Source organism: Petaurus breviceps, unplaced genomic scaffold (genome assembly GCF_028583685.1).
Source record: "Petaurus breviceps papuanus isolate PSGF00001 unplaced genomic scaffold, PetGlider_PUasm1.0 140, whole genome shotgun sequence".
Lineage (NCBI taxonomy): Eukaryota > Metazoa > Chordata > Mammalia > Diprotodontia > Petauridae > Petaurus > Petaurus breviceps.
In genome coordinates this window covers 52,346,723-52,418,811 of record NW_027185698.1, presented here as the reverse complement: position 1 = coordinate 52,418,811, position 72,089 = coordinate 52,346,723, and the positions used below count along the sequence as shown (strand labels likewise).

The following is a 72,089-nucleotide window of genomic DNA, read 5'->3' as shown; positions in this document are numbered from 1 at the left end:
CTGTAGATAAACATTATCAATATTAGTAACAAATATAGTATTTAGGTATTTGAAAAGTACTGCAAATACTTAAATAAAATGCTGATTGAATGATGAAAAAAATGTAAGTAGTAAATCAATAATTTCTGAGGATTTCAACTTGCCTCTTTCATATTTAGACAAGTCTACCAGAAAGATAAAGTTGAGAGAAATTAAGTAACTAAACAGAATGTGAGAAAAATTAAGTATTGTGGACATTTAGAAAATATAAAAAAGGTAATATAACTATTCTTTAAGCACTACATGTAAACTTTATAAAAGTGGATTAGATTGATAAATACAAATTGGAAGATATTTCCCATTCATCACAGAGCATAATATAATAAAATATTTAATTAATAATGGAAATATGAACAAAGTACTCATAAAATGGAGATTCAAATAAATCCATTTTTGTTGTAATAAATTTTATTTTAACTTTAATAAAAAAATAGGTGTCCAAATATATAGACAAGAGAAAACAAGAATAATAAACATCTAAGGAGGAACAAAGAAAAATCTGGGAGATTATACATGATTACACATGCACATGAAAACGCTCAGTGTTATTGATTGCTGACATCATTCTTGAAAGATATTTCAGTTGTCTTAAATGTAGTATAAACCACTTATCTTTATTTTATGCAATCTTTTAAAATTTTCATTATATGTATATATCATGTGATTGTTGCTATTATTTTTAACCTATTTCACTGATCTATTTTTAAATTTATTTTTTAAATTTTTTAATTAATTTGTTTCCTTTTAGTTTACAGGATTCAATTCCACAATTCCTTGAGTTTTACATATTGTCCCCCTCCCTTCCCTCCCCACTACGAAGAAGGCTATATACACCCTGATGCAAGGTTTTGTTTTGGGGTTCACTTTGAGAAGAGTTATGTGATTTGACCAGACGAGACCCTGGGCAGCCATTGAGCCTCCCGACTTTGAAAACCCAGATGTTGGTGCTTCCCTCTCTGGTAGCTAACTAGGTATGGATGTAATGGTCAGACAGTTGGAAACCTGTCTGATGATGTCTCTCTGTATTTGTTGTCTTCTTGTAACTTGTTTGTATTCTCTGAAGTTTGGGGTGCTCACCTTCTCCCTCTGAACTAGGGAAATGACATATGTTTGATTAAAGCAAGATTGTTAACCCATTTTGAGTTGCTTTCCTTTAGAAAAGCAGACCTAGGACAGGGGCCAGCACAGAGGCCCAGAAGATGACAGGGGCTGGCGCAAAGGCCCAGACTCCAGGATGCGTAGAGGCCCTGACGAGGCCTGATTAATGTGGCCGCAAGTTGACCCACCAACAGCAAGGGCCATTGCCAGGCCTATCACTGCAGGGCTGGGACTGGATGGAGCTGGCTACAGAACCCACAAAATGACAGAGAGAAGCTAACTTTCTGCTGAAGACAGCCTGGCAGGCCGGCAGGAAGGGGCCAGCATACAGCCCTGGGAGCCAAGTCCAGCACTCCAAGAGCCCAAGGCTATAGCCTTAGGGTGGCCTGACCAGCCTCCAGCTGGAGGGACTTCAGATCACCAGCAGCTGTGGTGGTTTGCAGAATTATCAACCCATAGATGCTAACGACAAAGTGAGAGGTCAGTGCAGTGTGCAGTGTGGACTTTGGGACATGGGAATTCAGGAGTGCAGTTGGCCTTTGCCTGCCGGGATGAGAAGAGGCTGAGGCACAGTGGGCTGTGCAGCTGCTGCCACAAGGCTACTTCAAAGCTCCTGGTCTGCAGATTGCAGGGGGACCAAGCAACCAGTCTGAGGGGTAATCACTTTTGCTTTAACCTGCTTGGGTCTGTATTGTGGTGTAGAGTGGAGGTCCTGGGGTGCATGACCAGTTTTCTGGAGCATGGGGAGGTTTCAGTGAAGGCACCAAACTAATAGCTCCAGCAGCTGGGAAAACCCCAGTGTTTGGGATAAAGCTCCCCTTTCTGGTAGCACAGTTCTACTGTGGCAAAAAGCTCAGAAGTCAAGTAATTGAGTGGCAACATGAGCAAACGAGGGAAGCAAGGCAAGCACAGTAATCCAACTTTGGACTCCTTTTTTGGGGACAAAGAGGATGGAAGCAAGGAACAGGAGGAAGACAGCAAAGTCAGAACTCCTGTACCAGAAGCTTCCAAGAAAATAATAAGTTGCTTACAAGTTATAGAGGAGCTTAAGAAGGATTTTGAAAACCAAATAAGAGAAGTAGAGGAAAAATTTGGAAGAGAAATGAGAATGATGAAAGAAAATTATAATATGAGAGTCAACAACCTGACTTAAGAAAATAACACCTTAAAAAATAGACTAACTCAAATGGCAAAAGAGGCTCAAAAAGCCATAAGGAGAAGAATGCCTTAAAAAGCCAAATTTTCCAGATGGAAAAAGGATCTCAAAAGCTCACTGAAGAGAATTATTCCTTCAGAATTAGATTGGTACAGATGGAAGCTAGTGACTTTATGAGAAATCAAGATACTATTAAACAGATCCAAACAAATGAAAAAATAGAAGACAATGTGAAATATCTCATCGAAAAAACCACTGACCTGGAAAATAGATCCAGGAGAGAAAATTTAAAAATTATTGGACTACCTGAAAGTCATGATCAAAAAAAGAACCTAGAAATCATCCTCCAAGAAATTCTCAAGGAAAATTACCCTGATGTTTTAGAACCAGAAGGCAAAATAGAGGTTGAAAGAATCCGCCAATCACCTCCTGAAAAAGATTCCAAAAAGAAAACTCCTAGGAATATTATAGCCAGGTTCTGGAGTTCCCAGATCAAGGAGAAAATATTACAAAGAGCCAGGAAGAAGCAATTTGAATATTGTGGAAACACAATCAGGATAACACCGGATCTGGCAGTTTTTTATACTGAGGGATGGAAGGACTTGGAATATGATATTCTAGAGGTCAAAGTAGCTGGGATTAAAACCAAGAATCACCTACCCAGCAAAACTGAGTATTAAGTTTCAGGGGAAAATATGGCAATTCAGTGGAATAGAGGGATTTCAAGCATTTTTGATGAAAAACCAGAATTGAATAGAAAATTTGACATTGAGATACAAGAAGCAAGAGAAAGTAAACAGGGAAAAGAAATCATAAGGAACTTATCAAAGTTGAATTACTTACATTTATACATGGAAAAACAATCATTTTAATTTATGAAACTTTTCACAATATGAGAATAGTTGAAGGGAATAGAAATGTATATATATATATGTATACATACATATATATGTCTATATAGGAGGGTATATGTGCATATGAATGCATATGTGAGAATGTGTACATATGTGTACAGGTTTACATAGACAGAGGGTAGAGGACCAGTTGAATAGGAAGGGATAATACTTAAAAGGTGAAATTAAGAGGTGAGAGAGGAATATAATGAGAGGAGATAGGGAGAGACAGAATGGGGTAAATTATCTCATATAGAATAGGTGAAGGAAAACTGCTACAATGGAGGGCAAGAGCAGGAAGACAAAAGGGAATGAGTCAACCCTATTCCCATTGAATTTGGCTTGGGGAGGGAATGACATACATACTAAATAGGGTATCTCACCCTACAGGAGAGTAGGGGGGAAGGGGATGAGAGGGAAGGTGATGAAGGGAGGGCAGGCAGGCTGAGGGGAGGGAAGTTGGAAGCACCCACTTTTGAAAAGGGATGGGATCAAAGTAGAGAATAGAACAAGTGGGGGGTGGGATAGGAGGGAGGGAAATATAGTCAGTCTTTCACAATATATCCACTATGGAAATGTTTTGCATGGCTACACGTGTACAGTCTATGTAGAATTGCTTGTCTTCCCAGTAAGGATGGGTGACAAAGGAGGTAGGGAAGGAATCTGGAATTCAAAGGTTTAAAATAAAATGTATAATATATATATATTTATTTATTAGTTTATTATTTTACATGTAACTGGGAAATAAGATATACAGGCACTGGGGCATAGAGATCCACAATGCCCTATTGGAAAGTCGGAAGGGGGATGGGGGAAGATGTAAAAGAGAGAAGATTGGAGGAGAAGATATTCAGTGGGATTGCTGCTTTGGGGTGGTGGGTAGGGGAAAATGGGGATCAAATTTGTAACTCAAAATCTTGTGGAAATGAATGATGTAAACTAAAAAGAAATAAAATAAAACAAAATAAAAAATAGCAGATCTAAGAGCCTGTATTGGCAGCCACCCTGGGTATGCTAAGGTGCTTGCTGCTACAACTGGTTAACAACAAAAATAATTGTTCTGTTACTTCCATAAAAATAGTTGGAACTTATAGTTTTTTTTTGTGTGTGTTGATTTCAAATATTGTTTTAGATCTTCTCTATTGTCATAGAAACCACAGTTTTATATTACTGAAAATAATTTCCACTAAACAAAATATTGCTTACTTAAGTCACTTAACGTATCTACTGATGACTTCTTTTGTATTTTACCTGTGGAATGTATTTGTTCAATATCCAATAGTAGTCAGCCACTATGTTTTGAATCCACTATTCCTGGTATGGTTTTCCCATTACGGCGATTTCTCTATAGAATAATTAACTGTGCTCATTAATGATAGTATGCAGGTTTCAGGGGAAGAGAGAAAAATTTGGATCTAAGAAGCAGATCTTGAGTGAGATGTTGCATCCTATAACTTCAAGGCTTTGAGAAAATTCTTGGTGATATTCTATTTTATAGTTTTCCAAGAAGTTTTAGCTACCTTCAAAAAATTATTTCTGTGTGTAACACCAAACAAAAGCAGCTTCCAGGTTCAGAACAACAAGTAGAGCAAACTCCATTTATTCAGTGACAGATTAAGGCAAAACATTCACAGAAAACCAAAATAGAGCATTCACCATGTGTAACTCAGTAGCTTAGTAAGTCCTCAATTCAATTACAAAGTACTAAGGTCCAAGTACTCCACCCCTGGAAAGTACATTCATTTAGTCAATCACAAAGTCTTCTCTCTATTCAACTGAAGATTAGTTTTCAATAATAAACAAAGTACATTCATTTGGTCAGTCACAAAGCACAAAAATCAAAGTACTCCACCTCTGGATCACAACTGAATTACAATTATCATCAGTTACCACCAAAGATATTCTCAAAGGAGCAGTGGAGAGCACAAAGGTCATCTACTCCTAAGCCACAACAAGGTTACCATATCACACCATTCAGTACCCAAGGAGAAGTCTTTTCTCATCTTGACTCAAGGCAAATTCCCAGCAGTCTCTGTTCCTGGAAAGACAAAGCTTAACAAAGCCACAATATACATTGCCAGCATCCTTATTGCTTTATTCTCTGCCTGCAGAACAGTCTCAGGACCCCTAAACAAATCAGCAAGACCCTCCTCCAGGATTTCTGTAAACATACAACAAGAAAATTCTCCTTCAGGGCTTCTGAACCAACAGCAAGGTTCCAGAACCTCTGCAACAACAGCACTGTCCTTTACCAGCAGACAAATCTGGCAAAGTAACATCAGAACAGAAAAAACATCGCACCACAGTCATGCCTCCTCAGTTCTAGGCAGCTCCAGGGAGTAGTACTCAAAAGTCTTGGGCAGCTCCAACTGGCCCTCAGCAATCCAGGTGGCTTTGGCTGGCAGTTCTCTGTCTCTGTCTCTGTCTCTGTCTCTGTCTCTCTCTGTCTCTCTCTGTCTCTCTCTCTGTCTCTCTCTGTCTCTGTCTCTCTCTGTCTCTGTCTCTCTCTGTCTCTGTCTGTCTCTCTCTTTCTCTGAGCAACTCTGGGCCCTGGCAATTCTCTCTCTCTCTCTCTGCCTCCACGATAATGCTCCCAAAATTTCTTCTGGCCTTTCTCTGCTTGGGCCTCTCTATCCATGGCACCAGCTCCTCCCAGTTCAGCCCCATCTCTTCACATCAACAGGTCCATCCCACAAGTGGGATTCACAAGCTATGGGTTTTAACACAACCCAAAAACCAAACTAATACAAGTGGATCTTTAAATTCCATTACCATTACACCATGCAACTCCTTAAACTTCCTTCAGTTCTTATTCAAACGTTTGTCATTCATCATCTCTCTTCTTAAGACATGCCCCTCTTTGGTTTTCACCTCATTGATTCATGGAAATTTTTTTCAGATTTCAAAAAAGTGTACAATTTTGATATATTACCTTGACAAAACTTTTCATATAACCAAGTTTGATGTGCAATATTAATAAGAAATCTTTTTCAAGATAAACCAGTGGTTGACTTATGTTTTTCTATCCTACAGTCAGTTTCTTTGAGGCTGGTGTTTTTAGCATAGCATATTTTTTTTCCTGTTTCTGCTATTCTATTCACAAATAAAGCAGCAGTTCTTCATATCCTCAATCTGTGATGCTACAAAAGAGCAGTCGTTTCCAGAGCCACACAGATGCCAAGAATACTTTTCCTTTTTTTAATCTTCTTTAAGAGAAGTTTCATATTTTACTTCAGTTCTCTCTGTCTTTGTGTCTCTGTCTCTCATTTTATTTTCAAAGGTCAACCTTCTTTCCTTTTTGCTAACTTCATCCTGATTCCTAATGAGAAAGCAAGCAAATCAAAAAAAGTTAGAGACATGTATATAGAGACATGTATTCATAACAAAATTTCCCATTGTCTACGTCCTAACAATATTTGTCTCATTCTGTATTCTGAGTCCTTCACTTCTCTGTCAGGAGAGTGGTAGTGTATTTTGTCATTGGTTCTATGGAATCCTGGTTTGTCATTACACTGACAAGTGCACAGAACACAGTAGAATTCCATCACATTCATATCCCATCATTTGTTCATACATTCCCCAATTTGTGGATACCTCTTCAGATTCCCATCCTTTGCCATCCCAAATAGTGCTGTAGATATTTTTGTACACCTTTAGAATGCTTCACTTAGGAGCAATCCTTCCCTTACTCTACTTTCCCTCTAATTCCCCCTCCCTCTTTTTCCTTTTCCCTCCTATTTCCCTGTTGAGTATAATCTATTTCTGCTCCCAACTGTATTTAAACATTCTTTCTTTTGACCAGTTCAGATAAGAGTGAAATCCAGGTTTCAGCTGCCCTATCTGTTCTTCCTTGCTTGTCTAGATGTCTGCTTGTGCACCCTTATTATGTGAGATAATTTTTCCTAGCCTTACTCCCCAGGGAAACAAGAGTATAGGGGCACTGACAATGATAATCATCATCCTTAGCCTCTATATATTACCTTAAGGTTTGTAAAGCTCTGTGTATATGTTATCTCAATCCTCACATGAGGGAGGTGCTATTTTTATTCCCATTTTGTAGTTGAGGAAATTGATAGGTGTTAATTGACTTATAAAAGGTCACACAGCTGGTGTTTATCTGGACTAGACATCTAGTATGAGTATGTGAAATTATGCCTAGAGTGTTAGGTGGAATAAAAATGGATATTAAGGAAAGAATGGTCAGGGTAAAATCTGTTATCTTCCAAAGTAAGAAGAATTTTTTTTAGTGTTATGACATTTCAGCCAAAATCAACTCTAACTTGGACAACCCCTTCCTTTGTCTTTTTCGAAAATGTGTTGGAGACCCTAATTTGGAGTTTGTCGCCCTACTTACTCTTACACATCCAGAGATTGTTATAGACATAGCACTTAGCAAAATATGAGTAGGACTTGCAAATTATTCAGACAACTGAGGTCCTTGATGAAGATTATGACCCTAAGATAATAAAGCTAGATCCCAACATCAGAGGTCTAGTTTTATATAGATAACTCTTTTGTGATGTTTGTAGTGTGGTTTGTTTACCATTTTACCATTTTGTCATACAAATGAGCAAAACATGTTTGTAATCTTTGGGATGCTGGAGGAAATGAATGGACTTTGTAGTGAATGGTGGTTTAAAAATACCATTCATATTTTGGACCTCTGTTTGGTCCACACCCTTCTATAAAACTGATGTAATACCATCATAATATTGAGTACAGAATCTTGTTTGTGACTGTCATTCACTTTCCCTTCTTATTTAGATTATAAGATTTTATATAAAAAAAGAGAGATGAAATAATACTGAGGAAGGAATAATTACAAGGAAAACAAAATTTTTGAGCCTGAAAGAAGGATTAAAAGGGAGTGAGGGTTGAGAAAGCAAAGTTAAGACTAGAATCTATGATGATAGCTTTGCTTATCTCTTAGACAACTGGAGAATGGTTGAATAATTGTGGCATATCAGAATGATACATCTTAGTTTCTTTGATCTCTATCTCTTATTTGGTCATAAGGAAGCTTTATCTATAGATTTGACAGGTAAAATTTTCCATGCTCCCCTAATTTGCTCATATCTCTCTTTATGTCTAAATCATGTACCCATTTTTACCTTATCTCATCATATGGTATGACATGTGGATCTATGCCTAGTTTTTGCCAAACTGTTTTCCAGTTTCCCCAGCAATTTTTGTCAGATAGTGAGTTCTTACTCCCCCAAATTTGGATCTTTATGCTTATTGTATACTAAATTAGTATGGTCATTTACTTCTATTTATGGTGTAGCTTATCTATTCCCTTTATCACCACTCTGTTTCTTAGTATCAGACTGTTTTGAGGATTACCACTATGTAATATAGTTTGAAATCTGGTGGTGCTAGGCCACCTTCTTTCTTATTTTTTTTCATTGATTCCTTTGATATTCTTGATGAATTTTGTTCTTCCAGATTTATTTTGTTTTTTTAAACATTTTCTAAAATAATTATTTGGTTACCTTTTTCACTCTATAAAATAATTCTTTGGTCATCTAATTAGTATGGTATCAAATGAGTAATTTAACTTGAGTAGAATCATCATTTTTATTATATTGGTTCAGTCTACCCATGAGCAATGAATATATTTCCAGTAGTTTAGATCTGTATTTATTTGTGTGAAGGCTTTTAAAATTATGTTCATATGGTTCCTGGGTTTTTCTTGGCATGTAGACTCCCAAGTATTTTATATTGCTTGCTGTTATTTTAAATGAAATTTCTGTTTCTATCTTTTCTGCTAGGTTTTGTTGGTAATATATACAAATGCTGATCATTTATGTGGGCTTATTTTATATTCTACAATTTTGCTAAACATGTAATTGAAAAGCAGAAAGCTGGGAATTCTTTTTTTTTTTTACAGCAAATGTCTCTGATAAAGACTTCATTTCTCAAATATATAGAGAACTGAGTCAACTTAGTAAAAACATGCAAGTTATTCCCCAATTGATAAATGGTCAAAAGATACAAACAGTCAGTTTTCAGAGAAAGAAATCAAAATTCCCTATAGTCATACAGAAAAATTCCCCAAATCACTAGTGATTAGAGAAATGCAACTCTGAAGTACCATCTAATACCTATCAAATTGTCTTATATGACAGAAAATAAAAATACCAAATATTGGAGGGGTTGTGGGAAAATTGGAACACTAATGCATTGTTGGTAGAGTTGTGCATTGATCTAACCATTCTGAAGAACAATTTGGAGCTATGCCCAAAGGGCTCTAGAAGTGTATATACCCTTTGATCTCACAATACCACTCCTAGGTCTATATTCCAAAAAAGTTTTTTAAAAAAGTGAATAAATATATATATGAAAATATATAAAAGTGAATATACATATATAACATATTTATAGTAGCTCTTTTTTGTGGCGACAAAGAATTGGAAATTGAGGGGATGTCCTTTAATTTGAGAGTGGCCAAGCAAGTTGTGGTAAATGATTGTAATGGAATACTATTGTACAATGATAAGAAATGATAAGCAGGATGGTTTCAGGAAAACCTAGGAAGACTTAAATGAACCTATGTAAAGTGAAGTGAGCAGGACCAGATTATTTATACTGTAGCAGTAATATTTTACTATGAAGAACTGTGAATGACTTAGCTATTCTTAGCAATATAATGATCTAAGACAGTGCCAAAAGACTCATGATGAAAAATGCTCTCCATCTCCAGAAAAAGAATTGATGGAGTCTGGATGCAGATCAAAGCATAGTATCTTTCATTTCCTTATTTTTTCTTTCCTTTTTTTGTCTATGTCTTCTTTTACAACATGACTGATGTATTTTGCATGATTACACATGTATAACCTATGTCCAATTGCTTACCATCTCAGAGAGAGGGGAGGGGAGGGAAGGAGGGAGACAATTTGGAACTCAAAATTTAAAAAATGTTAAAATTATCTTTACATGTTATTCGGAAAAACAAAAAAAATATATTAAAAAAACTTGTTAATTGTTTCAACTAGTTTTTTTTAGTTTATTTTCCAGGGTTCTCTAAGTATTCCACCATGTAATCTGCAAAGAATGATGACTTTCTTTCCTCACTGCCTATTCTTATTGCTAGAACTAGCTTTTCTAGTACAATATTGACTAATTTTTGGACATCTTTTCTTCATCCCTGATCTTATTGGGAAAACATCTAGTTCTTCAGATACAGATTACAGATAATGTTTATTTTTTATTTTAGATAGATATTATTTATCAGTTTAAGGAAGACTCTATTCCTATGCTTTCTAATGTTTCTTAATAGGAATGGATGTATTTTTCAAAAGCTTTTTTATACATCTATTGATATAACCACACGATCTTGTTATTTTTGTTATTGATTTGGTCAATTATACTAATAGTTTTCCTAATATTGAATTAGTCTTGTGTTCCTGGTATAAATCTAGCTTGGTCATAGTGTATGATCTTTGTGATATATTGCTCTGATCTCCTTACTAGCATTTTATTTAAAATGTTTGCATCAATATCTTTCAGAGAAATTGGTCTATACTTTTCTTTATTTTTGGTCTCCATCATTAAGGTTCCAGAACCATATTTGTATCATAGAAAGAATTTGTTAGGACTCGTTTACCTATTATTTAAAATAGTTTACTTAGTTTTAGAATTAATTATTCTTTAAATGTTTGACAGAATTCACTTGTAAATCCACCTAGTACCAGGGATTTTTTCATGGGTAAGTTGTTTTAGGCTTGTTTAATTTTTTATTCTAAGATAGAATTATTTAAATATTCTATTTCTTCTTTTGTTAATCTGATCAATTTATATATTTGCAAATATTCATCCATTTCACTTAGATTGGCAGTTTTATTGGCATATGATTGGGCAAAATGGCTCTTAATAATTACTTTGATTTCATCTTCTTTGGTGCATTGTTTGGGATAGTCTAATCTGATTTTTGTTTATTAACAGCTTGGATAAATGAATGTGAATTTATTACTATTCATTGGTTGTGATGGTCTTTTTTGTAACTAGCTTTTTGTGGAAAGGAAGTTGACCTTTAAATATAGTTTGGAGAATCTATTTCCTATTAAGAAAGTTTCCAGGAAAGTGGTTTAAGTCTAAAAATCTTTTCCCTCAGACTCAAAATATTTAGATGGGCAAATAGATATAATTATAGTGTGGTATCTCAAGGAGAAAAGATGGAAGCACAGATAAGCAGGACAGTTTTGAAAGTTACATGTAGAATTTCTTATACTCTTTAAAAGTAAGTGGAATGAAATGGAGATTCATGGTTTCATTTATTTTATTTTGTTGTTCTGCTTTGTGTGTGTAACAGCTCTTTTCTGTGGGAGGAGATTTAAGTTGAGAAAGACCCCCCCTACCAATAGCAGACTGGATGGTCACTTGTTGGGGATTTTGTAGAGAAGATTTTTACTTCATGCATGCTGGACTAAATGAATTCTGAATTCTCTTTTGGATCTGAAATTCAAATACCATTGTTAACTTCTCAGGCCCAGGAGATGTGTTAGGCATTATAAAGAATGGAGAGTCTGAAATTCTCAGTTTGATTTAGGCTGTCAGGTTTAGTCTGGCTCTGAATGAACATAGTGTGTTTTAGCAAACCTGGTATAGGCATACTTCAGAGATATTGTGGTTTTGGTTCCAGCCCGTGGCAATAAAGCAAATATTGCAATAAAGTGAGTCACAAGAATTTTTTAGTTTCCCAGTACATATAAAGTTATGTTTACACTATACCATAGTTTGTTAAGTGTGCAATAAGCAATATTATATCTAAAAAAGATATACACACCTTAATTAAAATATTTTATTGCTAAAAACATTGCTAACCATCATCTGAGCCTTCAGCAAGTCATTATCTTTTTGCTGGTGGAGTGTCTTGCCTTGCTGTTGATGTCTGACTAATCAGGGTGGTGGGTGCTGAAGGTCAGGCGATGGTGGCAATTCCTTAAAATAAGACAACAATGAAGTTTGCCACATGGATTGACTCTTTCACTTGAACACTTAGAGGCCATTTTAGGGTTATTAATTGTCCTAATTTCTATATTTTGTGTCTCAGTGAATAGGGAGACCTAAGAAGAGGGAAAGAGACAAGGACTGCCAGTTGTAACAGTCAGAACACATATAATGTTTACTAAGCTCACCATCTTACATGGGTAGGATTGGTGAAATCTCAAAACAATTACAATAGTAACATCACTGATCACAGATCACTCTACCAGATACTATGATAATGAAAAAGTTTGAAATATTGTGAGAATTATCAAAATGTGACACAGAAACATGATGTGAACACATGCTGTTGGAAAAATGGCGCCAACAGACTTGCTTGATGCAAGATTGCCACAAACCTTCAATTTGTAAAAAACTCCCACAATATCCATGAAATTCAATAAAATGAGGTCTTCCTGCGTTTGAAAACTAAGCCTTTGGTTAATGGAGTATGATCTGAATGAGGTATTGTAGTTGCAGCCTCAGATCACTCAGTCAGATGTGTTTGAATAACACTTTAGATGCCAGCTAGGGGCCATTATGCAAGTCAATCAACCTTTCTGAGCCTCAGATTCCTCAAATGAAAGATGGGGGAATAACAACATGAGTGACAACACAGTGGAGTGAACAGAGTATGGGACTTTTGAGTCGGGAAGACCTTCACTAAAATCCTGTTCTGAATACCTCCTAGCTGTATATTCCTGGACAAGCCATTTAACCCTCTGGGCTTAATTGTAAAATGAAGTTCTTGGGTTCAGTTACCTCTAAGGTGTCTTCTAGCTCTAAATCTATGCCCTAGTACTGGTTTGTTGTAACACTCAAATATAAGAGTATCCCTATCTATATTATTTAAATCTGTAAACCTTAATATGTTATCTAAAGGCAAGCTATTATCAGTATTTAATTTTTCATTTTATTTTTTTTGAACTCATATAGGAAGTAGAGGTTCAGGGAGGGCAAACTGTTGCAATTAAGTGTCTTTTCTTGCAAATCCAATTAAATTTTGTGTGATCCTTGTGATCTAGGGCAAGTTGAAGTAAAGATCTGGGATTTCTGGGCTAGGTGGATGGATAATTTGAACTTCCACTGACTCTCAAAACTTTACACATAACATCTGTCAGCAATAATCTCTCACTTTCTAGGAAGTTGCTACCTGGAAATTTCAGAGCTGCTTTCAAATTTGGATACTTTTCCACACTGCAAATAACTTCTTTACCCTTAGTTGGAAGTTTGAGTCTAAGATTCTTTGGCATGTAAAGGACCACAAGGATTTCGAGCCCAGTTTTCATATGTAGCTTGTTGCAACCATGTAGAATGCATTGATCCAGATCAAAATTTAGGATTTGCCATGGCAGGATGATATTTACTCTTTATGTCACTATCAATTTTTAATTTTTATCCTGGATATACATGTACCAAGAAAAAATAAGTGGAGCCCCTGAGAATTGAGAATTGTTTTTTTACAACTGTTTTTGTGTAATTTTTAAATCCTTGATGCAATTTAATGACCTAATCCGTGTTTGGTCATAGATTCTCAAGGGGTTAAATCCCAAATGCCATTGAACCCAAGATAAATGTGGTATTGCTACACCTAGACAATTCCTTGGCATTTAAACACATCTTTTCCCTCTACCAAAAGGTACCTCTGTTTTCTTTGATATTGCTGTGAAAGTATATAGCTCTTTTTTTTTTTTTGATGCTATAGTTATCCAAGGTTCATTTCAGGCAAGCATTTCTATTCGTCTTGTCATGTGAGCATTCAGTACTCTTTTGAATTTCCTTAGGTCTTTAATTCATCTGATGTTTAAAAGAGAAAGATTTTCTCTTCGTATATTTACTTTCTTGTGGCATCAGGGATTTGAATATGTATATGCTGAGTGCTATTATCATGTCACATCTTAGTAAGTAAATTCAGTTCATAGGATCATAGAGTTAGGATTAATAGGGTCCTTAGAAATTATCTCATCCCCTTATTTTACAGATGTGGAAATTGAGGTTCAGAAATGTTAAGTGACTGACCCAAAGTTTCACAGATATTGAAGCTGGGGTTCACACCAGGGTCCCCTTGCTGCAAATCCAATGCATTTTCTTCTAGTTCAATTAAACATCCTAAAAAGTTGCAACAAAAAGTGTCCAGTTGGAAATGATCAGCTTATAATATGGATGTCTGTGTGTGTGTGTGTGTGTGTGTGTGTGTGGTGTGTGTTTGGAAGAGTACCCTTTTCACTCTTGTCACAGACTGAAGCTTTGGAGTGAATAAAGGAGTTATACTGATGCAATGGTTGGTATTTAAATAAGAAGAATTCGGAATAGGGTTTTATTAATAGGAAGCAGTATAATATGGTGAAAAGAGCCCTGACTTGAGTCGGATAATCTGAGTTCAAGTCTTCACCCTGCCATTACCTATGTCACCTTGGGCAAATAAGTCACATAAGTTCTCCAAGCCTCTGTGTTCTCATTTGCTACATGAAGGGTAGAAAACAGAGGGTCTCTGACACCCTGCTCTTGATACTGGTCCTGGGGACCTCAAAGGCCATTTAGTCCAATGCTAATTTTTTTTGCTTTTTTTTTTGGAGGGCAACTGGGATTAAGTGACTTGCCTAAGGTCACATAGCTAGTTAAGTGTTGAGTGTCTGAGGCTGCATTTGAACTCAGGTCCTCCTGACTCCAGGGCCAGTGCTCTATTCACTGCACCACCTAGCCATCCCATTCCAACTCTAATTTTACTGATTAGAAAACTGAGGCTGAAGGAGATGAAGTGACTTACTTTCCCAATATATAGTAAATAACAAAGGGAAGATTTTAACCCAGATCCTCAAACTCCCAAACCTGAGCTCTTTTCACCAAACCACACTGCATCCTATTAATTCAAGCTTTTTCATTTTTAGAATTCTTACTAAGATATTAACCATCATTTTGATTTTTCATCCCAATGTTTCATTTTGATATAGGAGGAAAAAAGTACTCTACAAAATACCCAGAAACACATAATCTATATACATACAAAGAGACAAACATCCATGTTATGAACTAACCATCTACCAGACACTTACTGATTCAATGTAGTAAAAAGGTAATGGGTCTTGAATAGGGACACCTGATACCTCTTAGCTGTGTGACAATTGGCAAGTCACTTAACCTCAGGAAGCCTCAGTTTCCTCAACTTTAAAAGGGGGAAAATAATATCTGTAATTACCTACCTTACTGAGTTTTCATAAAGAAATCATTCCAAAATTTAAAGATCTGAGTAAGTGGGAGTTCTTAGTGTTATTATCATGTGATTATAGTAATTTTAAATAACCATCTGAGGAAAGATAGTGTTACTCCTTATAGATAAAATATATCACTGAACTATTCTCCATATTAGTTAGTTCTGTCAAGAAAAGGATGGATGCCAAGTTCTCTTCTATTGCTCACCTACCAAATATTTTCCCTCCCTCCCTCTCCTATTTCTCTCTCATTTTTCTCCTTTTTCACTTTTTCTCCTACAAGGTTATTCTCTTTACTTTATCATTCTTTTCTTCTTCTTCTGGCAGTGACTTGGATCATCCAAAGTATCCATGGACATTGCCACTGATGGCTTCTATAGTTAAAGAGGTTTCTTGTTCAGAGCTAGCAAGTAACCTACAGTATAGATGTATGTATTTAGATCAAATTTCACTACTTAATTCTATCATTCCATGTTTAAATACAGATAAAGTTATAAAATCACAGAATTTCTCTGATGCTTAGGAGCATTTTCACGGATACTCCCTTCATAAGTGAAAATCTCAACCCACATTTCCACCCCTACCCCATGCTTTCCATCTTGTGGGATTTATATCCACATCCTCTAAAAAATTCTTCATAAAAGGTTTACAGAGTACTCTGGGGTCCTTCCTATGGGTCTTTTCAGTACTGTAGCAAGTGCAGCATTTCAGCTATAATATTACTAATATTAAGAGTTAATATTTATATAGTGTTTTAAGGTATAAAAAAGCTGTACATACTTTATCTCATTTGACCTTGACAAATAACTGGTGAGGTGGGTGTTATTGTTTTCATTTTATGGATAAGGAAAGTGAGGCTGGAAGAGGGTTAGTGGATGGTCCAGGGTCTTCTAGCTGTAGGTCTCAGAGGCTGAATTCAAGGTTATTTACCCTCACATAGCCACAGGGCTAGCCCACCTATTTTTCCCCTTCTGGTTATGTATTTCTTTGATGATACTTTTACACTGCTCTTGAAACAGGTCATCCTTGATAATATGTTGCACCCTTTTTACTCTCATCACACATCTTTCTATCATCCCTTGTCCTTCAGCTTGGATTCTTCTGAGGTGATCACCCTCAAAAGAACTTAAGTTGGTAATATAATGAACCAATGTGGAGGTCATTTATTCTAGGCTCAGTGCAGGGGTCCCCTCTTTGGAATATCTGAGAAGTGATCATCCACCCTTTATTTGAGCATTTCCAATGAAAGGGCAGAGGACAGTGGGGTTCCATCTTCCTTTGGACATTATACTTTTATGAATATATCTGAATTCCTTTCTGTACCTTTGTACAATGCGCCATAAAGCACTCCCCCTTCCTCCCTTCCATGTAGAGTTCTTATAGTAGCATTAGCTACTACATGAGTTTTTTCTTGATTTGACCAATTTAGCACTCTCTCTCTTGAAATTACTTGTTAATTTGTATGTATTTGCTTGTGTAAGAATTGTGGACTATAAGCCACATGATTGCAGAGATTGTTTCTTTTTTTTTGTCTTCAGATCTCTAGCACATAACAGAGTATCTGAGATTTTGAAACCTAGGAGCTGAAAAGGCTAAGGGCATTCTGTGCATGGGAGACTGTTTATGCCAGTGCCTGGAGGAAGGAGACAATATCAGGTGCAGTCAGGAGTGTGCTGGGGCAGGCTCTAAGCAGCTTGCAAGAGCAGGTTGTTAAATTTTCATTGTGAGCTTTACACCTCAAAAATCAAAACAAGCTGTTCAAATCAGGTCTTGATTTATTTGTTTTGTTCATTGTCTAGACTTAAGAAAGTGATGCAGGCAATGTTAATAATTCAGATTAGCACTGACTGTACTTTTCCCCCTCCTGAAAGCCAGTTTTTAGATGTTTTCCAGCACATCCCTGAGTGCAGAGAATAGCTAGGAGCTCAGTTTGCCTTGAATGTAGACCATATGAAGGAAAACAATGTGAAATAAGGCTGGAAATGTAGACAGGAACTTGATCAAGGAAGATCCTAAATGTAGCCTAAAGATTTTGTATTTTATCTTGCAGACAATAGGGAGTCACTAAAAGCTTATCAGCAGGGGATTGATGTGGTCAGACTTATGATGTAGACAGATAATTTTAGAATTTTAACAACTAGGTTGAGGCTGAATCGTAGAAGAAAAGAGACCAGGAGCAGTGAGACCAATTAAGAGGATATGTTAATAGTTACTGTGTAAGATTCCCTGGGCAGCAGCTCTTGAAGAAGAGACTCTTGTATAGAAGAAAACTGGGGCCAGAGGGCCCTGGGTTTAAATCCTAAACCTTGCTAATTCCTAACTGTATGACCTTAAACAAGTCCCTTACCCACTTTGTGCCTAAGTTATTTTATCTGAAAAAGAAAAAGATTGGACTTGGTTATTTTTTCTATTCTTTCCATGATCTGATGATGAATCCAGGGCTGAATAAATGTTTTTGTTAAAAAAATTGAATTAAAAAATTTTTTTGAGTAAATGCTTAAATGATCTCTCTTCCATAACTTCCTCTCAGGTGTGAGTGTTATCATGTATGTCAGAGCAACACATTTTGAAAGCTCTCAGTATTGTGAATTGTGAAAAACACTGTGCTTCGAGTTTTGTATTCCATGATCTGAATGAGTAAGAACTTGGTTTTCTAGGATATAGAGGTTGAAGGGATCTTAGTGGCAGTGTGGTTCAGTGGAAAGAACAATGAGTGTTGAGTCGTGCCTGACTCATGATCCCATTTGGGTTTTTCTTGGCAAGTTGAGTGGTTTGCCATTTCCTTCTCCAGCTTCTTTTGCAGATGAGGAAACTGTGTCAAACAGGGTTAAGTGACTTGCCTAGGGTCACACAGCTAGCAAATGTCTGAGGCTGGGTTTGAAGTCAGGAAGATGAATTTTTCTGACTCTAGGCCTGACAATCTATCCCCTGACAATCTATCTAAGCCACTTCACTTAGTTGCTTGACTCCCTAGTTAAAGGACCTAAATTCATAATCCTGACTCTGACACTATGTGTTTGGCTGAGGGCAAGTCTCATAACCTCTGTGCTCTCTCATCTGTGAAAGGAGGTTGGGCTAGATGACTTCAGAGTTCCTTTCTAACTAGAAATCTAAGATTCTAGAGATAATCATTTCACAATGAACAGTGTAGGCCCAGGGGGACTGGTTGCCTTCTTTCACTAAAGGGCCCCAGCTCTGAGCCAACTTGTGCTTAGTTCAGCCCTGGGGGAGTCTCACCTCTAAAGAAAGAGGGTAAGGCTACTCACATTCTCAGGCTCTTTATACACCCATCAGAATATTTCTGACATTTGGATCTGATATCCAAAATATGTTGAGAAATGAAAGAAAGATATAAGACCATAGACATTTCTAGTGGATAAGTGGTGAAAAGATATGAGCAAGGAGTTTTAAAATTATAAAACATTAGCAACTGTATGGTTCACCTCTCTAATAATACATGAAATGCAAATCAAAATAACCCTGAGGGTTCATTTAACACCCAGTAAAAGACAAAGATGACAAAAAGAACATAATGTTTGTGAATCTGAGAACTGGTCAAGCCATGTGGGAAAGAAATTTGGAATTATGCCTTTAAAAAGTGAGCAAAATGCCCCTGTCCTTTGACCCATAGGTACAGATAAGATATACAGGTTGCTTGAGATAGTTGTGAGAAAACTCTTTGGATCTGCCTGGGTTTCTGGTCACCATAACCTAAGTCTTTATTCAAGAGTCTCTAAGTAGCAATTAGAGGTTGTATAGTTTCCCAGCCACGCGTGGCTAGGTTCAAATAATGCAATAAGGCTTTGTCACAATTTCCATATTTGCTTTTTGGAGGGCAATTGGGGTTAAGTGACTTGCCCAAAGTCACTCGGTTAGTAATTGTGTCAAGTGTCTGAGGTCGGATTTGAACTCAGGTCCTCCTGACTCCAGGGCTGGTTCTCTATTCACTGCACCACCTAGCCACCCCGACAATTTCCATATTTGAATAGAGTTTTCTCATAAGACAGAAATTGAATAGGAAGAAAAGTAAACTAACTCCAACATTGAGTCACAAGGTGGAATCTGATGTCATACCAAGAAAAAGAGATCCTACCAAGGCAGAGGGACAGAGGATTGCCTCTACAGGCAATCAAAGAGCTTCAGTTCTTCCTGAGAACTTCAGTTCTTTTGGTTCCTTCAGTTGCCTTAATTCCCACTATCACTTGCTCCATTCCTCCCAATTCTCTCCATTTTCTCCATTTTGTTTCATGAAAGAGTGGAAAACTTACTTCCACCCCCCCCCCCCCATGGATTGGTATAAGCCAAATCTGTAAGATTTTTTTCAGATATTCATAATCAGAATTACATAAGTCAGGCTACAGATCAAACTACTTAGAGGGCTCCTAAAGGACTAATTTTGAGAAGAGAGATTTTATGTCATCAATTATCAAGGTAACTAAGAAAACTTAAACATAAGCATAAACACCATGAAACAAAAGGCCGAAGCAATATAATGAGCTTCAATATTAATTAACATCAAGTCACTTTGTATCCTAGTAACCCACTCCCAATGTCTATTTAATCAGCACATTTTGAGGTGAGTCCCAAATGTCCCATATAGTAGTCCCTTGGACATTCTTGGAATTCTTATTCTCAGGGCAACTCTGAAGGGGGTTCTGCTCTCTGCATCCAAAAACTTGTAGAGGTCTGCTAGTAATAATACTTTATACAATTAAGTACAATCTCTTAAATATGACTCTCCAAACCTGGAACTTTAGAGAATTTTTGTTTTTATATATCATTTGCTGTTTTTATCTTCACATAAACCCTGTACCTGATATGAGAATCTTAAAAACATTCATGAATATTTTATTTTTAATGATATTTTAAAAATGAAAAAAGTTCACTTTCTTTACAATTACCAGTGCAATTTTGTTTGTAAAATCCTTAATCTAATTTTGAGAACTTGTTAGTAAAACTTACTAAAAGCCTGAATTTCCATGATAGATGCATTGGAAGTTAATCACATACATATGTATAATTCTTGGAGAAAGCAGTTTAATCCTGTTGCTTTCTCAAAATTTACTATTCCACCTAATTAGAAAAAAACTACTTTACATCTTTGCCTTATTACTTTGTCTAATTCCTCTGTTTGTAGGATATCATATCTATATTATAAATTGACTACAAGTACAGATTAATAAGATTTTTTATACTTGATTCCTATTACAGTAACTTAGAGATGTTCAGCATCAATCTATTAATAGATTTAACATTGTACTTACAGAATTTCTATTGTTCACCTGCTTTGATTATAGAAATTTGCTATGAAAGGAAAAGGAGGGAAATATTTATAACAATGTCAAAACTCATCCTTTCAAGGGCAGAGACTGATCTGACATATACCACAACAGGGGGAAAACTCCCTTAGTTCTGTCTGAATCCAGGCATGAGTCATATCTAATAGCCAATAGTCCCAGGCTATCTAAAGCTAGGCTCAGGATTAACCAGGTGGGGAAATTTCCTGTTCAGAAAGGACATCACACAAGGGGAAACTTTGTCAAGAGAATGTTTTCTTAGGCCATGAGAAGGTCATCCTCTCTACTATTCCCAGAGACAGACATATACTTGTTATCACCTGCAACCTATGCCATTTTCTACTATTGGCTTCATGACAATTCAGACAAACATCCCTGTAATCAAAACTCAAAACAATATCAAATTAGAGTCCCAAGAGTTATTTTATCTCAAATAGTAAAATTTCACTATTCACAGATTAGGACTTGAATATTATTAACCTTATTATTTTTCCCTAGCAGCTACATTTCATTTATCTTTTACTTGGAAATGAAGGCTAAACACATTCTGGGGCTTCAGACATATAGCAAATACCTGATAGTTGACTCAAATTAATGTATTGAAGTTGTATCTTTAAAACATCCTATACATTTTCATAATTTTTGTAGTGATAACCCAAAGTTTTCAAATGAAAATGTGCTCTGTTATAGTAAACGTTATTATCATTATCTATTTTAAAACAGAACATATTCCTTTAAATATTTAACAGTTTTCAAATATCTGTTTTTTTTATCACATTCTTATAAAAGCTCAATTCATAATATAACATTTCCAGACAAAAAAAGAAGTTATCTTTCAAACACAATATACATACATGTATGTGTGTATGTATATACATATACATATACACATACATACATACATATATACATGTATGTGTATTAAGCCTAAGACAAAAAGAAAGGTACCATAGCCATCAAAATAATCCTAGCAGTGCATTTTCATATATCAAAGAAATGGAAACAAAAATAGTTGGCATTTATATAATGCTTTGAGGTTTGCAAAATGCTTTACATATATTATCTCATTTGATCTTCATGGCAAGGTAGGTGCCATTAGCATTTCCATTCTACAAATGGGGAAACTAAGTGAGAGGTTAAGGGACCAGCAGGGATGGACAGCAAGATCATCTGTGAGCTTTTCCCTTCTTCTGGAATCTTCCCATCTCTGTGGTACCTTGGAAATAGATTCCTTCAGTGCCTTTACAACAGCATTGCCTCCCACACTGATTTCTTATGTCTACATTTAGTCATATGCAGCTGTTTTTTCCAACTTCATTTTCTTAAGTGCCATTTCTAATTCCTCATATGGCACAGGTGGTGGTCTAAATCATTGTTTCTACTCTCATCAACATGAGAGTAGATCACTACAGAATTACACACAAAACTGGTTCCATGATTTGCAATTAGCAAACAATAAACACAACAGGATCTTTCATTCTCTCTCCCTCTCCATCAGTTTTAAGACTGTGGAGATGTGACGTGCCATAGAAAATTGTCTTCAAGTGTCTGCTTGTTAACTTCCCAACATAAATGTTTGTGTGCTTTACAGGTGCATTGTCAACAGAAATCTCTCTGATGTCTACCTACCAAATGCATTGTTTAACCGGGTCTGCAAAGAACACAACAGATACAATAGTTTGCATTTATCAAGAGTCAATGTCTTGGAATAGATACCTTAAAATGTATCTTTATTTAAACTATGACTCTCTGTATGGGGCTCTCTTTGTTGCCTAAATTCAATGGATACTATTTCATCTCCCTACTTGCTTTGGGCTATGTGTGTGAATATGAGCAAACTGAAGTATGTCAGTTTAGATTTCTGTGATCCATCTCTATGACTGTGTGTGTTTGGGCGGTCTCAGCTGTTCAGCCAGTTGGATTCCTTCTGGCCTATCTCTGTGGATGAACTTTTGCAATGTGGCCACATCAGATCTGCTGTAAATATGATGTTAACACAACTTCCAACACATTAAACTGACCAAATGTTTCAAATATGAGCTAAGTATGTCCAGTAATTTTCTGAGCCAACTTAGTGTCAGGTTATTTATTGCATCCCAACCCCATCTTTTCCTGTTGAAATCTACTGATTCTGGGACCTACTTCAGAAACTTGCAGCTCCATGAGGGAGTCCCTGACTTCCTTCTTCTGTATTTTCAGAGCATGGTACTTGGATGAACCACTTTCTTATACATTTTTGTATGATTGTTATTTATTTATGTATCTGATATCCCTTCCTGTGTCTTTGTCATTTTTATGTTGCATTTGCATTGTTGTCTAGCATAGGGTCTTACAAATATTAGGTTGGCAATAAATATTTATTCAATAGATAAGAAGAAATACTCAAATTTTATTATTTTTTTCTTTCTAATCGCCATTTTTTGTCTTAACAGGCACCATTTGAGGACAGATGACTGGCAAAAACTACACTACTGTGACAGAGTTCTTTATTTTAGGGTTAACAGATGACCCAACTCTGCGTGTCTTCTTCTTTGTGGTATTTCTAGGGATCTATATGGTCATTTTACTTGGCAATCTCAGCATCATAGTATTGATCCAAAAGAGCTCCCAGCTTCACACTCCAATGTACCTTTTCCTCAGCCACTTGGCTTTTGTGGATATTGGGTTTTCCTCATCTGTCATGCCTGTGATGCTCATGAACTTCCTTGGGGTCATAACCTCAATTCCTTTGCAAGGCTGTTTTGCCCAGCTTTGTTCTGTAGTCACCTTTGGGACAGCTGAGTGTTTCCTGCTGTCTGTGATGGCCTATGATCGGTATGTGGCCATCTGTAGCCCCCTACTCTACTCCACCCACATGTCTTCCAGGGTCTGTAATCTGTTACTCTTCACATCCTACCTGGGTGGTTGTGTGAATGCCTGGACCTTTACTGGTTGTTTATTGAATTTGTCTTTTTGTGAACCTAATAAAATCAATCACTTCTTCTGTGATTACTCACCCTTGCTGAAAGTTTCTTGTTCCCATGTTCCTCTTTTTGAAATTCTTCCTTCTTTCTCCTCAGGATCAATAATTGTAATAACAGTTTTAATCATATGTATATCTTATGTATATATCCTCTTCTCAGTCCTGAAGATACGCTCTGTTGAGGGGAGATCCAAAGCTTTCTCCACCTGTACCTCCCACCTTACTGCTGTCACACTGTACTTTGGGACCATTACATTCATTTATGTGATGCCCAAGTCAATATATTCAACTGATCAGAACAAAGTTGTGTCTGTTTTCTACACTGTAATGATCCCCATGTTGAACCCCCTGATCTACAGTCTAAGGAACAAAGAAGTGAAGGGGGCCATGAAAAAATTGATAAGCACAAGACATTTATTTTCATAAATTCAATTCCATTCAACAACAAGCATCTCCTATATCCAGGGCATTGGATGATATAAAGACCAAAAGAAAATAGACCCTGGCCATGCGTTGAGTAGCTTACATTCTTCTCTAATAGTTAGAGTAATACTAATAAATAAATTACTCTGAGAAATTTCATATAGTCACTGTTATTGAATTAAATTGGTGAATTTAAATGTACTGAAAATAAAAGCCAATGAATCTGATGTTGTTGATCTAATTGGTAGTCTAAGGTAAATCCAGGTATTTTTCAATAATTTGAATGATAATGTGGTTATCATTTTCCTACATGATAAACCCTCCATATGTCAAGTGCCACCTTCATTAGTAATGGCTTTGTCTCCCATAGGACATATAGTTCTTTTTTGTCATGATGCATATTCACAAGAAGGATACAAAAAATCAGTACGTGGGGTAGGGCAGGGAACATTATAGATCCCTGGAACACTGTGCCTCTCTTGCTATAACCTAAATCTGCTTTACTTTGTTTTTAATGGTTGCCCAGCCTACTCTTACTGTCAGTACAATTTACTAAAATCTTAGCTTTTTCTTATATGTCCTATTATTTACCATATTTCTCTCATCTTATATGTGGTAATTTAATTTTTTAAAAATTGAGAATGGGCCCCAGTGAGATATTGGATGGGTTAGCATTCCTGATGAATTTACTTATGAGATTTTGGGTAGATTAAGATGTGGGCCAAAGGAAAATGAACCATGAACTCTTTGCAAGTTCTTTCTGCCACTAGTTCCCAGTAGAATGAATCATGATATTTAACCCAGTCCATGGGATGAACTATTAAAACAAAGAACTTGGGGATGAAGTACTGGTAGGATCACAGAACCTCAGAGTGTGAAAAAACTTCAAAAGCCATTCAGTTCAACCTATATCTGTTAAAAGATTTCCTCTACAACATTTCCACCAATGAGTCATAACTCATTTGAGTCTTTCCTCAAATACCTCTAGGAAAGATCTCCTTGAGGTAGCAATTCCACTTTTGGGTAATTCTAATTGGTAGAAATTTTTTCCTTACCCATATCTAAAATCTTTTTTCCCCCGTCTTAACTTGACGAATTGTCCCAGTTCTTTAAATGAGACTAAGCAGAATAAATTTAGTAGCTCTCTCGTGTTATCAACCCTTCAAATACTTAAAGAGAGCTTTAAGTCTCCCCACCTTCCCAAGTCTTTATTTCCCCTCTAGGCTAAAAACCCCCAATTCCTTCAATCAGTCCTCAGATAACATGATCTCAAGGCCCTATACAAGCATTGGTACCATCTTCTGGAGGCTCTTCATCTTGTAAATATTTTCCAAAAATGTGTGTCTGAGTACTATGCACAGTACTATGGAAGATCTGATTTGACTAAGGCAGGGTAGAGTAGAACCATTATCTTCCTAGTTCTGAATATTATGTCTCATTTATGCAGCTTAAATGTGCATTAGCATTTTTTTTTGCCTAACATTTTACTCTTGACCCATATTGTCTGTGCAGTCCACTAAAATCCCTAGATCATTCTTAGATGGATTGTTTGGTTTCTTTGTTTTGTTTTTCTCATACCTCTCCTGTCTTGTAATTGGAAAGATAATTTTTAAAACCCAGATGTGAGACTTCACTTTTATTTCTATTGAATTTTACGTGATTAGATTCAGAGCAATGTTTTAAGCTGTTTATATCTTTTTTTGGATCAGGATTCTGAGTCATTATATTGGGTCATCCAAAATGTTAACTTTCCCTCCCAGGTTAGTGTCATCAAGTTTGATAAACATTCCAGTATCTAAGGTATTGAGCAATACCTTGGTCAGAACAGGGTCAAGGAAAAGTCACTTGGATACACCCCTGGAGAACTCATTTCAACCCTACTAACATTAATAACTTCAATAACAGCCAAGTGATCCTACTATTAGAAATACAGTTTATCCTAAAAATGTTGTCAAAAAGGAAAAAATTACCTCTCTGTACATAAATTTCTTAGAAACATTCATTACTCATAATAGAAAGAAAATAACTCATGTGTCCAATGATTGGGGAATGGCTAAAAAATTTAACTGAACATTAATGATTTCTCCTTGTCTAATCACTCAAGTAGTCAGAACTCAACTATTCTCTTCTAATGCTAAGCCACATCTTCCCAATTGTTCACAAGAGTAGCATGAGAAACTCAGTTTATGTATGTTTTCCCAAAGTGTTGGATAATCTAGAACAGGTTATTTCCAAGGGTCTGTGAAGTTGGATGGAAAAAAAAATTCATCTTTCTTTTTACTAGGCTCTAATTGAAATCTAACATTTCCTTTAATTATTTAAAAACATTGTCCTTAGAAGGAGTTCATAGACTTCACTGGACTTCCCAGGGGCCTCATGACATGAATTCATTAGAACCCCTGATTTAAAGGATTCCTCTGATTCATCAGAGCTTGTGACTGTCCTAAAAGACAAAGATGTTAGCCATACATCACCTGTCCTTGATGATGATGATCCCATAATAACTAGCATTCATACAACACCTATTATGTGAAAAACATTTTGTAAATATTATTTCTTTTGACCCTTACAATAACCCTGGGAGGTATATGCTATTATGCTGATTATACAGAGGAAGAAACTGAGGCAAACAGAGGTTTAATGACTTTCCCAAGTCACATAAGTAGCAAGTATCTGAGACTGGATTTGAACTCAGGTCTTCCTGACTTTAGGCCCAACAGTATATCCAGATAGCTGCCTTAATGATAAAACCAGGCTGATTTTTGTATGTGTGTGTTATTCCTCTTCCATGTGTTCACTAAGCATGCATTTGAAAAAATGTTTTAGAATTTTCCCAGGATTCAAAGTTGAGCTAAGTGCCCTGAAGTGTGCAGACTTCATTTTCTCCCTCCTAATACCCACCCCCCAACCCCCTTACCAGTTCTTCTTCTAAAGTCATTTAGCATCTCTCTCATTCTCCACAATCTTTCATAAATCACTGATAGTGGTTTAGCAACCAACATCCATTAATTGTTAATCAACCTGGTGCATAGTTCATATGTGCCTGCTAACTGGAACTTCTCACTGACAGCCCAGTGATCTCTTATTACTTTTCTAATTATTTTGATTAGCAGTCTATTAGCTTGTTTTTTCCATGTGTCCAGTGACATATTGGCTTGTCCTTTTCAATTCAAATATTGAATTATTTTTGACAGCACAAACAGGGATAAAATAAAAATTGAGTAGTTCCGCCTTCTTTTCATTGTCCATTAATCACCATCTTACTGATTCCAAGCAATAGCCTTTTCTTTGGTCCTTATCTTTTTTCCAAAATAGGCACTACCCCTTATCATTGGATATGTGAGTAATTTCTTTTTTTTTCTATTATGTATAATGTTGCTACAAATATTTGTGTATAGGTAAGCTCTCTCTCTCTCTCTCTCTCTCTCTCTCTCTCTCTCTCTCTCTCTCTGTCCATTTAATAACATTCTTAGGATATAATGGTAGTCCTAAAATTAAGATCAATGGGAAAGGGGGTGAACTTTTTTGGAGTTCCATTTCCTATAATCACATTGCTTTCCACAAAGATTCAGTAATTCACGGGTCTTCAACCATCAGTGCTCCTGGTTTTGCTGGAATTCTGACCAAAGTTTAATTTTGTTTTTAAGTCTAAAAATTTAAGGAGAACAAAATGGTATGTGGAAGTTATTTTAGTTTTTGTTAATCATTTTAATAAACAAAAATCTATTTTCCCCACCCCATTTAAAAGAAAAGCAAATGCCTTTTAACAGATATACATTATTAAGCAAAACAAATTTCTTCACTGACCACATTAAAAAAATACATTTCTCATTCTGCACTCTGAATCTGTCATTTCTCTGTCAAGAGGTGAATTGCATGCTTGATCATATTTCAGTTGGTTTTCTTTAACTATTAAAAGATTTTTCTGGTTGTTTCTGATCATTTGCATTTCTTCTTTGAAGAACTGCCTGTTCTTTTTCTTTGACCATTTTCATTTTGGGAAATGGATCTCATCCATCTTAGCTTGTGCCAATTCTGAACAAATTAACAGTCAGAGGTTTTATCAGGAATATTCACAGCAAAGATTTTTCCAAACTGTATCTTAATACACTGGCTTTTGCTGTGCCTAAACTCTTAATTTTATATGATTAAATCCATTTATTTTAACTCAAAATTTTTCTATTTGTTGAATAGATAAGAATTTTTCTCCTCTACATCTCTAGTAGGCATAGCATTTCAATATTTTTTATTTTGCTTGACTGAAAACAATGAAATACTTTTAGTTATAGTATGAAGAATGAAAAATTAATTCATTTTCCCACTCTTCTATCCAATTTTCTCAATAATGGGTATTAAACAATTTCTTCTCTAATGCGTTGACATCCTAGTTTCTTCTTTTTAAAAAAAATTAAACACTAGTTTATTGCATAGTTTTACCTACAATTTTGGATTATCTATTGTTTCAAACGTCTTTTCCTCCCTACTTTTTGCCAGTATCAGATAAATTATATGATAGTCTACAATAGCATAATTGAGAGTTGGAAGTGTGAGTAGCCCTCTTTTCTTTCACAATTTCCCTTCATATTATTGTACATTTATTTTCTATATAATTTTTTAAACTTTAATTCTATGAAGTAGTTTTGGTATTTACACTGAATCTATAATTTGCACCATGTTCCTATCTTTACTATACTTATGTACACTGGATAGATTTCTACTTTAAAGAAATTCTTCCTTTATGCCAGACTGGAAAATGAGGGGAATCCTGTGGTCAGTGTATCCTTAGATACTTGTTTCTCTTGCTATATTTGTGAGAGAGACAATTTAGTCACCCAAGAAACACTTATTAAGCACTTTCTATGTAATAGGTGCTGTTAAAGGTAGAAAAATTTGGGATAGATAATGATACTTTTAATTCAATTTAGACCTAGTTTATTGGACCAAAGAGGAATTATGCATGGGGTAAATTTCAAAATGGAAGAAGGTCTCTACTAAAGAGTCCTAGGAATCTGTCATGGGCTCTGTGGTTTTTCAATATTTTTGTTAATTACATTGATGAATGCATAGATGCTATGCTGATCAAATTTATAGATGACATGAATGTGGGAAGAATATCTAGCACCCTGTATGACTCAGTCTGGGCACAAAAATAATTTGACATTCTAGAAGGATGTACCACATCAAGTAGGATTTGATCTGGATATGTGATTAAGTTGGTATGTAGGGTACTCCAGATAAGGAAAGGGCTCTATCCAAGCATATCTATGACTGTTTGCCAATATATGACCTTAGAGACCTACTTGGGGGTAATGAGAGGTTAATTGATATGCCCAGAGTCAAACAGACATTATATGTTTGATGTAGGACTTAACCCCATATCTTCCTGACTATTTTCTGTGGTTCAGTTTCCTCCATCTGAAAATGAGGATGTTGGACTTGATGACCTATAGGAACCATTCCCACTGTTATCACATGAACTTCTAATTAAGTTTCAGTGACTATAGCAGCCCCAAGATGAATTGGCAGGTTTAGATATATCTCTTTGGTGCTACCTTGGGAATGAGTTTCAGTGGGTAGGGCTGCCTGCAACATGAATTGGTTGTTTCATACTTTTGGAAGGAGGAGCCACCCCCTGAGATAGCCTATTGAAAGAAATACTAATAGTTAGAACTAATATTTATACAGTACTTTCAGATTTGGCAAAGTGCTTTATAGCTATCTCATTTGATGCCCCCAACCTCTCTGAGGCAGATGTTATTATTTTAATTTAACAGATGAGGAAACTAAGGCTGAAAGAGGTTAAGTGTTCTTATAGGTCTTCCAGATATGCTACTTTACCCCCTTCCTAATAAATCTTAATAGTATAGAAGATATATGTGTAGAGAATGAGGTGTTCCTTTTCCAACCTCTAGGAATAGCTAATGGCTCCCTTTCAGAAGACTCACATGGAAAGCTGTATATTTAAATATTTTGTAATAAATTTTTATTTTATCCTATATATACTTTATATGTACATTTTGCCTCCCCCAATAAAAAGTAAACTTTCTTTAGAGTAGTGATTCTTTTCTTTTTTTGTGTATTTGTATCCTTAATATTAGTAATATTAAGAATTATTTATTCTTAATATCCTTAAGTATTAGTATCCTTATCCTTACTTAGGGAACATAGTAGAGTCTTAAAAATTACCTGTGGGCAGCTCTTGGTGGTGAAGTGGATAGAGTGCTGGGTCTGTAGTCAGGAAGACTCATCTTCCTGAATTCAAATCTGGCCTCAGACACTTTCTAGTTTTGCAACTCTGGCCATAGGCAAACCTATTAGCCTCAGTTTCTTCATCTGTAAAATGAGCTGGAGAAAGAAATGGAAAACCACTCCAATATCTTTGCCAAGAAAACCCCAATGGAGTCTCAGAGTCAGACATGACTGAATAACATCACCAATAAGTATCATTGATTGATTGGTTGATTGATATGTTTATCAAGGTGACCTTTGAAGGAAATTTCTAGATCTCAAGATCCTTTACACCTACATTTTTTCCTGTTCTAAGCACAGAGATTAAGAGACTTGAGACTGAACTTTCTAGCCCCAAGTGTTGGTACAATGCATTGTCGTGGTGAAGTATCCTGGAGAAACTTATGGGAACTGCATATTCTCATTCCCATCTTTTGATGGGAAGTTTGGACAATGGCAGTACAGATGATCTTCACTTCAGAGAAGGAATATTTCTTGGGTAACACTTGCATCTGGTTTTATTTCATGACTATCCTATAATGAAGAGGAATTTCCTGAGCTGTGTATCTTTTGGAGGAAGAAGAGGATCATATGCATTGTTGGTGGAAATTGGAGAAGCAGCAAGAAGGGAATAAATTAATGACATGGAAGAGAGGAGAGAGAGGAAGAAGGTATGACCTTATCACCCCCATCACCACTTCTACTTGTACCTGAAGTACATGAAAAGTGCATTTCTTTTTTTTTTTTTTAAAGCAATCGGGGTTAAGTAACTTGCTCAAGGTTACGCGGCCAGTTATTTCTGGGTGTGGTGCTAAGTATCAGAGCCCTAATTTGATCCCCAGGTCGTCCCGACACTGGAGCCGGTGCTCTTACTCGCTGAACCACCTGGCTGTCCCGACAGTGCATTTCTGATGCGATGCCTTGGTAGCAGTCAAAATGGTTTCCTCCCAGATGAATCCCAGGCTCAGAAGATCTCTTTGATCTCTCCATTCACTGAAGGACTGCTGTGTTGTCTGCTTAGCAACTCTAAATTGTATTTCTCTTGTTGGGGGAGTTCCCCCATCGGGGCAATAAAGATAGGTAGGAGGGAAATTGTTAAGAGCACTAGATATGGAAGAAAATTGTGTTGATTGCTTATGGGCTATTTTTAAAATCTGATTTTTCTGTGGACTGAAATGAAAGCTTTCCTATACCCAGTATGTGTTTATTACTTTAAATGTTTGTATCACATCTGGGGAACCTATTGCCTACATTTGTGGAAACTGATCCATGAACCATTCAGATGCTTTATTCAAAGACTTCTCAGAGTAAATTGCCTGGAGGCAATGACAAGTAAAAGAGCATATGACATTTTTGTGAGAGGCTTCATAAGATCAGACTTAGTCCATATGAGCATAGATCTTTGGGGGCTATAGACTCTGGCTTACAACAACAAACATGCCTTCTTTTATCTATCTATTTATCTATCTTTCTGTGTCTATTTTTAGTTTTAAACTTTCATTTTTATAAGATTTTGAGTTTCAAATTTTCCCCATCCTTCCCCTTCTACCTCCCTAAGACAGCATGCAATCTCATATAGACACTAACATGTACAATTATATTAAACATATTTGCATATTAATCAAAACATACCTTCTTGAAACCAAAACCCCCAACCCAAGTCACTAAAAAGAGTGTAAAAAAAGGGTGTGCTTAAATTTTTACTACTGTTCTTTTATATGATAGTGAAAATTCTAGTAATTTTAATAAGAGAGGGAAATGACCAACATAGTAGTTATAGCAATATTCGTCCAGTTAATTTAGCATTTCCTTCAATCGTGAATACTGTGCCCCTTCCTCCACCTTATTCTTTTGACTTTGCCAGACTTGCAGAGGGGTCTGCAACACACAGAAGGTTAAGAACCCCTGCTTTAATGACTCGTGAAACACTTGCCTGCCCTCATAGAAAAGTTTTTTTTTTTTTTTTAACAGTTAAGGAAATTAAGTCTGGAGTTGTTGTTTGAGGTGCTATATCTGGGCAAGCCACCAGATGGAACTCGAAGCTTGAGTTGCAATTGATCCCTCAATGACATTCAAGAAAAACCCTCTAATCATCTTTAGCCCTGAGAACCCAGCTCACACACTCAATACACTCAGTGCTAACAGCCATCTCTAAGCCCTTCCCAACACTGATATTTCTCCAGTGTCTTCTTAGGTTCCTATCTAGATGTTTCAGTATTGCAGATAACATATCTTGCTTGCCTTGAGCCTCCACACATTGGATGGCTTATCTTGCTTTCTCTGTCAGTTTCACTCTGTCTCTTCAATTGACATTTAAACTAAATTCATTTTCATTTCCACTGAAAGCAAAATTCAAAAATAACAGTGAGGTGCAAGCAATTGTGAATATATCTGTTTCAGCTTCTTTTACCTTCTTCTGTGACATGACTCATGTCATTTCCTGGGGAAAGGGAAGGCTTACAAATCTGTTTCAGAGCCCCAGGGGACAAGAGAATATCATCTCATCAAGCTCTAGTTCTTGATGTTCCCTTCGAAGACCAGGAAATGAGTAATCTTCCAGTACTGTCATTGCTGACCCACAGTGTATATAATTTTCATATGCCAAATCTATGTATCATATATGATAAATGCTCTTATATCCCGTGGAAATATTGTCAGGAGCCTTGAAAAAATTGTCAAGGGAAACATGAACAAAGGACTCATTAGAAAATGGAGATTCAAATGAAATCCATTTTTGTTGTAATAAATTTATTTTAACTTCAATGAATAAAAATAGGTGTCCAAATATATAGATAAGAGAATGGGAAAAGAAAACAAGAATAATTAACATCTAAGAAGGAGCAAAGAAAAATCTGGGAGGTTATACCTGATTATACATACACACAAAAACATCCAATATTACTGATTTCTGACCCCACATTTGAAAGATATTTCAGTTATCTTAAATGTGGTATAATCTACTTATCTTTATTTTATGGAATCTTTTAAAATTTTCTTCATTATATGTATATATCATAAGATTGTTGCTATTATTTTTAAGCTCTTTCACTAATCTATTTTTAACAAGTAAGTTTTGATAATCACTGTTTTATAGTACAATTTGTGATGAAAGAGTAAAAGTCCCTTTTTCTCCTTTTTGCTTTTTCATAATTTCATTATATTCTTGATGTTTTGTTCCTCCACATTAATTGTGTTATTCTTTTATGTAATTCCACAAATTATGCTGGCAGTATTTTGATCAGCACGCTATGAAATTTACATATGAATTTCAGAAGTGTTATCTTCCTTATTTCATTAGGTCAGCTAGTAAAATATTGTGAATTGAGGAATGAGCTTGTTAGGAAGATCTGGAGTCTGATCCTACCTCTGATCCAAATTGTGTGACTCTGGTGAAGTCACTTGATTTCTATTGACCTTAATTTCCTTGTCTATATTATGAAAAAGTTGAATTCAATAACTTCTAAGGTCCTTTACAGCTATAAATCTATGATGTTATGAAGAACCTTGAATACCTCTATAATTATGCTGGCCAACAACAAAAAGAATTGTTCTGTTACTCCCATAAAAATAGGTGAACCTTACAGTGTTTTTTTTGTGTGTGTGCTGATTTCAAATATTGTTTCAGATCTTCTCTATTGTCATTGAAACCACAGTTTTATATTGTTAAAATACTTTTCACAAAAAAATATTGCTTGCTTAAGTCCCCTAACATATATCTACTGATGATTTCTTTTGTATTTTACCTGTGGAATGTATTTGTTCAATATCCAATAGTAGTCAGCCACTATGTTTTGAATCTACTATTCTTGGTATGGTTTTTCCATTTTAGGGATTTCTCTATAGAATAATAAACCATGATCATTAATGATAGTCTGCAGGTTTCAGGGGAAGAGGAAAAAATGTGGATCTAGGAGGCAGATCTTGAGTGACATGTTGCATCCTATAAATCAAGGCTTTGAGAAAATTCTTGGTGATACTCTGCTTTGTAGTTTCCCAAGAAGTTTTAGCTAACTTCAAAAAATTATTTACCACAACTCCTTAAATGTCATTCAGTTCTTATTAAAATGTTTGTCATTCATCATCTCTCTTATTTGAGGACCCACAACCATGCCCCTTTTTGGTTTTTACCTCAGTGATTCATCGAAATTTTTTTTCAGATTTCAAAAAAATGTACAATTTTGATACATTACCTTGACAAAACTTTCCATAAAACCAAATTTGATGTGTAATATTAATAAGAAATATTTTTCGAGATAAACCAGTGGTTGGCTTATTACATTTTTCTATGCTAGAGTCAACTTCTTTGAGGTTGGTGTTTTTAGCGTAGCATATATATATTTTTCCTGTTTCTGCTATTCTGTTCACATATAAAGCAGCAGTTCTTCATATTCTCAATCTGTGATGGTACTAAAGAGCAACCGTTTTCAGAGCCACACAGATGCCAAGAATACTTTTCCTTTTTTATCTTCTGTAAGAAAAATTTCATATTTTACTTTGGTTCTCTCTGTCTCTGTGTGTCTCTGTCTCTCATTTTATTTTCAAAGGGCTGCCTTCTTTCCTTTCTCCTAAATTTATCCTGATTCCTAATGATAAAGCAAGGAAAACAAAACAACAACACAAAAAAGTGGAGACATGCATAGTTATCCATAACAAAATTTCCCATTGTCTATGTCCTAAAAATATCTGTCTCATTCTGTATTCTGAGTCCTTCACTTCTCTATCAGGAGAGTGGTAGTGTCCCATTTTGTCATTGAGGAAACTGATGGAGGTTAATTGACTTATTCAAGGTCAGACAGCTGGTGTTTACCTGGAATAGAAATGTAGTATAAATATGTGAAAAGATTCCTAAATGGTGTTATGTGGCAACAAAATGGATATTAAGGAAAGAAAAGTCAGGGTAAAATCTGTTATCTTCCAAAGTAAGAAGAATTTTTTTTAGTGTTATGACATTTCAGCCAAAATCAACTCTAACTTTGACAATCCCTTCCTTTGTCTTATTCAAAAATGTGTTGGAGACCCTAATTTGGAGTTTGTTGCCCTACTTACTCTCATACATCTAGTGCTGGTTATAGACATAGCACTTAGCACAGTATGAGCAGGATTTGCAAATTACTGAGACAACTGGGGTCTTTGATGAAGATTATGACCTTAAGATAATAAAGCTAGATCCCAACATCAGAGGTCTAGTTTTATGTGGATAACTCTTCTATGATGTTTGTGGTGTGGGTTGTTTGCCATTTCTCATACAAATGAGCAAAACATGTTCATAATCTTTGGGATGCTGAAGGAAAGAATGGATTTTGGAGTGAAGAGCAGTTTAAAAATACAATTAATATTTTGGACCACTGTATTTAGCTGCTTTTGACTGTCATACTCTTACACTTCTTATTTAGATTATAAGATTTTGTATCAAATATATAAAAAAGAGACAGAATAATACTGAACAAAGAATAATTACAAGGAAAACAAATTTTCTGAACCTGAAAGAAGTATTAAAAGGGAGTGAGGGTTGAGAAAGCAAGGTTAAGACTAGAATCTTTATGATGGCTTTGATGATCTCTTAGACAAGTGAGGAATGGTTGAATAATTGTGTCATATCAAAAGTTTCCATTTTAGTTCCTGTGATTTCTATCTCTTAATTGGTCATAAGTTCTTCCTTTATCCATAGATTTGAGAGGTAAAATTTTCCATGTTCCCCTGATTTGCTCATGATTTCACCCTTTACGTCTAAATCCTGAGAAAAGAAAAAGTTTGAAATATTGTGAGAATTATTATTATTATTTTTACCTATTGGAGGGCAATTGGGGTTAAGTAACTTGCCCAAGGTTACATGGCTAGTTTTTTTGGGTGGGTGTTAAGTATCTGTGGCCTGGAACCGAACTTAGGTCCTCCTGACTCCAGGGCTGGCGCTTTACTCACTGTGCCATCTAGCCGCCCCCAAGAATTATAAAAAATGTGACACAGAAACGTTATGTGAACACATGCTGTTGAAAAAATGCGCCAACAGACTTGCTTGATACAGAATTGCCATAAACCTTCAATTTGTAAAATACTCCTACAATATCCATGAAGTTCAATAAAATGAGGTCTGCTTGTGTTTGAAAACTAAACCTTGGATTAAGGGAGTATGATCTGAATGAGGTATTGTAGTTGAAGCCTCAGATCACTCAGTCAGATGTGTTTGAGTAACACTTTAGATGCCAGCTAGGGGCCATTATGCAAGTCAATCAACCTTTCTGAGCCTCAGATTCCTCAACTGAAAGATGGGGGGATAACAACATGAGAGGCAACACAGTGGAATGAGCAGAGTATGGGACTTTTGAGTCAGGAAGACCTTCACCAAAATCCTGTTCTGAATACCTCCTAGCTGTATGCTCCTGGACAAGTCATTTAACCCTCTGGGCTTAATTGTAAAATGAAGTTTTTGGGCTCAGTTACCTCTAAGGTTCCTTCTGGCTCTAAATCTATGACCCCAGGACTGGTTTTCTGTAACACATAAATGTAAGGGCATCCCTATCTATATTATCTAAATCTGTAAACCTTAATGCACTATCTAAAGGCAAGCTATTATCAGTGTTCAATTTTTCATTTTATTTTTTTGAACTCAGATAGGAAGTAGAGGTTCAGGGAGGGCAACTGATGCAATTAAGTGTCTTTCCTTGGACATTCAATTAAATTTTGTGTGATCTTTGAGGTCTAGGGCAAGGTGAAGTAAAGATCTGGGATTTATGGGGTAGGTGGATGGATAATTTCAATTTCCTCCCAACTCCCACCAACTCTCAATACCTGACACACAACATCTATCATCAATCCTGAAATAAATCTGTATTATATCAGAAACTCTCACTTTTTAGGGAGTTGCTACCTGGAAGTTTTAGAAATTTCAGAGTTGCTTTCAAATTTGGATACTTTTCCATATTGCAAATAACATCCTTACCCTTAATTGGTAGTTTGAGTCTAAGATTCCTTGGTGTGTAAAGGTGTAGACAACAAGGATTTTGAGCCTAGTTTTCATATGTAGTACAGCTTGTTGCAACCATATAGAATGTATTGATCCATATCAAAATTTAAGATCTGCCATGGCAGGATGATATTTACTAGTTTGGCTATGTCACTATCAGTTTTTATTTTTTATTCTGGATATACATGAACCATGAAAAAATAAATGGTGCCCCTGAGAACTGAGAATTTTTTTTACAACTGTTTGTGTGGAACTTTTAAAATAATTGATTCAATTTAATGACCTAATCTTTGTTTGGTCATAGATTCTCAAGAGGTTAAATCTCAAATGCCATTGAACCCAAGATAAATGTGGTATTGCTACACCTAGATAATTCCTTGGCATCTAAACACATCATTTCCCTCTACCAAAAGGTATCTCTGTTTTCTTTGATATTGCTGTAGAAGTATATGGCTCTTTTTTTTTGATGCTATAGTTATCCAGGGCTCATTTCAGGCAAACAAGTCTATTCCTTTTGTCATGTATGCATTCATTGCTCTTTTGAATTTCCTTAGGTTAATTTATCTGATGTTTAAAAATGAAAGATTTTTCTCTTCATACATTTACTTTCTTGTGGCATCAGGGATTTGAATATGTATATACTGAGTGCTATTATAATGTCCCATCTTAGTAAGTAAATTCAGTTCATAGGATCATAGAGTTAGGATTAATAGGGTCCTTAGAAATTATCTCATCCCCTTATTAAAAAAATTTTTTTTAAAGCAATTGGGGTTAAGTAACTTGACCAAGGTTACACGACCAGTTTTTTTTTGTGTGGGTATTAAGTATCTGAGTCCGGAACCAATCCTGGGTCCTCCTGACTCCGGGGCTGGCGCTCTTACTCACTCTGCCACCTAGCTGCCCCTCATCCCCTTATTTTACACTTGTGGAAATTGAGGTCCAGAAATATTAAGTGACTGACCCAAAGTCTCACAGGTATTGTAGCTGGGGTTCAAACCGAGGCCCACTTACTCCAAATCCAATGCATTTTCTTCTAGTCTAATCAAACATCATAAAAAGTTGCAACAAAAAGTGTCTAATTGGAAATGATAAGCATATAATATGGATGTTTTTTTGCATGTGTTTGTGTGTTTGGAAGACTACCCTTTTTACTCTTGTCACAGACTGAAACTTTGGAGTGAATAAAGGAGTTATACTGATGCAATGGTTGTTATTTAAGTAAGAAGAATTCTGTAAAGGGTTTTCTTAATAGGAAGCAGTATAACATGGTGGAAAGAGCCCTGATTTGAGTCAGATAATTTGAGTTCAAGTCTTTGCCCTGCCATTACCTATGTCACCTTGGGCAAATAAGTCATATAAGCTCTCCAAGCCTCTGTGTTCTCATTTGCTACAGGAAGGTAGAAAACAGAGGATCTCTGACATCTGTTCCCGCTCTAAATCCTGGTCTTGGGTACATCAAAGGCCAACTAGTCCAACTCTAATTTTACTAATGTGAAAACTGAGGCTGAAGGAGATGAAGTGACTTACTTTTCCAATAGATAGTAAATAACAAAGGGAGGATTTGAAGCCAGGTCTTCAAACTCCTAGACCTGAGCTCTTATCACCAAACCACACCGCATCCTATTAAATCATGACTTTTTATTTTCAGAATTCTTACTAAGATATTAACCAATACATCAGTTTGATTTCTTCATTTACCCCAAAGTTTCAGTTTGACATAGGAAGAATAAAAATATTCTACAAAAATACCCACAAACACATAATATATACAAAGAGACAAGCATCTACATTATGAACTAATCATCAGACTCTTCCCGATTCAATGTAGTAAAAAAGCAATTGGTCTTGGAATAGGGTCACCTGATACCTATTAGCTGTGTGACAATTGGTAGTCACTTAACCTTTGGAAGCCTCAGTTTTCTCAACTCTAAAATGGGGAAAATAATATCTGTATTTACTTACCTCACTGAGTTTTCATGAAGAAATCTCTCCAATATTTAAAGATCTTCCTAAGTGGGAGTTCTTAGTGTTATTGTGATGTGATTATAGTAATTCTAAATAATCATCTAAGGAAACATAGGGTTGCTTCTTATAGGTAAACTATCTTACTAAACTTTCCTCCATATTATTTATATCAAGAAGAGATAAGTATGGATGCTAAGTTCTCTTCTATTGCTCACCTACCAAATCTTCCCCCACCTCCTCTCCTCTTTCTCTCTCATTTTTATCCTCTTTCACTTTTTCTCCTACATGGTTATTCCCTTTACTTTCTCATCTTTTCTTCTTCTTCTTCTGGCAGTGACTTGGACCATCCAAAACATTCATGGGTATTGCCATTGATGGCTTGTATAGTTAAAGAGGTTGCTTATTCAGAGCTAGCAACTAACCTACAGTATTCTTGTATGTAGTTAGACCAAATTTCACTACTTAAAACAGTCCAATCCTTCTGTGTTTAAATATAGACAAAGGTATAAAATCATAGAATTTCTCTGATGCTTGGGAGCATCCCTATGGGTCCTCCCTCCACAAGTGAAAATCTCAACCCACATTTCCACCCCCACACCATGCTTTCCATTTTGTGGGATTTATATCCACATCCTCCCAAAAATTCTTCACAAAAGGTTTACAGTGTACTCTGGGGACCTTCCTGTGGGTCCTTTTCAGTATTTCATGAATAGCAAGTGCAGCATTTCAGCTATAATATTACTAATATTAAGAGTTAATATTTATATAGTGATTTAAGGTATAGCAAAAGCTCTACATACTTTATCTCATTTGACCTTCAGAAATACCTGGTGAGATGGGTGTTATTGTTTCCATTTTATGGGTAAGGAAAGTGAGGCTGGAAGAGGGTTAGGGGATTGCCCATGTTCTTCTAGCTGTAGGTCTCTGAGGCTGGATTCAAGGTTATTCACCCTCACTTAGCCACAGGACTAGCCCACCTTTCCCACCCCCTTGGATATGCATTTCTTTGATGATTCTTTTACACTGCTCTTGAAATGGGTCATCCTTGATAATATGTTGCACCCTATTTACTGTCATCACACATCTTTCCATCATCCCTTGTCCTTCAGCTTGGATTCTTCTGAGGTGATCACCCTCAAAAAATAATGTGGAAGTCATTTATTCTAGGCTCAGTGCAGGGGTCCCCTCTTTGGAATATCTGAGAAGTGATCATCAAGCTTTTATTTGAGCATTTCCAATGAAAGGGCAGAGGACAGTGGGATTCCATCTTCCTTTGGACATTATACTTCTATGAATAGATCTGAAATCCTTTCTGTACCTTTGTACAATGGGCCATTAAGCACTCCCCCTTCCTCTCTTCCATGTAGAATCCTTACAGTAGCATTAACTACTACATGAGTTTTTTCTTGATTTGACCAATTTAGCACTCTCTCTTGAAATTACTTGTTAATTTGTATGTATTTGCTTGTGTATGAATTATGGACTATAAGCCACATGATTGCAGAGATTGTTTCTTTTTTTGTCTTCAGATCTCTACAACATAATAGAGTATCTGAGATTTTTAAACCTAGGAGCTGAAAAGGCTAAGGGCATTTTGTGCATGGGAGGCTGTTTATTCCAGTGCCTGGAGGAAGGAGACAATATTAGGTGCTTCGAGTTATTTATTTAATGTTATTTATTTATGATAGTTTATTTAGTTATGTTAGTTATTTATTTAATGATCTGAATGAGTAAGAACATGGTTTTCTAGGATATAGAGGTTGAAGGGATCTTAGAGGCAGTGTGGTTCAGTGGAAAGAACAATGAGTCTATAATTATTGTTGAGTCGTGTCTGACTCTTCATGATCCCATTTGGGGTTTTCTTGGCAAAGAGACTGGAACGGCTTGCTGTTTCCTTCTTCAGCTCATTTTACAGGTGAGGAAACTAAGTCAAGCAGGGTTAAGTGACTTGTCCAGCATCACACAGTTAGCAAATGTCTGAGGCTGGGTTTGAAGTCAGGAAGATGAGTCTTTCTGATTCCATGCCTGACAATCTATCCCCTGTGCCACTTCACTTAGCTGCTTGACTCCCTAGTTAAAGGACCTAAATTCATAATCCTGACTCTTGACACTATGTATTTGGCAGAGGCCATGCTGCATAACCACTATGTTCTCTTATCTGTGAAAGGAGGTTGGGCTAGATGGCTTTGGAGTGCCTTTCTAGGTAGAAATCTAAGATTCTAGAGATAATCATTTCATAGGTAACAGTGTAGGCCCACGGGGACTGGTTGCCTTCTTTCACTAAAGGGCCCTAGCTCTGAGCTAACTTGTGCTTAGTTCAGCCCTGGGGGAGTCTAACCTCTAAAGAAAGAGGTTAAGGCTCCTTCTTACAATCTCAGGCTCTTTATATCCCCAAGCCAGAATGCCAGGAAAAACTGAGAAAGCTCAGATAGGTTCCTATGGTCTCTCCTAAAGGGAACAGATGGGTATTCAAAGTACAATGTAGATTAGGTATTGGAAGGCTATTTATCTCTGCAAACAAAAAAATGCTTAAAAGACAAAAAATGGCAATGGTTCTTGGTTTAAGATGGGCAGAATCTGCTTCTCTTTGGCTCATTCAGAATCTTAGTTCTGAGAGAGTCTCTCACTTCTAAGGTGGATATGAAAGAGATCTAGCTTTACTGTTTGGTCATTCCTTGCTTCAGGATTTTATCAGTCCTAATTCAGTCAGTTCTACTTCCTTTGCTCTTTTGGGAATCTTTTTCAGATGAATGACCAGGAGCAATGGTATGAATACATTCTCTGTCCTGGAAGCAAGTTCATAGTCTAACTAGCTAGCCTCTTCACATTCAATTTAGCTATTAAAACCTCAGACCCTTTCCAGGGGATATTTTGTATCTGAAGGCTTTTATATTGCAAAGTCTGTGGTTTTTAGTCCCACCAGATTTCTATCTTCTGAGGAAGCTTCACCAGGTCATTTCCTCTTATACAATGGCATAACCATGAGTGGTTCTGTGTCCTCATTTTGTGTACTCTACCCACAATATTGATCAAGCAAGAGAAATGAATTTTTTTTTCATTTTTTTGCAAAGAGAGGTTTACTGAGAAGGTATAGCAAGGAGAGAAGTTACAAACCAAGGTCACCCTCTCCCCTTGCATACACAGGATGCCTGGGGAGAAGAGAATCAAATTTAATGTAGTTGGTACAAGACATTCTCCCTTCCTTCCCATTCAGTACACTATACCCCCACCCCACAATTATAAGGTCTCTGCGAAAAATGGACTCAAACTTGAATCACAGAGGTAGTGAGACATACATATATCTGAGGGAGGGCCCTGGTAATCTTTTTCTCCTGTCAGCCTCAGTGTTTGGTCTAAGAAAGACAAACAGAATTAGACTATATAGTCCATGTTTTTATTTCTCTCACAGTGGTCAGTCATGTGTTTATGGGAGCTGCAGTCTAGAACTGGGCTCCCTAAGGGAGCCAGTCTTGAATTGGACTCATTTTGGGGTTAGGGTGCACAGTTTTTAAACCCTTCCAGTAGGGGCTGATATAATTTCATCATCAATTTGTCTCTGGACAGAGGAAATACCTTTTCTATCAGGACCCCTTCTCCCCTGCACAACTGGATTTGGGCTATCTAGACAAAACACTATCTCCACCAAATCTTCGCTACCTTAGATTAAATTACTTGCAATCTTGGGTGGGGTTTGATCAGAATAAGGAGAATCAATGCAATTTCATCATCAGTAATGTCCTTCTGAAGATAAACTGAACTTTGGAAGAAGGGCACTGGGGGATGCTCTGAACCTCATTTCTCATACTCTTTTTAATAAAATCTCCATTTACTTAATTTTTGGTAAATGGTCTTGGGTATGTAAAGTCACTCCTCTGCATAGCTCTACCGGCTCCTTACAGGGTTCAGTTTGTCTGATGGGGGGATTGGCTGCTGGGATTAATCAAGCATGTTCTTCAGCTGCTGTACTAGCTTCTCACTACATTGGTCTGTTACTACTCCCTTCAGTTGCTGGTTAGACATCCATGGCTTTGATGGATCTCCCAGGTTCACCAGTTTTCTGAGCTCTCCCATCTCTTTCATTTAATATCCAAAAAGAACAAATACAAAAGAAACAGAGGTACCATATGCTCATGATAGCAGAGTGGGAGATAGGACTACTGCAGTCCCTCCCCCCATCTGGAAGTTCACATCAGAACTTGGCTGGCTTACTGCTAGAAATGAAAGGGTGAGGCATAGCCATCCTTTTCTATATAAACTCATTTCTGCTTTAGTACACAATGAATCATCAGTTCCTCCAGTTCTACAGAGACCAGAAAAGTCCTTGTCACCATATAGCACCATACTCTCAGGCACTGATGGCTAGAAGGTGGCTCACTAAATGTCTACATATTGGATTACTAACAGGCAGGGAATATCTCCCAAGTTCTATGTAATTTACCAGGAAGGGCAAATCTAAGCGTGCTCAAAGGACTGAGACTTATTTGGCAAATCCCTTCATTAAGAAATAATTTGACTATGGGCAGAATTTAACCTTGGGCAGAAAAGAACCAACCGCCAAAGAAGGTAGCAGCTATGAAAGTGAGAATTTTATGCTTAAGAAATGTTGTAAAATAAGGCTTGCAATGTCAGGAAGAATTGATAAAACACTTCAGTGTTCACTATGGTGAGTTGGTAAAGGGCAAGTCAAGTCAAATTGATAATCATTTATGAAGTTCCTACTGTGTGCTAGGCACTGTGCCAAGTGCTAGGGGCACAAAAAGGCAAAAGCAGTCTCAACCTTCAAGAAGCTTACAATCTGATGGGGGCAGATAACATGTAAACAACTATGGACAAAGAAGATATATACAGGATAAATGGGAGATAATCTCAGAGGGAAGATATTATGTTAAGGAGTTCTTTCCTTTGGGTTCCAGTGATGAAGTCCCCCCTTTCTCTAAGCCTAGGGTGGAGAGCAGAGGAAGAGAGGGAATAAAGGAAAGGTATTAGTAGACTTTGGAGATATTCAACCTGGGGAGATTATTAACTTAATAAGAAAGAGCAGAAATCACAAAATTAAATAGATAATTTTGATAACATGAAATTGAACCTTTATATGAAAAAATCAATGAAGGTATGATAAAAAGGAAATTGTCAATTAAGAAAAAATCTTTGCATTGAATGTTTCTGATATTTAGATCTGTTTGATTCCAGGCATGAGTCATATCTGATAACCAATCATGTAGTCCCAGGCTATCAAAAGTTAGGCTCAGGATTAACCAGGTGGGAAATTTTCCTGTTCAGAAAGGACTTATTACAATGGGGAAACTGAATCAAGAGGATCCTTCCTTAGGCCATGCAAAGGTCATCCCCTCTACTGTTTCCAGGGACAGACATATACTTGTTCTCAGGCTACAGCATATGCTATTTTCTGCTATTGGTTGCATAACAATTTCAGAAAAACATCCCTGTAATCAAAACTCAAAAAAATATATCAAATTATAGTCCTAAGAGGTTTTATTTTTACCTCAAATAGAAAATTTCACCAATCACAAATCAGGACTTAATAATTATTAACTTCTTTATATTTCCATAGTAGCTACATTTCATTTATCTTTTACTTATAAATTAAGCCTCAACATCCTGGGTCTTCAGACATATAGCAAATGCCTTATAGGTGGCTCAAATTAAAGTATTGAAGTTGATTCTTTAAGGCATCCTATACATTTTGATTATTTTTATAAGTGATATCCCAAAATTTTCAAGTGAAAATGCACTCTTTGTTATAGTAAGCATTATTATCATTATCTATTTTAAAAGGGAATATACTCCTTTGAATATTTAACAATTTTCAAATATCTGTTTTTTATCACATTGTTTTAAAAGCCCAGTTCATAATCTAACATCATCGAGATAAAAAAAGGAGTCATCTTTCTAATGTAGGTATACACAAACACAATATACATATATGCATGTGTGTTTGTGTATATATACATGTATACATATGTGTGTATTAAGCCCAAGACAAAAAGAAAGGTCTCATAGTCACCAAAATACTTTTAGCAGTGCATTTTCATATATCAAATAATTTTTTTTTGGAGGGGGGGAGGGCAGGGAAATTGGAGTTAAATGACTTGCCCAAGGTCACACGGCTAGTAAGTGTTCGGTTTCTGAGGCCACATTTGAACTCAGGTCATCCTGACTCCAGGGCTGGTGTTCTATTTATTAGCCACGTAATCACCACCCCCAACCCCCACTGCTTTTTTTTTGGAAAGAAATGGAAACAAAAATAGCTGGCATTTATATAATGCTTTAAGGTTTGCAAAATACTTTACATATGTTTCTCATTTGATCTTTATGGCAAGGTAGTTGCCATTAGCATCTCCATTTTACAAATGGGGAAACTAAATCCGTAAGAGGTTAAGGGACCAGCAGGGATAGGTAGCAAGATCATCCGTGAGCTTTTCCCTTCTTCTGGAATCTTCCCATCTCTGTGGTACCTTGGAAATAGATTCCTTCAGTGCCTTTACAACAGCGTTGCCTCCCACACTGATTTCTTATGTCTACATTTAGTCATGTGCAGCTGTTTTTTTCCAACTTCATTTTCTTAAGTGCCATTTCTAATTCCTCATATGGCACAGGTGGTGGTCTAAATCATTGTTTCTACTCTCATCAACATGAGAGTAGATCACTACAGAATTACACACAAAACTGGTTCCATGATTTGCAATTAGCAAACAATAAACACAACAGGATCTTGCATTCTCTCTCCCTCTCCATCAGTTTTAAGACTGTGGAGATGTGACGTGCCATAGAAAATTGTCTTCAAGTATCTGCTTGTTAACTTCCCAACATAAATGTTTGTGTGCTTTGCAGGTGCATTGTCAACAGAAATCTCTCTGATGTCTACCTACCAAATGCATTGTTTAACCGGGTCTGCATAGAACACAACAGATATAATAGTTAGCATTTATCTAGAGTCAGTGTCTTGGAATGGATACCATCAAATGTACCTTTATTTAAACTAAGACTCTCCGTATGGGGCTCTCTTTGTTGCCTAAATTCAATGGATAATATTTCATCTCCTCACTTGCTTTGGGCTATGTGTGTGAATATGAGCAAACTGAAGTGTGTCAGTTTAGATTTCTGTGATCCATCTCTATGACTGTGTATGTTTGGGCAGTCTCAGCTGTTCAGTCAATTGGATTCCTTCTGGCCTATCTCTGTGGATGAACCTTTTCAATGTGGCTATATCAGACCTGCTGTAAATATGATGTTAACACAACTTCCAACATATTAAACTGACCAAATGTTTCAAATATGAACTAAGTGTGTCCAGGATTTTTCTGAGCCAATTTAGTGTCAGGTTATTTATAATGTCTTGCATCCCAACCCCATCTTTTCCTGTTGAAATCTACTGATTCTGGGACCTACTTCAGAAACCTGCAGCTCCATGAGGGAATCCCTGACTTCCTTCTTATGTATTTTCAGAGATGGTACTTGTATGAACCACTTTCTTATACATTTACTATATTACATTTTTGTATGATTGTTATTTATTTAGGCATCTGATATCCCTTCCTGTGTCTTCATTTTTCTATTGCATTTGCATTGTTGTCTAGCATAGGATGTTACAAATATTAGGTTGGCAATAAATATATATTCAATAGATAAGAAGAAATACTCAAATTTTATTATTTTTTCTTTCTAATCGCCATTTTTTGTCTTAACAGGCACCATTTGAGGACAGATGACTGGCAAAAACTACACTACTGTAACAGAATTCTTTATTTTAGGGTTAACAGATGACCCAACTCTGCGTGTCTTCTTCTTTGTGGTATTTCTAGGGATCTATACGGTCATTTTATTTGGCAATCTCAGCATCATAGTATTGATCCAAAAGAGCTCCCAGCTTCACACTCCAATGTACCTTTTCCTCAGCCACTTGGCTTTTGTGGATATTGGGCTTTCCTCATCTGTCATGCCTGTGATGCTCATGAACTTCCTTGGGGTCATAACCTCAATCCCTTTGCAAGGCTGTTTGGTCCAACTTGGTTCTTTGGTTGGTTTTGGTTCAGCTGAGTGTTTCCTGCTGTCTGTGATGGCCTATGATCGGTATATGGCCATCTGTAGCCCCCTACTCTACTCTACCCAAATGTCTTCCAGGGTCTGCAATCTGTTACTCATCACATCCTACCTGGGTGGTTGTGTGAATGCCTGGACCTTTACTGGTTGCTTATTGAATTTGTCTTTTTGTGGACCCAATAAAATCAATCACTTCTTCTGTGATTACTCACCCTTGCTGAAACTTTCTTGTTCCCATGTTCCTCTCGTTGAAATTCTTCCTTCCTTTTCTTCAGGATCAATAATTGTATTAGCAGCTTTAATTATAAGTATCTCTTATATATACATCCTTTTCTCCATCCTGAAGATACGCACTGTTGAGGGGAGATCCAAAGCTTTCTCCACCTGTACCTCCCACCTTACTGCTGTCACACTGTACTTTGGGACTATTACATTCATTTATGTGTTGCCCAAGTCAATATATTCAACTAATCAGAACAAAGTGGTGTCCCTTTTCTATGCTGTAATGATCCCCATGTTGAACCCCCTGATCTACAGTCTAAGGAACAAAGAAGTGAAGGGGGCTATGAAAAAACTGATAGGCCCAAAACACTTATTTTCATAAACTCAATTCCATTCAACAACAAGCATCTCCTATATACAGAGCATTGTGTAAAGACAAAAAGAAATAGTCCCTGGCCATGAGCATTTTACATTCTACTCTAATAATTTGGTCTGAGTAATACTAATAAATAAATATCCTTGAGAAATTTATATAGTCCTTGTTATTGAATTAAATCAGTGAATTTTAATTTGCTGAAAATAAAAACCAATGAATCTGATGTTGTTAATCTAATTGGGAGTCTGAAGGAAATCCAAGTTTTTGTTATCAATTTGAATGATGATGTAGTTATCATTTTCCTGCATGGTGAACTCTCCATATATGAAGTGCCACCTTCATTAGTAATGACTTTCTCTCCCATATGACATATAGTTATTTTTTTTATCATGATGCATATTCAGAAGAAGGATACAAAAAAATTAAGTACGTGGGGGAGGGCAGGGGAACACTATGTATCCATGGAACCCTGTGCTTCTCTTACTATAACCTAAATCTGCTTTAGTTTTTTTTCTATTGTTGCCCAGCCAACTCTTATTTTTTGTGCAATTTACTAAAATCCACATCTTTTTCTTACATGTACTATTGTTTACCACATTTTCTCATCTTATATTTGCTAGGTTATTTTTTTTAAATTCAGAATGACCCCCAATGAGATATTACATGCATTATTATCTATGATGAATTTGCTTATTAGATTTCAGGTAGGTCCAGATGCAGGTCAAAGGAAAATGAAGCATGAACTCTTTGAAAGTTCTTTCTGCCTCTAATTTCCAGTGGAATGAATCAAGATATTTAACCAAGTCCATGGGATGAACTATTAAATTGAAGACCTTGGGAATGAAGTAGTGGTAGGATCACAGAATCTCAGAGTATGAAAAGTCTTCAAAAACCATTTAGTTCAACCTATATCTTTTAAAAGATTTCCTCGGGGTGGCCAGGTAACACAGCGAGTAAGAGCACCGGCCACAATGTCGGAATGACCTGGGGATAGAATCTGGTTTCAGACACTTATTACCCAACCAGAAACACCTCACCGTGTAACCTTGAGCAAGTTACTTAACCCCAATTGCTTTAAAAAAAAAAGGATTTCCTCTACAACATTTCCACCAATGAGTCATAACGGTCATCCCTCAAAAGACCTCCAGAAAAGGTCTCCTGAGGTAGCACATCGACCTTTCGGATAATTCTAATTGGTAGGGATTTTTTCCTTACCTACATCTAAAATCTTTTTTCCCCCTCATAACTTGACCAATTGTCCCAGTTCTTCTATGTGAGACTAAGCAGAACAAATTTAGTAGCTCTCTCACATGTCAACCCTTCAAATACATCAAGACAGCTTCAAGTCTCCCCACCTTTCCAAGTCTTTTTTTCCCTCTAATCTAAACCTCCCCCCCCCAATTCCTTCAATCAGTCCTCTGATAGCATGATCTCAAGGCCCCATACAAGCACTGGTGCCATCTTCTGGAGGCTCTTCACCTTGCAAATATTTTCCATATATATGTGCCGGAGTACTATGCGCAGTACTATGGAAGAGCTGATTTGACCAAGGCAGGGTAGAGTAGAACCATTATCTTCCTAGTTTTGAATATTTATGTTTTACTTATGGAGCTTAAATGTGCATTAGCATTTTTCCCCCCTAACTTTATACTCGACTCATATTGTCTGTTCAGTCTACTAAAATCCCCAGATCATTCTTAGATGGATTGTTTGGTTTCTTTGTTTTGTTTTTTTTTTTTTCTCATTTCTCTCCTGTCTTGTACTTGGAAAGATAGTGTTTAAATCCAAATGTGAGGCTTCACTTTTATTTCTATTGAATTTTATGTGATTAGATTCAGAGTAATATCTTAACCTGTTTATATCTTTTTTGGATCAGGATTCTGAATAATTATTTTGGTTCATCCAAAATGTTAACTTTCCATCCTAGGTTAGTGTCATCAAGTTTGATAAACCTTCCAGTATCTAAGTTATTAAGCAATATCTTCATCAGAACAGGGTCAAGGAAAAATCACTTGGATACACCCCTGGAGAACTCATTTTAACCCTACTAACATTAATAACTTCAATAACAGTCAAGTGATCCTACTATTAGAAATACGTTATTATTTTAAAAAGTTGTTTAAAAGGGGGTAAAGATCCCATCTGTAGATAAATTTCATACTAGCATTGCATTATTCACTATAGGAAAAGTAAAGATAACTAATGTCACCAATAATTGGGGAATGGCTAAAAAATTGACTGAACATTAATGATTTCTCCTTGAGTCTAATCACTCAAGTAGTCAGAACCCAACTATTCTAATGCTAAGCCACATCTTTCCACCTGTTTACAAGAGTAGTCTGAGAAACTCATTTTATGTATATTTTCCCAAAGCATTTGATAATCTAGAACTGGTCTGGGAGGAGGTTACATGAAGTTGGATGGAAAAATAAATTCATCTTTCTTTTTTAATAGCTTCTAATTGAAATTTAACATTTCCTTTAATTATTTAAAAACATTGTCCTGAGGAGTTCATAGACTTCACTTGACTTCCCAGGGGGTTCATGACAGGAATTCATAAGAACCCCTGATCTAAAGGATTCCTCTGATTCATCAGATCTAGTAACTGTCCTAAAAGAGAAAGATGTTAGCCATACATCACCTGTCCTTGATGATGATGATAATAGCTAGCATTAACACAGCACCTATTGTGTGAAAAAAATTATTAATTATATCTCTTTTGACCCTCAGAACAACCCTGGGAGGTAGATGCTATTATGCTGATTTTACAGAGGAAGAAACTGAAGCAAACAGAGGTTTAATGACTTGCCCAAGTCACATAAGTAATAAGTATCTGAGACTGGATTTGAACTCAGGTCTTCCTGACTTTAAACCCAACAGTGTATCCAGCTAGCTGCCTTGATGATAAAACCAGGCTGATTTTTTTGTGTGATTCCTCTTCCACATGTTCACTAAGCATACATTTAAAAAAGCATTTTAGAATTTTTCCAGGAATCAAAGTTGAGCTAAGTACCCGGAAATTTTCAGACTATATTTTCTCCTTCCTAACATCCCCCCGCCTAAAAACCCCTCTGCCATTTCTATTTCTACAGTCCTTTAGCATCTCTCTCATTCTCCATGATCTTTCATAAATTACTGATAGTGGCTTAGCAACCAATATCCATAATAAGTAATTAATTTTATATGATTAAATCCATTTATCATCCTGGGATGTAGTTCATATATGCCTGCTAATTGGAACTTCTCAGTGACAGACCAGTGACCTCTTATTACTTTTCTAATTATTTTGATTAGCAATATATTAACCTGTTTTTTCTCGTGTTCAGTGACACATTGGTTTGTCCTTTTCAATTCAAATATTGTTATTTTTACAGTAAAAACAGGAATAAAATAAAATCGAGTAATTCTGCCTTCTTTTCATTGTCTGTTAACCACCATCTTACTGATTCCAAGTAATAGGTCTTTCTTTGGTCCTTATCTTTTTTCCAAAATAGCTACTACTGCCAATCATTGGGCATATGACTCACTTTTTTTTCTACTGTGGATAATATTGCTACAAATATTTCTGTACTGGTAAACTCTCTCTCTCCCCCCTTTTAATAACATTCTTAAGATATAATGGTTGTCTTAACAGTAAGAAAAGTGGGAAAGGGGGTGAATTTTTTTGCACTTCATATCGCCTATTACCATATTGCTTTCCACAAAGATTATAATAATTCACAGGTCATCAACAATCAGTGCTCCTGGTTTTTCCCCATTTCTGAAGAAAATTTAATTTTGTTTTTCACTGTCTGAAAATTTAAAAAGAATAAGATGGCATGTGAGAGTTATTTTAGTTTTTATTAATCTTTTTAATAAACAAAAATCTATTTTCCCTCACCCCTTTTAAAAGAAAAGCAAAATCCTTATAACAGATACTTATCATCAAGCAAAACAAATTCCCTCATTGAGCACAATCCAAAAATACATATCTCATTCACATTCTGAATCCATCATCCCTATGTGAAGAGGTGGATTGTATCCTTGATCATATTTCAGTTGGTTTTCTATAATTATTAAAGAATTTTCTGGTTGCTTTTGATGATTTACATTTCTTCTTTGAAGGATTGAGTGATCTTATCCTTTGACCATTTTCATTTTGGGAAATATATCTAATCCTTCTTAACTTGTGCCAATTCTGTATAAATTAGCAGTCAGAGTTTTTGTCAGTAATATTCACAGCAAAGATTTTTCCAATATGTGTCTTAATACACTGGCTTTTATTGGGCCTAAACTCTTTATTTTATATGATTAAATTCATTTATTTTAACTCAAAATTTTTCTATCTATTGAATAGTAATTTTTTTCCTCTACAACTCTAGTAGGCATATCATTTCAATACCTTTTATTTTGCCTGAATCAAAAACAATTAAATACTTTTTGTTATAGAATGAAGAAATAAAAATTAATTTATTTTCCCACTCTGCTATCCAATTTTCTCAATAGCGGATATTAAACATTTTCCTCTCCAATGCTTTGAGATTTTAGTTCCTTCTTTTTAAAAAATCAAATGCTAGTTTATTGCATAGTTTTACCTATAATTTTGGATTATCGATTCTGTTTCAAACATCTTTTCCTCCCTACTTTTTGCCAGTATCAGATAATTTATATAATCGTCTACTATAGCATAATTTGAGAGTTAGAAGTGTGAGTAGCCCCACCTTTCCTTCACAATTTCCCTTCATATTATTGTACATTCAATTTCTATATATGTTTGTTTTTACTTTAATTCTATGAAGTAATTTTGGTATTTATACTGAATCTATAATTTGCATCATGTTAACCATATTTATGTATACTGGATAGATTTCTATTTAAAAAAATTCTTACTTTATTCCTAGACTGGTAAATGAGGGGAATCCTGTGGTCAGCATATCCTTACATACTAATTTCTCATGCTATGTTTGTGAGAGGGACCAGTTGGTCACCCCCCCCCCCAACACTTATTAAGCACTTTCTATGTAATAGGTACTGTTAAAGGTAGAAAGATTTGGAATAGATGATGATACTTTTAATTAGATTTAGACCTATTTGATAAGTCCAAATAAGAATCGTGCATGGGGTCAATTTCAAAAAGGATGAAGGTCTCTAGTAAAGAGTCCTAGGGATCTGTCATGGGCTCTGTGGTTTTTCAATATTTTTGTTAATTACATTGATGAAGGCATAGATGCTATTCTGATCAAATTTAAAAATGACATGAATGTGGGAAGAATATCTATCACTCTGTATGACTCAGTCTGGGCATAAAAATAATTTGACATGCTAGAAGGATGCACCACATCAATTAGTTAGGAATTGAAATGGATATCTGATTAAATTGGTATGTAGAGTACTCAGTTAGGATTTGAAATGGATATCTGATTAAATTGGTATGTAGAGTACTCCAGATAAGGAAAGGGCTCTATCCAAGCAGATCTGTGACTGTTTGCCAATATGTGTCCTTAGAGACCTGCTTGGCATAGTGAGAGGTTAGCTAATATACTCACATTTAAATACACATTATATGTTTGATGTAGGACTTAACCTTATACCTTCCTGACTATTCTCTGTGGTTCAGTTTCCTCCATCTTAAAATGAGAGGGTTGGACTTGATGGTCTATAGGAACCCTTCCCACTCTATTATCACATGGACTCCTAATTAAGTTTCAATGACTATAGCAGCCCCAAGATGAATTGGCAGTTTTAGATACACCTCTTTGGTGCCACCTTGGGAATGAGTTTCAAAGGGTAGGGCTGCCTGCAACATGAATTGGTTGTTTCGCACTTCTGGAAGAATGAACTCTGATTGGAGAAGCCACCCCCTGAGAGAGCCCATTGAAAGAAATAGTAATAACTAGAGCTAATATTTATACAGTACTTTCAGATTTTGCAAAGTGCTTTATAGCTATCCCATTTGATGCTCCCAACCTCTCTGAGGCAGATGTTATTATTATTTTAATTTTACAGATGAGGAAACTAAGGCTGAAAGAGGTTAAGTGCTCTTATAGGCCTTCCAGACATGTTACTTTACCCCCTTCCTAATAGATCCTAATAGTATACAAGATATGTGTAGAAGATGAGGTATTCCTCTTCCAAACTCTAGGAACTAATGACTATCTTTTAAAAGACTCATATGGAAAGTTGTATATTTAAGCTCTTTGCAGTAATTTTTTATTTTATCCTATATATGCTTTATATGTACATTTTGCCTCCCTCCATAAAAAGTAACTTTCTTTAGAGTAGGGATTATTTTCTTTCTTTTTAATATTTGTATCCTTATCGTTGGGAACATTGTAGTTTCTTAAAAATTACCTGTGGGCAGCTCTGGGTGGTGAAGTGGATAGAGTGCTGGGCCTGGAGTCAGAAGACTTATCTTCCTCAATTCAAGTGGCCTCAGACACTTTCTAGATATGCAACCTTGGGCATAGGCAACCCTGTTTGCCTCAGTTTCCTCATCTGTAAAATGAGCTGGAGAAGGAAGTGGAAAACCACTCCAGTATTTTTGCCAAGAAAACTCCGATGGAGTCACAAAGTTGGACATGACTGAATAACAACAGCAATAAGTACCATTGATTGATTGGTTGATTGAGATGTTTATCCAGGTGACCTTTGAAGGAAATTTCTAGATCTCAAGATCCTTTACGCCTTCTACATTTTTCCTTTTCTAAGCATAGGTATTAAGAGATGTGAGACTCAACTTTCTAGCTCCAAGTGTTGGTAGAATGCATTGCAGTGGCCATGGGAGTCACATATTCTCATTCCCATTTTTGATGGGAAGTTTTGGACAATGCCAGTACACATGAGCATCACTTCAGAGAATGAAGATTTCTTGGGTAGCCCTTGCATCTAGTTTTGTTTCATGAATAACCTAAAATGAAGGGGAATTTCCTGAGCTGTGTACCTGTTGGAGAAAGAGGAGAATCATATAGATTGTTGATGGAAATGGGAGAAGGAGCAGCAAGGGAATAGACAAATGACAAAGAAGAGAGGAGAGGGAGGAAGAAGGTAACACCTTATCACCCCATGACCACATCTACTTGAACATGAATTACATGGACAGTGCATTTCTGATGAGATGCCTTGGTAGCAGTCAAAATGGTTCCTCCCAGGTGAATCCCAGGCTCAGAAGATCTCTTTGATCTCTTCATTCACTGAAGGACTGCTGTGTTGTCTGCCTAGAAACTCCAAATTGTATTTCTCTTGTTGGGGGAGTTCCCCCATTGGGGCAATAAAGATAGGTAGGAGGGAAATTGTTAAGAGCACTAGATATGGAAGAAAATTGTGTTGATTGCTTATGGGCTATTTTTAAAATCTGAATTTTTTGTGGACTGAAATGAAAGCTTTCCTATACCCAGTATGTGTTTATTACTTTAAATGTTTGTATCACATCTGGGGAACCTATTGCCTACATCTGTGGAAACTGATCCATGAACCATCCATACCTGCATTCAGAGACTTCTCAGGGTAAGTTGCCTGGAGGCAATAATAAGTGAAAGAGAATATGACATTTTTGTGAGAGGCTTCACAAGATCAGACTTAGTCCATATGAGCACAGAGCTTTGGGGTTTATAGACTTGCCTTCTTTTATTTATTTATCTATTTATTGTTAGTTTCCAACATTCACTCTTAGAAGATTTGGAACTCCAAATATTTCCCCCTCCTCCCTTCTCAAGATAGCATGCAATCTGATATAGGCTTTATATGCACAATTATATTAAACATTTCCACGTTAGTCAAAGCATATCTTCTTGAAACCAACTCAGTAAAAAGACTGTAAAACAAGGGTATGCTCAGATTTTCACCACTGTTCTTTGACATGATAGTGAAAATTCTAGTAATTATAACAAGAGAAGGAAATGACCAACATAGTAGTGATAGCAATATTCCTCTAGTTAATTTAGCATTTCCTTCAATCACGAATACCACCCCTACCCCTTCCTCCACCTAATTCTTTTGGCTTTGCAGAGGGGTCTGTGACACCTGTTTTAAAGACTCGTGAAACACTTGCCTGCCCTCATAGAAAAGTTTTTTTTTAACAGTTAAGGAAATTAAGTTTCGAGTAGTTGCTTGAGGTGCTATATCTGGGCAAGCCACCAGATGGAACTCGAAGCTTGAGTTGCAATTGATCCCTCAAAGACACACAAGTAAAACCCTCTAATCATCTTTAGCCTTGAGAACCCAGCTCACACACTCTATACACTCAGTGCTAACAGCCATCTCTAAGCCCTTCCCAACACTGATATTTCTCCAGTGTCTTCTTAGGTTCCTATCTAGATGTTTCAGTATTGTAGGTAACATGCCTTGCTTGCCTTGAGCCTCCACACATTGGATGGCTTATCTTGCTTTCCCTGTGAGTTTGACTCTGTCTCTTCAATTGACATTTAAATTAAATTCATTTTCATTTGCACTGAAAGCAAAATTCAAAAGTAACAGTGAGGTGCAAAGCAATTGTGAATATATCTCTTTCAGCTTCTTTTCCCCTCTTCTGTGACATGGCTATGTATTTCCTGGGGAAAGGGAAGGCTTATAAACCTGGAGGTCTTTGTAGGGAAGAGCTATCAACCTTGTCTGTTTCAGAGCCCCAGGGGACAAGAGAAAATCATCTCACCAAGCTCTAATTCTTGATGTTCCCTTCCAAGATCAGGAAATGAGTGATCTTCCTGTACTGTCCAATTGCTGACCCACAGCGTATATAATTGTCTTATGCCAAACATGTGTATCATATGTGATATATGCCCTTATATCCCATGGAAATGTTATCAGGATCCTTGAAAAAATTGTCAATGTTGCTTTCACATATGAATAGTTCTCCTCAATTAGAATAGTGCCTTTGTTTCAGGATCTATAGTTTCTTCTAGTCTGAGTTTCATAGAAATGTGTGTCTCTGTAAACAGAATGGGGTCTGGCCTGAACCAATGTTTCATTTTCTAAAATAATTGATAAACATAGACAAAGGAAAAATAAATGAAGACCCCTGAGAATTTTTGAGAGCTTCCTAGATACTCGCCTCTGTGTTTGTAATTTTCTCAATCCCAGTAGATTTTAAATGACTTTTTAATCATGTAGGCTACATTTGGAGTTAAGGTGTTCAAGGGTTTATATCCCAAATGATACCAAATCCAATATAAATACTGTGCTACCATGCAAAGATGGTAGTCTAATCATCTTCTCGTATCAGTAGGTACCATGGCTATTTTTGGTTTCGCTATAAAAATATTTAGATCTGATTTTTGATTTGTAGTTTATTTTAGGAAAACTTCTCTTTTCTTCTTGCCATGTCAGACTCTATTTTGATTTCAATTTTACACGGGGTTTTAAGCTCTCTCTCCTCTTTCTCTCCCCTTCTCCTCTTTCTCCTTATCTCTCTCTCAAAATTAATTTCTTATTTGGGTCTTTGTATTTCTGTTCTCTTATACTACCATATGAAGTCAGTGATCTGGAAGTAAGATATATGCATGGAGCATTATTATTGCATATTAGCTAGTAAATTCTAATCTGCCACAGGTTATACAATACATCCTGGAATATCACTACAAACAGTAAGTGCCTGACAGCTCATGGTTAGGAAAAGATACTTTATGTGAATATATATACCTATATATACATATATATGTATGTATGTATACATAGGCACATTTGTTTCATGTATTACTTTTTTCCCCCTTCTCTGATTGAGTCTTTGGGGTGAGGAATTTCATTGATGTAATTATTGGCTGATGTAGTAGATAGAGAATTGGACTTAAATTCAAGAAACCTGTTTTTGAATTCAAGATGTGACTCTTACTAGCTCTGTCTAAAATTATGGATGACTGAACCTCTGTGATTCTCAGTCACCTCATCTATAAAATGAGGATAGCAATGTTTTCCTCTAAGAATTGTTAATTTATGAAATTTAAATTGTGGTGTTGAGTTATTAGTATTCATGTCATGTGATTATTATGATTATGTTACCAATATAAATGAGACTTGATGTTTTCAAAAGTGTGTGGTTGCCTTCAATTCATCTAGTATTTTGATGTATCCACAGGGTCCTGTCTTAGTTTCTGGCAATACAACTAGAAAACTGTAAAACAGTCCTTATTGTCAGGGAGCTTACATTGGAGAGGAAAGGATAAATATTTACACAGATAAGTAAATACAAGATAAGTTGAAGAGGTACAGAGTTTTAGAAACTAGGCTTTCTGTAAGTGGTGACTCATTAGCTGAGACATGAAGGAAGCTTGAGATTCTAAGAAGCAGAGATGAAATAAGGCATTTTAAACATGGAATGGCCTGTACAGAAGGACAGAGGTAGGGGTAGAATTCTAAGTATGGGGAACAACTTAAAGCAGGTCAGTTGGACTGGAATATGGATATAGAGTACATGGACAAGAGTAAAGTTAAATTAATCTGAAGAGGGAGGTTGGATTCAGGTGGCGTAGGAGTATAAACAGCAAATTGAGGAGTTGTTATTTTGTCCTTGGGGCAAAAATAAGCAAGTGACATGGTTAGTTATGTGTGTTAGGAAGAACATTTTTGCAAGATTTTAGATGATAGTTTAGAGGAAGGAAAGACTGGACTTCCAATTAAGAGATTTTTGTATGAGTCTAAGTGAGAGGAGATGCAAACCTGATTAGGGAGGTGGCTGTGTGAGTGGACATAAGAGGAGATATGATATATGTTATGGATATAGAAGTGGCCAGATTTGGCAATTGAGTGATTGGGTAAAGGAAGATGGAGAAGATTACAAAGAAGGGTACCTGGAAGGATGGTAGGGACCTGCACAGAAGTAAATAATTATGGTGATGAGTGGGATTAGGTTGAAGGTTAGGGATAAAACGAATTCTTTTTTTGCAATTGTTGAGTTTGAAATGCCTTTGGGACGTCCAGGTACAAATGTCCAACTATTGGTGATGTATGGTTATAGTTCAGGATATATAAATTTGGGGTTTATCAGAATGGAGACGTTAATGGGATTTGTGGAAGTTAATGAGCTCATTGAGCAGTTGTAAAAAAGAAAAGAGGGCCTATGATAGAGCCTTAGGGCACATGCATAGTTAGGAGGCAGCACAGAGATTCTGATCTGGCAAAGGAGGCTGAGAAGGAAAGGTCAGACAAGTGGGTGGAATATGAGTATCAGGAGAGAGCATTGTCATGGAAACTCATGAAGAGAAAATATCCAAGAAGAGCCAGTGATTGACTATGTTACATGCTGCTCAGAAGCCAATCAAAAAACTCTTATTAAGCACTTTCTGCTTTTCAGTCACTTCCTTAAGTGCTAGGGATTCAAATACAAAGACTAAGACAAGCCTGACACTACAGGAATCTAAATGAGGATTACAAAAATACTACAGCAATTAGGAAATAATAGATAAGTTTGGAGGGAATGGTGACAGTGGAATGATGGAGTCAAAATCAGCAGCACAGTGAATTAATAAGTGAGTAGAAAGTAAGGATTGGCCTCAATGAGGATATGCTTCCTCCCCTGACAGCTGATAGGAAAAAAGAGGAGATATAGTATGATAACATGAAAAGATATAAGTGTCAGATTATGTTTTTTTTTTAAGCAATTGGGGTTAAGTAACTTGCTCAAGGTTACACGGCTAGTTATTTCTGGGTGTGGTGCTGAGTATCTGAGCCCTGATTTGATCCAGGTCATCCTGACACTGGAGCCAGTGTTCTTACTCGCTGAGCCACCTGGCCACCCCTAAGCAATTGGGGTTAAGTAACTTCCTTAAAGTTACATGGCCAGGTGTTTCTGGGTGGGTGCTAAGTGTCTGAGCCTGGGATTCGATCTCCAGGTCATCCCAACACTGGAGCCGGTGCTCTTACTCGCTGTGCTACCTGGCCTCCCCCAGATTAAGTTTCAAAGGATGAGACAGATCTGGGCCCATTTGTAGACAGAAGGGAAGGAAGGAGTCCATAGATAAGAATATTAAAGATTAAAGGGAGCTTTTCAATAGGGAAAGCTTCAGGTTGACATACAAGGGAAGGAGTCAATTGGAGGAGAGGGGTTGACCATTGAGAAAAGAAGAGATAGGTCTTTTTCAAATTGTTGCAAAGACAATAAGATATGATATTGAGGAGTTCTGAATTGTCGAAAAGCAAAGAAAAGGGAGTCCACAGAGATAGCCTTTCTTTTCTCATATATCATCCTCTGTTGAGAGGAAAAGGTGAGGTATGAGGTGTTGAAAAATTGATTCAGCACTCTACACATTTTTGTGGTCATAAAGAGTTTAATCATAAACCCATAAATGAGTATTAGTATTATAGTCAAATTCTTCTCTGAGATGATGTAATGGGAATGTAAATTTTTAAGATCTTCCCTGCCCCTAGGCTAAAGTGCACCTGGAGCCTGGGGTGGGAGGCTTGTTTTTCAGTAGATACTTCTTGATTGGCCAGTGAGTCAATAAGGTTGTTACATTCTCTGAGCCAGGAGAAGGCTATATAAGCCCTGATGTGTAGCTTTGTTTTGGGGCTCACTTTGAGAAGTGTTCTGTGATTTGATTAGATAAAACTTTGGGAAGCCATTGTCCAGAGCCCCCCGGCTTTGAAACCCAGATGTTGATTTGGTATGGATGTAATGGTTGGACAATTTGGAAATCTGTCTACTTGATCTGTTTCTCTGTCTTGATAATTCTGTCTGTATATTCTGAAGTTTGGGGTGCTGACCTTTTTCCCCTGAACTAGGTAAATGATACATATTTGACTGATTAAAGTAAGCTTGTTAACCCATTTTGAATTGCTTTCCTTTATCAAAGCAGATCCAAGAACCTGTGTTGGCAGACACCCTGGGGACGCTGGGGTGCTTGCCGCTACAGATGAACAGCATTTCAGTATTTTTATTCTTTATTCCTGGGCTTAGAAAAGAAGAAAAATGAGTTTAGAGTTGGGAGCAATAAGAACATTCCAGGAAGAAATGATATTTAAGATAATTTCTTTTATATGGAACTTAATAAGTATTAACAAAAGGAAACATTTCAATATAGTTTGGTTTTTGAAAGAAATGTATATAAATATAAAGTTTAACAGAATGGAAATCATCACTCAGTTTGTCTTCACCTGTACTTCCATTTTCTTTGTGTGTTTTACAAATGTTTTGTTATTGTTTTTCCCTTCCCCCATGTCAAGCACTACTCACTTAGCTACTTCTCCCTGCTAATAGTGGAGAGGTCCTTCCTTGTAAGATGTATGTATATATAGATATATATATCTATATATACATATATATAGATAGATAGATATAAATATATGTGTATGGGTATATATGTGTGTATGTACACACAAAAACATATACATACATATGTATATTCCCCCCCCAAGGAAAACAAATGAACAGATCGGCCATATCTGAATGCATGTCTCATTCTCTACATCTAGTCTGTCACCTCTTTGCCAATAAGTGGTGCATACTATTTCCTCACCAGTCTTTTGAAGATGTGATTCATCACTATATTGGTCTGAATTTTGAGGTCTTTCAAAGTTTTTTCCTCTTGTGGTCATCACATAAATTGTTCTTCTATTCTTAGTTCACTCTGCATCAATTAATAAAAGTATTTCCATATTACTCTGAAGTAGTCACATTTGTCACTTCTTATGGCACAATAAAATTTTTACTACATTTCTACACACAATTTGCTCAGCTATTCCCCAAATGAAGGAAGCAATATGTAAACAGTTTATGGTTACAGCAGATTGAGCAAGTGCTTTTCATTGTTTTGCCTTTATAAACATCAGTTTTCCATGGGAAATTTCCCACAGTCCTTCAGGGATGTAATATCTAGTATAGTTGTAGACCTTTGCAATAATTCCAAGTTCTATGAGCAAAGTAAAATGAAAAGATTTAGAATCCAGGTTCCTCATTTTTCCTTCTTTTATGATTTTAGAGCACAAGGATCATGGTCAATAAGCATTCAGTTGAGGAAGATGGTCCTTTGAGATGTCATAAATCAAAAGAACAGCCTCTGTTTCTTTGGAAGGGATTAACATGGTTACTTGACAGAACAGCATTTACACATTTGGAAATGTTGACAAAAAGGGCATATTATACAGTATTGGGTCACAGGGGAAACATGGAAGGAACCAAATTTGTTCATCCCTACTTTGTTTATAAGAACCTTGCCATGGCATAGAAAAACAAAGTATTGGGAGTGAGACAGTTGAATGGGCATGTAGGAAGTGGTCAATGAATATTTCCTGAATCCATCAAAAGACATAGCCAAAGTTTAGTTCTGTATTATTTTTTGATCTTCTTTTCTTCTGTCCAATAGGCACTTTTTCTGAGACAGATGTCTGGCAATAACTGCACTGCTGTAACTGAATTCATTATTTTGGGGTTAACACATGATCCAACCCTTCGCATCATCCTCTTTGTGCTATTTCTGGGTGTCTATGTTGTCACATTAGTTGGTAATCTTAGCATAATCATATTGATCAGAAATAGCTCTAGGCTTCACACTCCAATGTATCTTTTCCTCAGCAACTTGTCTTTTGTGGATATTGGATATTCCTCATCTGTCACACCTCTCATGCTCATGAACTACCTTGAGGACACAATCTTAATTCCTCTTGGAGGCTGTATGGCCCAAATATGTTGTGGAGCCACTTTTGGGACAACTGAGAGCTTCTTGCTGGCTGTGATGGCCTATGATCGGTATGTGGCCATCTGTAGCCCCCTACTCTATTCCACCAACATGTCAACTAGAGTCTGCACTTTGTTACTTATCATATCCTACATGGGTGGTTGTGTGAATGCTTGGACTTTTACTGGTTGCTTATTGAATCGTTCCTTTTGTGGACACAATAAGATCAATCACTTTTTCTGTGATTATTCACCACTTTTGGAGCTTTCCCAAGCCCAAGATGATCTTGCAGAAATTCTTCCAGCTGCCTTTGCTGGATCAATAGTTGTGATCACATTGTTAATTATCATAATCTCTTATGCATACATTGTCTTTTCTGTCCTGAAGTTAAGCTCCACTGAAGGAAGATCCAAAGCTTTCTCAACTTGCACCTCTCACCTCACAGCAGTGACGCTGTTCTATGGGACCACTACATTCATTTATGTGATGCCCAAGTCCAGCTACACAATGGATGAGAATAAAGTAGTGTCTGTTTTCTACACTGTAATGATCCCCATGTTGAACCCCCTGATCTACAGTCTAAGGAACAATGAAGTAAAAGGTGCCCTGAGAAAACTGATGAGTAGGAAACATTTATTTTCATGAATTTTTATCAGTTGCAACATATATTTATTACATATTCTGTTCCAGACAGTGCTAGGTTTGAGGGATACAAGGACAAAAGTGAAAGGGTCTTTGCCTCTAAGGAGCTAATATATCTACTGATATAATGGTTATGATTAAGTCATATCAAGCAATTTGCTTTAGAAAAGATGTATTTTTGTTTTAGCAGGTTAAATTTGTGAATTAAATGTTGATCACAAAGATCTGAAAATATATGCAATATTCAACACCCATGAACCTCCTTCTTCTGCACAGGAGTAGGGAGAGGTGTCTTCTTATACTTCTTTTTTGGGGCTATGATTGTTCTCTGCAATCTTACAGCACTAATTTTGAATTACGTTGTGGTGACTATTCTCTTTCATTTAAATTTTCTACTAACTGTTGTATTTTTCTTGGCTTAGCTTGCCTCACTCTGCAATAGATCATATAAATCTCTTCCATGTGTCTGTATTCATCCTATATGCTGTTTCTGTGCCATTTTGTTTAGCCATTCCTCAACCACTGGGGATCTACTTTATTTCCAATTCTTGCTACCACAAAAGTGCTGCTATAAATGTTTTGGTATATATGGGGACTTTGCTTTTTATCAAGGACCTCCTTCTGGGTATTATATGCCTTTAAAAATGTGTTCTTTGTTATATGGGAAAACGGGTAAGCCTGAGGCAGAAATTATACTGGAAAAAATTAGTTCATGTCAAAACAAAAGATATCAATAAATAAAAAAAAGAAACTCCTCAACCTGGCACCTTCTTACCTTCTTATTTTTACACATTTCTCCCATTCATGCAGTGTCCAATATAGGACACTATATCTGGACTATCTGCCTTTCCCCACACATGGCACTCCATCTTCTTTGTCTTTACACTGGTTGTCTCATAGACCTAGAATGCTTTGCTCCTCTGCCTCTGCCACTTGGTTTCCCAGGCTTTGCTCAAGACAACTCAAATCCCACTTTCTGTAAAGAGCCTTTTCTTGCCTCTCAAGCTAACAGCAGCTTTCCCTTTAAGATTACCTTCCATCTGCTCTGTCTATAATTTATTATTATTATGTTTTGCTTTTTGGAGGGCAATTGGGGTTAAATGACTTGCCCAAAGTCACACAGCTAGTAAGTGTGTCAAGCGTCTGAGGCCACATTTGAACTCACGTCCTCCTGACTTCAGGACTGGTGCTCTATTCACTGCGCCACCTAGTCGCCCCTCTGTCTATAATTTAGTATAATTTTAGTATAATGTACTAAGCTATTTACATGGCCAGCTAGGTAGCACAGTGGAAAAGGGCACTGGGCTTAGAATCAGGCAGACTCATCTTCATGAGGGCAAACTCTGCTTCAGGTTGTACTAGCCATGTGACTCTGGGTAAGTCACTTAGCCATGTTTGCCTCAGTTTCCTCATCTTCAAAATGAACTGGAGAAGGAAATGGCAAACCATCAAGAAAACCCCCAAATGGTGTCACAAAACACAACTGAACAACAACAACAAAGTTATTTACATGCTGTCTTTCCCAGTAAAATGTGAACTCAAGGATAGCAGATGCTATTTTTTGTTTTTCTTTGTATTACCAGTTATAACAGAGTGCCTAACATATTGTAAGTGATTAGAAATTTTTGGTTCCTGCCCGCTCTCTCACACAAAGCCCAGAAGTGGAGAAAATGGCGGCAGGGGTGGAAGCAGCTGTGGAGGTGGCAGCGACTGAATCCAAAATGGAGGAGGAGAGCTGTGCGCCTGGCATAGTAAGCAGGAACGGGACTCCGATCCCCAAAAGTGAAGGTGAATGATTAAGTCAAAATGAGAAGAGGAAGGAGAAAAATGTGAAAAGAGGAGGGAATAGATTTGAACCTTATGCCAACCCTACTAAAAGATACAGAGCTTTCATTATAAATATACCATTTGATGTGAAATGGCAGTCCCTTAAAGACCTGGTCAAAGAAAAAGTTGGTGAGGTAACATACGTGGAGCTCTTAATGGATGCTGAAGGAAAGTCAAGGGGATGTGCTGTTGTTGAATTCAAGATGGAAGAAAGCATGAAAAAAGCTGCTAAAGTTTTGAACAAGCATAGTCTAAGTGGAAGACCTCTGAAAGTCAAAGAAGATCCTGATGGCGAACATGCCAGGAGAGCAATGCAAAAGGTGATGGCTACAACTGGTGGGATGGGTATGGGACCAGGTGGCCCAGGAATGATTAATATCCCACCCAGTATCCTAAATAATCCTAACATCCCAAATGAGATTATCCATGCATTACAGGCTGGAAGACTTGGAAGCACAGTATTTGTAGCAAATCTGTATTACAAAGTTGGCTGGAAGAAACTGAAGGAAGTGTTCTGTATGGCTGGCGTAGTGGTTAGAGCAGACATTCTTGAAGATAAAGACGGGACAAGTCATGGAATCAGCGCTGTTGCTTTTGAACAGTCAATTGAAGCAGCTCAGGCTGTATCAATGTTCAATGGCCAGATGCTTTTTGACAGACCAATGCATGTGAAGATGGATGAGAGGGCCCTGCCAAAGGGTGACTTTTTCCCTCCTGAACATCTTCAACAACTTTCTCATGGACTTGGTGGCATTGGCATGGGGCTAGGACCAGGAGGACAGCCCATTGATGCTAATCATCTGAATAAAGGTATAGGAATGGGCAACATAGGACCCGCAGGAATGGGAATGGAAGGCATGAGATTTGGAATAAACAAAATGGGAGGCATGGAGGGCCCCTTTGGTGGCGGCGGCATGTAAAACATGGGTCGGTTTGGATCTGGCATGAACATGGGCGGAATGAGTGAAATGGATCAAGGAATGGGTGGAGGATTTGAGAGAGACTTTGCTCAGAACGAGATGGGAATGGCTCGGAGTTTTGGAGAACCTCTTGGAAGGGGAATGGGTGGTGGTGGTGGCAGTGTACCAGGAATCGAGAGGATGGGCCCTGGGATTGACTGCATAGGTGGTGCTGGGATGGAAAGAATGGGTGGGATAGAATAGGGTCTGAGATGGAGAGAATGGGCCTTGTCATGGATCGAATGGGGTCAATTGTAGAGAGAATGGGTTCAGGAATAGAATGAATGGGTCCCCTTGGAATAGACCACATGACTACCAGCATTGAAAGGATGGGCCAAACCATGGATAGGATAGGTTCTGGTGTAGAGAGAATGGGGGCTGGCATGGGCTTTGGTATTGAGAGAATGGCTGCTCCCATAGATAGGGTTGGCTCAACTATAGAAAGGATGGGATCAGGTGTGGATCGCATGGGCACCACCATGGATCGCATGGGTCTAAGTATGGATCGTATGGTGCCTGCTGGCATGGGAACTGGCATAGATTGCATGGGCCCAGTTATGGATCGAATGTCTACTGGTTTGGACCGTATGGGTGTCAATAACATAGAGAGAATGGGTCCCACTATGGGTCCAGCCCTAGGTTCAGGAATGGAGCACATGGGACTTGCCATGGGAGGTAGCTTTGACAGAGCTATAGAAATGGATAGGGGAAACTTTGGAGGCAGTTTTGTAGGGTCTTTTGGAGGTGCTGGTGGCCACGTGCCTGGGGTTGCTCGAAAAGCCTGCCAGATATTTGTGAGAAATCTCCCTTTTGACTTTACATGGAAAATGCTGAAAGACAAATTCAATGAATGTGGCCATGTGTTGTATGCAGACATCAAGATGGAGAATGGCAAATCCAAGGGTTGTGGCGTGGTTAAGTTTGAGTCCCCAGAGGTGGCAGAGAGAACTTGCCGGATGATGAATGGGATAAAACTCAGTGGCAGAGATCGATGTGCGAATTGATAGAAATGCTTAAGCGGTTGCCTTTTTTTTTTAAACATCAATACCAGACTTCCAGATTTGTATTTTGTTTTCCTCGTTAGCCATTTTAATTTGTTGGCTGGATGTATAAAGATGTTAAAATTCAGTTGCTTTCTGGGGTGATTTTAATTACTTTTTTAATGACTGGGATTCTATTTGACTGTTTGCATTGAGATTGCAATGTATGCAATTTTTTTTGTAGTTGTGGCATCTTGTTGACATTATGACTTTGATAATAAATACCAGTTATTGAAAAAAAATTTTTTTGGTGATTATTTATCATCTTATTTATCCTCTTTTGATGCTATCTAGATTTTCTATGTTTTCTTGAAATGTGGAGGCCAGGACTTAACATGGTATTCCATATCTGAACAAGGCAGAATCCAATGGAATGATCACCTTCCTAGTTTTCAATCCTATACTCCTTTTCATCCAGGTTAAATTTCCATTTAGCCCTTCTGACTGGCATGCCATACCATTGCATACAATCTGCTTTGTAATCTTCATTTTGATTTCAAGAACCAGTTTAACATTTAACTGATTATAATAGTTCATTGCCTATTCTTTTCTGCTGTTCTACCTTTTACTCAGTATAACATAACTTCAGAAATAATCGCTTTGGAATATAATCTGATCATATAGGATAATTTGAAATCTGACAGGGCTAGTCTCTTTCTTCCGTCCTTCATAATTCCCCTTTATATTATTTTGCAGTTAATATAGGCTCTTGGGATTCTTATCCCAACCCACACTCACACTGATGAATCAGGGCCCCAAAACCAAGACTGGTTAAATATTCCCTCAGGATTTTTGGGTTTACCTTGAGGGATTATGCTAATTCTCCCCCATTTTGTTAGCTTGAGCCCCTTCCCCCATTCTGGTGTGTTCTCCCCAATATAAATTTCAAATGCCAATTAATATCTCCCCAATATCATTATTTGATGCAGTGATTAGTTTTACAAAATTATTTCACCAATTATCATCAATATTCTTTACAAAGGAATGCTTACTGAGAAGATATAGTACAACTAGTAGTTATACTACATCCTTGTGGATCACTATGAGCTCTCCTTTATATCACCACAGTCCCTGGGACAGTGGGCTCAAACTTAAAGCACTTTCTACAAAGCATTGACTCTCCCAAGTCCACTTTCAAATGCAACAGTCAGTCAATGGATCATCTTGTCTTTCTTGCTTGTAGGAGCTGCCATCTTTACCATGAAATCAGTCCTTTGCTGTAATGGGTTCTGGTCTCTTCCTAGTCCTCTTCCAGTGGTCTGGAATTGGCTGCCCACAGACTTAAGTATAGACTCCAGTATCCAAACCTCTGACATGTTGCTCTTCTGGCCTTTTGAAACTCACACGGTCTCATCTCTAATACTCCATTGAAGAACAAGTCAGAATAGATACAACAAAAACAGAAGCAGTCATAGGTCCCTGTACCCATGGATTCATGCCAATCTGGGTGGAGAGACAAGGCCATTGTCATTGTGTTTGGAATGTTAAGGACTTTCCTAACTGGAAACTTAAGAGAAATTGTGATGGAACTTGTAAGTTTTCATCTAAAATAAACTTCCTAAAGCTAAAAAGGAAAGAACCACATGGACTTTTGGGTATAACAAATTATGCCATACTTTTAAAATGAGTTAATTATTATAATGGATGTTACATTGTGATAGTGAATGGAGCTCAGGAGAGTAAATTGACACACTTTTCAGTAGCAAGAGTAGTAATGTTTTAATTATGGTTTCAGAACTGTTAAGTGAGGATGTGGTGGTGGGGTAGGATGTAGAGCAGATATGGTAGTATGGTGATTCTTGAGGAGAAGGCCAGACAACAATGTCAAACATATCTGGAGCTGGTTTGGCCTGATACAGTGGAAAAAGTGAGGCACATATTATTGTATGTAAAATGGAAATTTCATTCAGAAACATTGTATCTAGTATAGTTTATTATAATCATTTTTTCTTGAATGATGAGTTCAGAGTTTTCTTTGAAACCTTTTATAACCATATATCTTGCATGCTAAAAGTTCAACAATTTTTTTCTCCTTAAAACTTTTGAGAAAAGCCTGAATGGGCTATGTTCCTACCCCTAAATCCAAACTTTAGTAATTATAAGGCAATAGAAATGTCTTCTCAGTCATACTCAGAATATTTTATTTGCACCTGTACTGTGGATTATTCCCACCAGGAGACAATATTGCTTGCCATGGTCATGAAATATATTTTTGTCCTTAGGCTAACTTTAAGAAAAGGCTCATTGTAGGCCCTGCATCCAATTAACAGCAACATGTTTCTAAAACTGCAGAGGTAGTTGAATGTTTGCCAAGGCTGAGTTGTCAAAAAGACCACAATCTCAGCTATGTATCTCCTGGTCCATTAGCACTCCTAACCCTTAAAGGTTTGTTGTGAAGCAAGATTTTGATGAGAAATAATGTAATAAGTTAATATTTTCTCTACTTGGACAAGAATAATTCAGCCTCAAATTGCATTGTAAGCCAAGATTTGTCCCATGGCAAAGGCTGGTCCTTCTATTAACGTGTCAAGGGCAGGCATAAGATTATGCACACTAGAGTCTTGAAGAAGCATGCTACTCATCTGTAATCATCTGGAGGAGGTGTTGGCTGCTTTCTCATTGTCTATACTCACTATCCCTCTTAGGCTAACTAAACCATATCATTCAATACACCTTCAATATGTATGCAAATTAGGAGTTGGGCTTTGTTTTCACCTTTAAGTGGCACAATGGTAGAGAACAAGTTTTTGTTTGTTTTTGTTTTGTACATAATAGGTTTATGTAGTGTGTGCCAAGTACTGTGTAAAGCACATCATTTGGTCCTTAGAAACAATCTTGTGAGTTAGGTTCTGTTATTGTATCCATTTTTACAGTTGAGGAAACTGGGGCAGACGGAAGTTAACTTGGCCAAGGATATTTAGCTAAGCCCAACACTCCATCTACAGCACCAACCAACCACCAATACTATAAATATATAGCAGCATTATTTACTACAGAGCTTTCGTTTAGAGAGCACTTGTTGCTAAATATTTGGGGATAAGCAAGAAAAACTAATTATGTACTCAATGTTTGGAATTGGACCCTGGAACCAAGGACAGTTTGTCAGGATAGCCAACAAAACAAAATCACCCCCAAAACAGAGGAGCGACGGTAAGGACTCCAGTTGCTATTAGTCTTCTGAGAGGTTGGAATTTTGAAAAACACCAACTTTTGAGAAAAGAATGACAGATATGACAAGCTGCATGTAGTAGTTTCATAGTTTCATACACAATCCTCATTTTTTGTCTTATTTGTCATTGGAAATTATAATGTTTGCTGATGATTTTCTGGCTTTTCAAAAAAGGTTTTTTTCTTAAAAGGATAAGTCTAAAGAATGTTTACCCCTACTTGAAATCCTCCAGTGATGAGAAAACCACTACCTCTCAAGGAAAATCATTCCTTTTTTTTTGAACAGTTCTGATTGTTAAGATGTTTTTCCTCATGTCAAGCTAAAATCTGTCTCTGAAATTTCTACTTATTATTTCTTATTGGGGCCAAGCAGAAGAAGCCTTCTACATGAAAGCTCTTTAACTACTTCAAGAAAACTATAATTCCCTTCTAAATCATATTTTTTTCTAGTGTGCACATCCTAACTTAAACTCATCATCTTATGGAATGATTTTCCTTCTTCTCACTAGCCTGGCCAATTTCCTCTGGACATATTTCAACTTGTCAGTATCCTTCCTAATATGTTGTATCCAGAATTGAACACACCATTCCAAACGTGTTCTGGTCAGAGCAGAATACAACATTACTATTATTTCCCTCTTTCCTGATCCTACACCTCCTATATAAAATCCTACTTTGATTCCTCATTCTAGCATGGAAGGGTTTCTGGGTGCTCAAAGGTTTTACCAGTGGAATTCAAGATTTTGTAAATTTTCCTATGGTGTAAGGACTTCAGATATGGTGCTGGCAAGAGATCATACCTCTGTTTTAAGAACCTGTTTAGTTTAGTTCTAAGTGGTTCATCACAAGTAGGATGGCCACTTGGGATCAAAACTGTGGCTTTCAGAACTCATGATAATGGCAGGGGGACATCAAAGGAAACAAATCATTCTAAGGATCAAGCAGTTTTTAGATTGTATGTCTGTAGTAGTGGAGGTAGGGGAAGAAGGATTCAATCCCAACATTTTGAGGAGGCTGAAGTAGCCTGGTTTCTGAAAAGCATCATTCCATATGTAATGGAAATACTTTGAAAAGATTTAAGAACAAGTGGTGAAATTCCAGAACAACTTTTGATAGCCACATGGTAAAGAGAAGCCTCTTTGATGGACTATGGATCATAACTGGGGTGCATCTTAGCAGGGCATTAATCAGATATTGTCATTCTCTTTGCTTGTGCACTTTATGGACTTGCTGGTTCTACTGAAGAAGGTTTAGCTGATTACTGAGGGCACACCAGTGGAAGTTGTGCACCAGGACCTTCATTCCTTAGAGCCAACATGAAACAAGAGTGCATAGTTCATCCTTGTGAGCTTGAGAAAGTCAAGACAGTGAATGATGAGAAGGTTTAGAAATGGAAGACATGCCAAGTTTTTGGTCAGTGAATCTAGAATTCAGTTTCTAAGGAAGGACCTTAAAGACCCATCCGAACATTAGTTGAGATTCAGACTCATCCAGTTGTACCACATTTGAATGTGAACTTGGTGGGGGTGAATGCTATCTAGAAACTGCATTATGTCTGAACCTACTCTCCCCAGTGACCAAGGTGGTATAGAGGAGGGTGTGCTTCCTTTCCAGAGAGTAGAGAGTGGGGAATATTAGTTCTTTTCTGCTTGCTATATCTTTGAAGCAAACATACCTGTCTAAGATGTAACTGATATTATTTGAACAAGTAAATCTGGGGTAGTAATCATTATCAGCTAACAATATAGGAACATATTGCTGTGGTACCTCAACCCATTGAATCAGATAAAAACAACTCCTTGGCTGCTCAGGGATACCTTAGAACCATGAGCAGAGAAATGACTGTCAAAGCTCTGGAACAGTAAGACCAGACCATACCTTTATATAAATATTAACTTAGTTGTTATCACTCTAAATGAAATTGGACCCTTGTCCAGTGATCAACAGATGGATCTAATTCCAAAATAAATCATATCATGCATTTTTGTTATAAATCAAA

At 36.8% G+C, this 72,089-nt stretch overlaps 3 protein-coding genes and 1 pseudogene across 3 annotated transcripts; all 4 read left to right on the top strand.

Moving 5' to 3' along the window:
* The first annotated feature begins 23,126 nt into the window (after positions 1-23,126).
* LOC138151140 (olfactory receptor 5P80-like) lies at positions 23,127-24,065 on the top strand. Its single transcript, XM_069074657.1, has one exon. It carries the CDS (start codon positions 23,127-23,129, stop codon positions 24,063-24,065), a length of 939 nt encoding a protein of 312 aa, XP_068930758.1.
* A 22,877-nt stretch (positions 24,066-46,942) lies between these two features.
* Positions 46,943-47,881, top strand: LOC138151129 (olfactory receptor 5p57-like). The gene has a single exon (XM_069074648.1). It carries the CDS (start codon positions 46,943-46,945, stop codon positions 47,879-47,881), a length of 939 nt encoding a protein of 312 aa, XP_068930749.1.
* A 14,279-nt stretch (positions 47,882-62,160) lies between these two features.
* On the top strand, positions 62,161-63,099 carry LOC138151125 (olfactory receptor 5P80-like). The gene has a single exon (XM_069074638.1). It carries the CDS (start codon positions 62,161-62,163, stop codon positions 63,097-63,099), a length of 939 nt encoding a protein of 312 aa, XP_068930739.1.
* Positions 63,100-64,731: 1,632 nt separating this feature from the next.
* Positions 64,732-67,164, top strand: LOC138149703 (heterogeneous nuclear ribonucleoprotein M-like; annotated as a pseudogene).
* Positions 67,165-72,089: the final 4,925 nt, after the last annotated feature.

Bases quoted from the DNA above. Each gene is read 5' to 3' on its own strand.
- LOC138151140 (XM_069074657.1), top strand. From the start codon at position 23,127: ATGACTGGCAAAAACTACACTACTGTGACAGAGTTCTTTATTTTAGGG.
- LOC138151129 (XM_069074648.1), top strand. From the start codon at position 46,943: ATGACTGGCAAAAACTACACTACTGTAACAGAATTCTTTATTTTAGGG.
- LOC138151125 (XM_069074638.1), top strand. From the start codon at position 62,161: ATGTCTGGCAATAACTGCACTGCTGTAACTGAATTCATTATTTTGGGG.